Source organism: Hemiscyllium ocellatum, chromosome 28 (genome assembly GCF_020745735.1).
Source record: "Hemiscyllium ocellatum isolate sHemOce1 chromosome 28, sHemOce1.pat.X.cur, whole genome shotgun sequence".
Classification (NCBI taxonomy): Eukaryota; Metazoa; Chordata; class Chondrichthyes; order Orectolobiformes; family Hemiscylliidae; genus Hemiscyllium; species Hemiscyllium ocellatum.
This window is the reverse complement of record NC_083428.1, coordinates 21,614,642-21,686,730: the sequence shown is the minus strand read 5'-3', so window position 1 is coordinate 21,686,730 and position 72,089 is coordinate 21,614,642. Positions and strand designations below refer to the sequence as shown.

General features: G+C 38.9%; 1 protein-coding gene across 2 annotated transcripts; it reads left to right on the top strand.

Moving 5' to 3' along the window:
- The first annotated feature begins 40,035 nt into the window (after positions 1–40,035).
- Positions 40,036–69,537, top strand: tbxa2r (thromboxane A2 receptor). Of its 2 annotated transcripts, none has more exons than XM_060846182.1 (3): positions 40,036–40,170; positions 64,208–65,055; positions 68,641–69,536. In XM_060846182.1, exons 2-3 carry the CDS (start codon positions 64,231–64,233, stop codon positions 68,890–68,892), a joined length of 1,077 nt encoding a protein of 358 aa, XP_060702165.1. In that variant the 5' UTR covers positions 40,036–40,170; positions 64,208–64,230; the 3' UTR covers positions 68,893–69,536. The 2 variants fall into 2 exon arrangements, with proteins under 2 accessions (XP_060702165.1, XP_060702166.1); XM_060846183.1 differs by lacking the exon at positions 40,036–40,170 and adding an exon at positions 40,655–40,722 and having other exon boundaries at positions 68,641–69,537.
- The last annotated feature ends 2,552 nt before the right edge of the window (positions 69,538–72,089 follow it).

Sequence of the window (72,089 nt, the reverse complement as noted above, 5' to 3'; positions counted from 1 at the left end):
CAAGAATAATTAGTCATGCATTAGAAACTGACTTTCTTGGCTTGTGAGTTAGTGATGAGAAGGAAATTCTCATATCATTCTTAATATTCAAAAATTAAACCTCATTTTAGCCTTGTTTCAGTGAAATAATCTCAGAATCTCAAAGTCAGTGATTATTTTCAGTTATCTGTTGAGTTCTCAGTATTCTGATGTTTCTCTTTAATCAGTATTATCGCCAGCAGTTTTTCCAGCTGGAGTGGCTAATAGAGTAACTTCCCCAGTGGGTTGCAGTTCTGTGGTCAGAAAATCCATCTCCTATACTCTGCTAAAAGCAGTTTCTCACCCTACAAATGGGTCAGCGTTTGATGTCCATTGCTAATTACGCACGAGAAGATTGGAAGAGATGCCAACTTGAACTTCTGCAGGCCATGGAATATAGGTACACCCACAATGCTGTATGCTATGCAGTTTCAAGTGTTTTGACCCAGCAATAGTGTAGGAGCAGCAATACAGTTACAAATCTACATGGTGAGTGGTTTGGAGGGAAACTTGAAAGGATTGCACTGCCAAGCACCTGCTGCCATTATTCATTTTTTTAGGAGGAGGGGTGCAAGGGAAAGGATAGGACTCTGAAAGATGCTACTGAAGATGACTCGTTATGTTGCTGTGGATCTTGTTGATGGTACACATTGCAGCTACTACGTATGCAGCTGGTAATGGAAATTATTGTTTAAGGTGGTGAATGGGGATCAAAAGTAGGTGATCACTGACCCCCTCACCTACAAAACCTCATACCCTCAAACCAGAATAAAACCCCCATTTATTCAAATCTTTTACATCATGTGCATTAGCCATTTTTGTAATAAATCTACACTTAACACGTTACTGAGTGCTTTCTGAAACTTTTATGGTGAGTGCTATAATCTCCTTAACTAGTCATCTTATTAAAAACTATTTTTAAAATGTAAATACCCTTGTGACATTACATTTAAACTGATAAATTTAACCATAAATTGCAAATTGAAGGGATTAAATGGCAACCTAAAACTGGTAAAGACACTGAATTCCCATGCAGCTGGTGCCATGTTACTTTGTACGTCTTCTCTTAAAACTTTACTTCTGGTAGAAAGGCTGTTTTTAAAATAGATTTTATTCAAAACATGTGTTAACTACAGATTAAACAAAAGCAATGACCTCCCTACTGCACTCTGTTGAGAGGAAATCAATCAGAGAGGGAAAAAAAAGTAATCTTGTTGTATCTCAGATTCCCAACTAATTTCACCCAGGTGTATATGACAACATAATTGCCTGGAAGCTAAAGCTAATTTATTGTGTTTTCATGGCAATGTTTGGGTGAAATTCTTTAAATTGATCATTTTAGTGGTCAATATATTTAAATATTTTTACCCTCATTATTTCCAGTCTGCCAAATTTCTTTGTGAAGCATTTCATCTCTCAATTTTCTGAAGAGGGAAGCAATTTTTTTCCCCAAAGTTAGCACGACAACTGCCAAAGAGTTACTCAATAGGAACTGGCCAGGAACTGACATTAAGTGGACTCCAGTCAATTCCATAGCTAAGTAATTACCAGCTTTGCTGTGAACAGAAGCCTCATGTAAAAGGCTGGCAGTTCATTGCAGCAACTTCAAATGCCTGATTCTCATACAATGGAGGAAAGATGGCTGCTTCCTGTGTCTGGATTTGTCATTCGATTGGACTGGCCTGTTGTCCAGACTGAACATATTTCAACAGCTGTAATATTACCATATGTAAAATATTGCCATTGAGAAGCAAATAAGTCATTGACAAATGTTTCTAAAACTAACTACAGGTCCAGAGATTGTTGCTTAATATCCTGTTTGTGAATCAAAGAAATTAGTTGCTTCAGGGGAAGAAAACAAAGAAATAGAGATGATAACATCTCAAATTTCTATTCTGTCTTTGACCAACCTCTGGACCTGTTCTTTGATTTTGAACCAGTTGCTAAATGATGCATTGCGTGGCTCAACAATGCATTTGCCTCTTTATGGCAATATTTTACATGTGGTTATATTAAAGCTGTTGAAATGTATTCAGTTTTGCCAGCAGGCAAATCTAATAAGAAAGTGCAATAAAATGAATGAATCCCCTCAATATATTAACAAAACAATTCCAATATGCTTTCATCTTATAACCAAAGCACATCAAGTAGAAGTACACTTCACGTTTACTGTCGTATTATAGTTCTCACAAACATTTATCTTCTCATTGCCTTATTCAATTATAATCAATGTAACTAAACCCAACAAATGTCCAGTGTTGTTGAAGTTGTGATCTTTACAGGTCATTATCTTCAGTCGGTTGGGAGGTGTTCTCCAGTGAAAGACCACAGGATTTAATAATCTATGTGGGACAGATGATACCCCAAACCATCTTGCTCAGCATTCTCTACCAATTCTGACCTCCAAATGTGAACCTCAAACAAGCAAAACAATTTATTAAGATCACATAAACATAAAGTTAATACTTCACAACAGCAATAGGACAGACCCTGATAGTTCATTCATCCAAGATCTCTGGGGCAAAGTCTTCTCTTCCTCTTTTCTTCCTGTGTTCAGTTGACTATAGCTTGCCTTCTCTCAGTGTGTGTCACTGACGTCCTATAGCACTTGTCATTTATCTCCACCGAAAGACCTCTACCATTCTATATTAATCTGTAGTTTATGCTGGTTAATATAATTAGATCAAGCTGATGTCATTGATAGACCACAACATGCCCACCAACCTCCATGCCCCTCCCTCATCATCATCCTCTTACTTCATGCTCCAACACTTTGACCTTTGCAGGTGTTTCCTGTTTTAAAATGGTTCTAATATTCACATTTCTCTTACTAGTTTAGCAATGAAATAAAGTAAATAATTATGTTAAATACATTTCTAAAGTGAAATAGCTTAACGACCAAACTGCAGTTTCATATTCACTGTAGCCTTAATTTTCTGCAAACAATTGCTGAGATCTCCATATTCTGTCTTCCATTATCTCATTTAATTTTCTTACACAAGGCAACTTCAATATATGTGGAACAAAAGCATAAATTGCTGGAAAAACTCAGCAGATCTGGTAGCACCTGTGGTGAGAAAGCTTAGTTCACATTTCAGACTCAATGACTCTTCCTCAGTTGTTCTGAAGGGTCATTCAACCTGAAACATTAACTCTGCTTGCTCTCCACAAATGCCACCAGAACTGCTGAGTTTCTCCAGTAATTTGTGTTTTTATTTCAGATTTCCATAATCTGCAGTTCTTTGAGGGTTTTTTTTCAGTATATTTTGTTAACTTTTCTATCTTTTCAGGCATAGAATCTGCCACTGTACTCTGTTGCCCCGCAATGACCAAATCAGCTTGTTGGTTGGGGTCCCTCCTCTCTGTGTAACTTCCCCTTTTTCAGCATGGCTAATTTCAGCACATACATTCCAACAACATTAACTTGATATTTTCCAGTGACACTGACCATCATGCTTTGCAATCCAACTGTTAAAAAATAAATGTGACAGAATAATTATTATTGACATACCATATAATACTACTGAAGTCAGCAAAATTTGAAGTCTGCTTTAGATATTCTTTTTAATACCAGATTCCTAGACACTTATAAAGGATTGGGGCATTTTACATCAAGGGATTTAATGTACCTGTATGACCCAAGATCTAAATAAGTGTTTTCTTTCTGTGCAAGGCTAAAGGAACGCAACTGAAATTGAAATTCAGGCTTCAGCTGAAAACAAGACCACGATTCTGAAATGTCATAAACTCCAAAAGGCCGCAGTCATGGTATAAGTGGAAGCTCATGATTTTCTTGTTAAGTAATTAGGTCTTGTTAGCTCCTCCAGGATCAGAAGTAACCTTAACAAAATATATAAAAGTAACTGATTATCACCATCAAATGATGGGAATTTAGGGGTAGGCAGGAGTTTTGAGCTCCCATTCATATCACAAGGCCATGACTTTCTTATTCTGAATAGGGAGCTGCTGAGATAGGGTATGAAGCTACAAAGCTTGTGAATGATGCAGCACAAATCCTACTCCATCTCTCAACATATGTACTGTTCAATTTGGTTAAAATCAGGACTTTGATTTTTACTGTTTAATATTACAGTTTGAACGATGCTATTAATCATGCATTGTCATACATCATTTGTTTAAGCAAGCACAGTGGCTGGCTTCTTGTAAACCAAGATGATTATTTACTGTCAGAAGTTCCAGCAAGGCACTTATTCATAACTTTCACACTCCCTAACAGTTTCACTGAAAACTATTTTTATTTTCACTGTTATCAGTATCAAGAAGATTTATTTGTGCACACAAGCTGTCTGATGCATCTTGTATCTTTAGAAGTGTAAAAAATAAAAGCATAATAATTGTGCAACATGAAAGACTGGCAGTGTGCTTTGCTAGAGCTGAAAAACTAAATGTTTAGAAGAAACTTATTTCTCACTTATGCAAAGGCTGCATTTATTGGAACTGCCTATACTTTCATTGTTGTGTGAAAGACAATTACAATTCAACAATGTTAAAGTGCAGTGGATTTATTTTTACATATATTAGACAAACAAATGTATTCAAGAGAGAGATTGTCTAATAAACATCAAAACCTATCTGTCAGAATAAACAGTTTATTTGGACCTGATTGTTTATTCCACAGCTTGGTAACATTTCTGCAGCTGATGCAGCTAAGTCAATAATACGATTAAGTGATGTTAACTCCAATATGGACTCACGTTTAGCATTTGGGAGACACCAGTTAGCAGCAAAGTCCCCAGATGAGAGATAGTTGATCATAAAATGTCTTATAGAAATTCTTGATTAAGAAGCAGAAAACAAGTGTTACGTAAAACATTTGAGAAATAAGGTCGGTTTGACTGATCTACTTTCAAAACCTACTCAATAAACATTTAATTGATCTTTCAATGTTGTCAGAAATGTTAAGAAATTGCTGTTGCTTCCTGTTGTGCCCACACAAACTTATTTGGACACTTGAATCTCAGCCCTTTATTCCAGAACAAGTCATTACTTGGTCATTCCAGAACAAGATTTGAGTGGTGCTGGAAAAGCACAGCAGGTCCAGCAGCATCAATGTTTTGGGCCAAACCCTTCATCAGGAATGAGGCTGGGATCTTTGGGGTGGAGAAATAAATGGAAGGAGGTGGAGCTGGGAGGAAGGTAGCTAAGATTACAATAGGTGGATGGAGATGGAAGTAAAGGTGATAGGTTGGAGAGGAGGCTGGAGCGAATAGGTGGGAAGGAAGATTGACAGGTGGGGCAGGTCATGAGGACGGTGTTGAGCTGGAAGTTTGGAACTGGGGTAAGGTTGGGGTTGGGGAAATAAGGAAACTGGTGAAGTCCACATTGATGCCATGGGGTTGAAGGGTCCCGAAGCAGAAGATGAGGCGTTCTTCCTCCAGGCATCGAGTCATTTACAGAACAAGTCATTACTTGTCAGCATTATCTGATATATTAGTGATAGTTTAGCTCATTTGGAAATATGCAAGTACAAGGACCTGGAATTGGGTTTGTTTGTGATGCCTCATGATAAATAGTCTGCACTTGCAGCCTTTCTGAACTAATACATGGACTGCAGCCCATCGAAACATACTCCAGTACTGACTGATGTTCTTACAGGAAAAGAGAGTGTGAACTGAAGGAGAATTTATACGACTTTCTTAAAGAATGCTAATAATTCCAGTCATTAATCCAGCAAGTTCTGGTAAATTAGTCTGTGCAGCCGGAAGTTGGAGCTGTTTGTTGTTTTATCTATTGAATTAGCACATTTAAAGATTATCAGTGACAAGAAACCATACCATATTCTGTATGTAATTATCTTTTGTGGGAAATTGCAACATGCCAGAAAATTTATAAGGCAGGAAGGATCCAGATTTGGGTATAAACACTGATAAGAAAGGAGTAAGTAAAAAAGAGAGACCGACTGACAGATCAGGAGAGAGAAGAGAACAACTCTCTCTCATAGATAAAAGCTCCTCACTTCAAAGAAATCAATGTACCTACTTCTGCAGATTCCATGCAAACTATCAAACATGAGGGGCAGAAAACTTCTATTTATTTGACTATTCCCAAGTAATTGTTTGGGGACACAGAATTTGAATCTTTCTCAAAAGAGGGACATGTTTCCAAAACTTATAGTCTTGCATTCACCTGGTCAAATGTAAGAAGCCAAATTTCACAGCAGTGCAGAACTACAGACTCTATGGTGTGTGCTTGCAAAACTCAAAACCCCTCCAAATAGCTATTATTTGATGCAATTCCACAATGGTACAGTAACTGCTGAACACTCCTGAGTGCATTAATCGCCAACTTAGCAAACAGTTCAAGTTAATTTCTAACATGGTTCACTTATGCTTGCTGGAAGTAATATGTACTCATAGGTAGGGATTGGTTCTCTGAAAAATCAATGAAATAAGTTGTAACCTTGCACCTTTTTGAATTACCAAGGAGCTTGAGGAACCTATAATTCTCTACAGTATAGGAGTATACTATTTGGTCCATCAAGTCCACACCAACCCTCCAAAGAGCATCCCACCCAGACCTCCCACCTCCATTCCTGTAACCCTGCATTTCCTATGGCTAATCCAACTAGCCTGCACGTACCTGAACATTATGGACAATTTAGCATGGCCAATCCATCTAACCTTTACATCTTTGGACTGCGGGAGGAATCTGGAGCATCCTGACGTAACATAAACAGACATGGGGACAATGTGCAAACTCCATACAGACAGCTGCCCTTGTAATAGAACTCAGATCCCTGGCGCTGTAAGACAGCAATGCTAAACGCTGAGCCACCTCGCCAGCCCAAATATGAGATTCTGCCCATGATACAGACTACTTGACTTAGAGTTATTAACATAGAAAAAGATTAGATATCAAGAAGGTCTCCTTTGAGCAGACAATCTTGACATTTAGAGAAGATATGGGTTTGTGCATTGATTGCAGACTGTCAATGAGCATTTCAATAATGTGAGATTTCCTAGCTAGGATTAGTGTTGCAGCAGACATAAGGTGATGGGGTATTGGAGGATATAAGTCATTTTGTTTTTGCTGCTGATCAGTTTGATCACCTTTACAGTCCTAAAAAAAAGAATCTACCAGTTATCTGGATAGGTTAAGGCTTTGGCTTGCTTTTCTTCAGAAATTGTTTAGCTGCTAGTTAGCAGAGAGGACTTGGAGAGTCGTGACATTCGATTACAGATTCCTGATGAAGGCCTTATGCCTGTAAGGTCAATTCTCTAACTCCTCGGATGCTGCCTGCCCTGCTGTGCTTTTCCAGTGCCACCCTTTTCGACTCTGTGAAGTACAATCCTGATCAAATAACTGTTTTGTTACTCTCTATCTGTCATTTTCATATGTTTATATGTCCATCCTTCTATTGCCCAAAAGCCTCCAATGAATAGGTTACATAATCCAAATGTTTTCCATTTACCTCATTGTTTCTTTTGCTTCTTTTTGAGTTTTGCTTAAAGTTCTAATCTTCTACCAATGTTTTGGCTAGCTCTTCTAATGCCTCTGCCTTTGGCTTGGTGTCTGGTTGTTTGACTACACTTCTATGAAGACTGTTTTGAACATTTCTGTTTATGAAGACACTTGCAATTTTTCCACAGTTGAACAGATTGCTGGCACTGCACTGTCAAGGCCCGCAATTAATGGCAGTCCAGGTGCCAGAGTGTAATTGGTGCCTGTCGGCCTGTACTGTAGTGAGGAGAAAATTGTGGGGTAATTTGTAATGGAGAGTGAGTTATCCTATTTTTGTATCTCTTGTTAATATGAATGAAAAGAACTTTGTCCCTAATGTTCTCAGAAAAACAAGAAGGGAAATTTGTCAGAGTGGAAAAAATATTTGCAAATATATTTGTCTGGAACAAAAAAACAGGATGCTCTTTCTGCAGATTTCACTGACCTCATTTACAGAAAGTAGACTGGCAAAATTTTTGTGGTGAAGTGGGAGCAGCTCCAAGCAAGTGCCCAGCCTATCAAAAACAAAACCTTGAACATTTTCCTCTTCCTACTTAGCTACAATGATGATAAATTAAAGCTTGTGCAGATCATTTTACAGCTAGGAAGTTGCTGACACACTGAAGTATGCACATAATTGTCAGAAGGCAGGGAAAAGGAAACAATTTATGGGCCTTCTGGAACCCTAACAGAATTTAAGTATATATGTAATCATCGTTACATGATAGACACACCCCAATATCATTATGGGTTCTCAGCACTGAAGTAATACCAATATGGTTTTCTTCTATGAAAATGAAAGAAAATTCCATTTTCATCACAGGCACAGACATTTTTAAACAGAATATTTAAAGTAATACTCTAGTGATTTAAGTGCTCAAAATTTCCTGAGCTTTATTTGCATCTCCTCAATAAATTTAACCTCAGACACTTATAATAGATGCTTATATGGAGTTTAATCATTCCCATGTTATTACCTTTAATAACTATTGAATTAAAATTTACTTTTGGAGTATGTATTTAATTAGTCCCCTCAGAAAGTCTTTATCAAGCTGACTCCAAGAACTACACTGCAAATGTTGTGCCTGAAAATATCTTGTGGCATTTCGGTATCACTGAAGGAAAAATATGGTGGCTGAGTGCTGTCTGATTCTAAGTTTCAATTATCAACCAGTCAGAAAACAATCAGTTCATAGGAATGTTCTGTACTGAAAAATATTCAGTTATTGGAACTTGGTCTGGGTTGGCCTGGACTTGGCAGTGCAACCTACATGTTAGTATCTGATTTCCTTCCATGTTCATTTTGCACTACACAGAGAGGAGTGCTCAAGATTAAGTGGGAGAAGTTCTTCATCATACTTGCAGCATACCAATAGTTTGCATTAGGATGTACATGAACAAGAAGTGAGAGTTGTTAACCATTGGACAAAACAATTGAATACTAGATTGCTAGTCTGTTCACACTAAATGCATGAACATGGCCAGAAACAGTAAACTCCGTCTGCCACATGAACAAGTGGCATAAACATATTTTCTTCCTCATCTTGTTGCTCTTTTCACAACAGAAGTGGAAGGATGTGATTCAAAATCTGGGCTATGTAATTTTAATCAATGGCTGCCACTGTCACTCTGGATATTAGGAAAGCTTCAAAGGCAAAAGAAATTCCTTGCTCCTCAGAAAAGAACGGTACTGAAATTTACTATCACAGCTAATAATTCAACTAAGAGGCTGCGGGATTCCTAGCTTAAGATGAGAGATCAATGGGACAGAATTTATCCAGGGATGGTGATGGAGCTGTCTGAGATATTGCCTGATAGTTCTGTGAGTAAGACAATGTCAGACTCACCCTTTTGTTTCTGTTTAGTGGATTTGCTTCAAATTGAGCCACATTGTATTTCACAGACACTTGGAGTCAACTGTTGGAGCCAGAAGGGCACCTTGATCAGGCCTACCTGTCCCTTCACTTGGGCCCTACATTATACTCTGGCAGTGTGTATGAAGTCCTGTGGGGGAATTTGATCAGAAGATCAGATCAGTATGTTCCTGAATTCTTTTCTGAGTTGTTGAAATTTATGGCATTTTTGGATGTAGTTGGGACAGAATAAGGAATTGCTATGAATGCTGGACTCCGATCAGAAATGATATTATAGATACAGTGACAGCAGCTTGAAGTGTTCTTATGGATTTCACTTACCAGCATTTAGGATGTGATTATTTAAAGAGTGGTGTTCTCTGATTCAGTGATATTGTTAATCAAAACATGTGTACGACATTACAGGATTACAATACAGGTTATGTTTCTGTAATTCATCACTATCAGCTCAAAATCTCTGTTCTTCATCACCAGAGTAACTTCAGTCTACTGTGTATTGGAATCTAGTGACTCTGCATTGATCTTTATTCATATTATTTTTACAGTTTGTCCATCTTGAATGCCAGAAATCCTGTTTATAATGTCAATTGGAAAATTATTTGTCCAATAGGCATATGATTGATGCAAGTCAATGTGAAGTCTTTTTTTAATGTGTTTGTGCATCGAATTTGGTTCAGTCTCAAGGTTCCCAAATTTAGGAAGCACAACTTGTACTGCATTAACTCGCACAGGGCTATTTCAATATTTAGTATGGGTGAACCTGGACATGAGATTGTCCATTCAAATCTGAATCAAAAAACAGGTTTAAAAACATCTTGTGGTTTAAAAGAAATTCAAAAGAAATTCTTTTACCTTTCACAACTTCAGAACATTTAAAATATGGTCACTTTGATCATGTTTGAAATATATCAGTAGTTTTCAACACAGCAAGCAAACTGCAATATAATCCTCTGTTCTGGTGATTTTGGTTAAGAGGTAAATATTGGCATAGACACCATGGTGAAACCCCATGTTCTACATTCAAAAGTACCTGAGATTGACTACATCCACCAGAGAAGGCTGACAAAGCCTTGGTTTAATGTTTACTCTAAAGGATAACATTTTCCACAGTGCATTACTCCCTCAGTGCTGCACTGCATTATGCATCCAAGTCACTGGCATGAAGCATTAGCCACAGATTCTCATACTAAGGGGTGAACATGCGAGCACTGAGCCACAGCAGGAAACAGAGTGAGATTCAAGCCCATATTTTCACTTTTCTTACTGCAATTGCAGCTCTCTGTCCCTAATTTGTTCCTGCTGCTTCTCACTCCACAGTGAAAGAAAGCAAGAAAAACAGTGGAATTGTTAGCACTGTCAGAAACCGGTAGCAGATACTCATCACCTGGCTGCATCTCCCACTGATCGTGATTTTATCTCAGACTTGTTTTCTGCCTTATTTGTAAATACTTTTCTATCTGTTTCCATTAAATATTTATAAGAATTGTCAAATTTGGAATTTACAATTGTATATCAGTATATAAATTTAGAATTGTCAAATCAAATATACAGTTTTTAGCATTTGTCAGTACACAATCATATCAATAATTAGCATTAACCTTAATTGATATTCTAATTAATGTGATTAAATGACATTTTTCCTACACTACACTACACTAAAATGGTGCAACTCTTCCATTTTGCACTACACAAAAGTCAAGCATAATGAAGAAAAAAGGTGGGAAAATAGAATTGAGGCTGTGTTCTAATCGACCATAATCTTACCAAATGGAAGACCAAGCTCCAGGGGCTTAAGAGCCTCCTCTTGCTCATATTGCTTATGTTCAGATGTTCAACTAATTCAATGCTGCATGTCAATTTCTATTCCCCACGCTCGCTGCCATGCAATGCCTAATGCATAAACTCGTCACTTAGCAATTCTACCCTGACATGACAAATGAGAAATGATAGAAATCAACCCAGGTAAAATGAGAGGCAATTAATTCCTCCAGTGATGTTCTTCCCAGGAAAATGTAGGCCAAATATTGTTTCTGGTTATGGCTGTTGGTTACGATAATATTCTGTAAAGGGGAGCCATTACCAAACATTTGCTATCTCCTCTCAAAGAAGGCCAGGTAACCTAGCAATCAGTTTCCTATTCAAAATATAACGTAACTGGGAGAGTGATACTTCTCTGTCATCATTCTCAAACAGAAGGTGTAGTTAAATGCAAAATAAAAATACTTGCAGAGTGCAGTTAGTAGCAAGCTATTCTGCAAGAATGTGATATGGACCAGATGTCAGAGAAGCCCAAAAGCCCAATAGAAAGCTCAGTGGTTAAAAGCCTTGTCTATGAAATGAAATCAATTTATAACCGTTTACAGAGTCAGTTGATCTCAACTGGAGCACAACTGCACAGGCATTTCCATATCCAATTCATGAGCTTTAATTAGTCAGGAATCCCTTTCTATGATACACATTTAAAGTAGTGATGGAGACGGTATCTTACCCATTCTTAATTCATTCGCCTTTACAAATGCAATAGGTAAGGATAATATTTGGGATTTTTAATGTTTCATAAGGGTATTATGCAGGTATCTGATTTTCTAAATTATATGTGTGAAGGTCTATATAGGTTTGCCAGTATAACTTTGTGTTAAATGATTTGACCTTATTTACAGCAGGACAATACATCGAATCTGTATGGGCAGAGGTAAGAAATAATAAGGGGAAGAAGACATTGGTGGGCGTTGTCAATAAGCCTCTTAACAGTAGCTTTACTTTAGGACAGACAATAAATCAGAAAATAATGACGGCATGTAAAAAATACAGTATACAAATCATGGGTGACTTTAATCTTCATACAGATTTTAGAAATCATATCAGCAGAGATGACCACCAAGAATTCATTAACACAGAGAACTTTCAAGGCTGGGTCATGAAGTATGTTCAAAGCTGAGTTGGAATCAAGCATTATGGGGATGAAGCAGTAACATGCATTGAGAATTATCAATGCTGCCATGCTGTTACTGAATGACAGAGTTTACTCAATGAGCTGACTGGCCTTCTTCTGCTCTTAAATCTTATGGACTCATGGCTTTTTAATCTTATGTTTTTTGGCATTGAAACAACATAAATACATCAGAAGTGCCAGAAATACTCACAACTTGCACAAATAAGTTAGGAGAAAGGGAGAAGGAGATAATCTTTACCATAATAGGAAACAGAATGGGATTATAATAACATAATGGAACATTTGGATAACATCAAACACAGTCTGAGAAGATCACCTTTCAAATATTTAGCTGTCTTCTTCCTCCAGGAGGTGGTTTGTGGAAGTACTTTCCTCATAGTTGTTCTTTTCCTGTTAGATTTCCCATACCCTACAGTCACTATATTGTCATTATATTGTGCCCTTTTCTGATTGGGATATTGACTTTTGAACCTTCAGAGTTGCACTGCATGTTTTCCTGACTATTAGTCCAAACAGGTGTACAACTGCACTTCACTTAGACCAGAATTTACTATGTATTCTGCTGTAGTCAAAGATCTCCACAACGATATGAAATTTGTAAGAGAAAGTCACCCCAAAATGTTGCTTTAACATTGATATTAACCACTTGTGAGTTTAAATCAATCCAAAGTTAGCAGAGGAAGTGGATCCCAATCTGATGCTTTCACCTACTCAAACTAAATGATGTGAAACCTTGGACAAAATTTCACAACAGATTTTAGTTTGTTGCAAAGCTGCGATTTGGAATTGCATGTTCCAAAGGACTAATTGAGGGTGTGTAAAAACATTTTATGGTGCCTATTTAATGATGTTAGTATACAGATGCTCTGGCTGAAATATTCCTAACTTTAAAAATAAGTAAAATTCTGTCCATTTGTCAAAATTCCTTCAATACAAACCTCGTGCATGGATGAGGTACATTAACTGATTGTTGCACAGCCAGATAACAAACAACTGAAGAGAGTAATAAAAGAAGAGGTTTAATTCGCAAAAATAAATATAAGGCTCAGCCCAAATACAGATATTTGCATATTAATCAGAATTAAATTAAATTAAATAATTTGGAATCTCACACTGAGATTTTTTTGTTTCATCAGGTAGAGTTAAATTCTGTCTAATAGGATGTGTATGTACAAAGTGATTACTGTAGAAGCATTATTTGTCTTGGTCTTGAGACATGCTGCTGTTGCAAGTTTGGTTATAATAATTGCTGAGTCTATTCGGATTCTGTACTTAGGCTAAGTAATTGTTCCAATATTGCTGTAAGATAGGAAGTCAATCTTGCATGAAACAAATATATGAGATTGTGCTTGATTCTATTACCAGAGGCATGCTCCCTGAAACAGCTTGCAATCTGTGGTCTAATCCAACAATTAATGGATTTTCATTTACAATGTTTAGATTCCAAAAAGCCTTACAAAGTTATTAACAAAATGAATAATTCCAGGGTCTAGGGTGGTTCTGTAAATAGGTAAGTCAAAAGATAAATCCAACATAATTAGATGATTACCAGCTGGAAGACTTGTACTTTTTTTAACTTACAGAATTATGTTTTTTTATGTTGTTATTCGTAGCATTGATTTCACTGCAGCCATTTTCTGGCAGGAAGTTGCAAGACTCTGCCATAAGTACCATTCTGCCTGGAATAGGTGGGAAGTGGCTGGAAAATATTTGTTGGTTTCCAGGAAAATCATGAATCTATTCGACATCTGTCTGCTGTCCCATAAAAGTGGCAAAGGGATTTCAGGGAATTTCTATGACTAGGTAATGGAATGGAGGTCTGAACTTCTCTTGTGGGGCTCTGGGAAGCATTTCTTCCTGCACAGAAAGTAAAAGAAAACTAAGCTATCTTACCAAGGGTCCTGTCACATTCTAATCAGAATCATCCATTTCTCAGCTGCTTCAGCTTGGTAAGAAACTGTAACATGCAAGTTTAAAGAGGGACCTTCTTGGTTTTAGGTGTGTTGCCATGGCTTCTGGTTGTAACAGCAAATTAAAATCAGGATAATGGGGTCCTGAAGTGCAGGTAATTATGCACAAGTCATCAATGTGCTTTGTCCTCCTGCCTGCTTTGTTCCTATTAGATGAGTAATAGATAGGGTTAAAATCTTCAGCATATATAGATGGCTTTATGTGGATCCGAGTAATTCTATAAAATGATCTCTACATCATCTATGTCTGCAATCTTCGTCCAGCATCTAACTTTTTAAAACTGTGCAAAATGCAGTCTATCAGTGGTACAGACAAACTGGTAAGTTCAAATTTTTTTGTGACAGAGAATTTAAGCAAGGTTGCCTTCAAAGTCACAGGTTCCTTGCTTTTCTTTTAAATGTTGTGTTAAAAAAGTAGAATGTCCATTGCAGGAGTTGCTCAAACAGTCTAATGACTAATTGAATTCATTTAACTTTTCTTCCATCTTTATTATTATAGACTATGAATGTATGAACATGATCCAAATCCAGCTATTACGGCATGTGGAAACTCAGACTTCATGTCTCTGTTTTATCATTTAACTCATCTCATATTCCTTCAGTCTTGGTGATATATTTTCTTCTGTCTTGGCTTTTCACTCAAAAAAGATTATTACTAGCAGCCTATTCATATCAGGGTGGACTTTTAGGATTTATAGCACTGGGCTAAATGTTAAAATCTGAATCACTGTTGAGATAATGCAGCAAAACTCTTACCATGGTTGATCTATAGATTTTCTGTGTGTGGTTTGTTGATAGATACAAGTGATGGTGTTTTTAATTGTCAAATTTTGATATACGCACTTTGCTATATTTTATCAGTTTGATGGATCTATATTAATAATATTGAGGAACAGGAATTTTGGTTCAGATCCATTCAGGCACATATGCGTCATTTTACTAAATGTGATTTCTCAGTTAGCATTTTAGACCAACTTCTGAAAGACAAACTTGAAAAGCAACACACAGTTAACATAAATAGTATTTAGATTCCAGTTGCTTTCTCAGGATTGAATCAGGTAGTCCCTTCAATTCATAATCAGCCAAATTGGAACTCCTAAAACCTTGGGGCTTTTGAAATTCTTTTATTTACAGTCTAGCATTGCAATGCTTCTTTTGCACTGATATCTGTTATTGACTTTCATTGGCATTTCTATTCAATGTATTGTGCTTTTCTCTGGAATTCTTTTCTCTTCTGAACATAAGTAATATTTTAATGGAATTTTACTGTGTAAATATGGCTAATTCAACTATTGCTGAAAGTTATCCAAGTCTGCAGCACAACAGGAGATGTAAAAAAAAGACAGATTGAATACATTAAAGGAGCCATTAAATCAAATTCTGTAAGAACCCAGGAGTTAGGATAAGTTATCAGCTGAAGTTAACATTCCCAATTCCAATATTTAGTTTGCAACCGGAACAAAATAGTGAGGGCATATGTGGAAACACAGCAGGGACCAGAACTGGGTATTCTGCATGTTATCATCAACCGTATCTACAGACCCTCCAATACCAACCTGGCAAAAAAACAGTGCAGAACTGCCGTCATCAGCTCCTGATCAAGACAGAACCAATTAATCAACTGTCAGGGCATCTAAAACCAAGCTGCATTGCAGGGAAAGCCAGTGGCAAAAATGTCCTTTTCAATAAAGGCCTTCATCTCTTATTATTTGCAGGCCTTGCACAGGAATCGTACATATTATTATCCATTATGCTGTTTGCAAATGCATCAAATGGAAATAATGAAGGGTACATTGGTTTTCCAAGTAACTATCATCACGTTTCCCATTGAATAGTAATGTATAGCTAACAAAGTCTTCATAAATTCCAAAATATAGGGCGTAAACCAGACTTCATTTGTGGTAACAAATTGTCAGTCAACCTCTTTGTGAGTTATACATATTACATTGCAGTAATAAATGGAGTAACTTTTCTGTCATGCAGTCAAACTTCCATTTCAGCAGCTATTAGACAAGATGCTGCTGAGTTTGTTAACTATTTATTTGATTTGATTTGGTGTATTATTGTCACATGTATCTAGGTACAGTGAAAAGTTTTGTTTTGCGTGCAGCATAGGCAGATTATACAATACAAAGTGCGTAAATGTGATAGAACAGAGCGGAAATGCAATGTTATGGCTGCAGAGAAGGTGCACAAACCCCTCAGGCTATACCCTTTCCCAGAGCCTACACCCTGCAGCTCAGACTACACCCTGCCCCTCAGACTTCACCCTGCCCCTCAGACTACACCCTGCCCCTCAGACTTCACCCTGCCCCTCAGACTACACCCTGCCCCTCAGACTACACCCTGCCCCTCAGACTTCACCCTGCTCCTCAGACTACAGACTGCCCCTCAGACTACACACTGCCCCTCAGGCTACACTCTGCCCCTCAGACTACATACTCCTCCTCAGACTACACCATGCCCCTCAGACTACACCCTCCTCCTCAAGATCAACATTAAATTTAAAATTTGAGAGGTCCATTCAGAATTCTAATAACAGTGCAAAAGAACTGCTTCTTGAATCTGTTGGTACGTGTGTTTAACCATTTACCAACAGACTTGGTTTCTTGACTCCCGAGAATTGCAGCACAGGCTGTTTGTGATAGTCATTTTTTGGTTTTGGTTATGAATTCCTGTTTCTCTCTATCTTTTATAAATTCCCTTTTCTAATACCTATACAACTCTTTCTTAATTAATCTTATAATTTTCCATAGCCACATGTAAAATGTAAATAATAATGCAAAAAATGCATCAAACTTATCCTTTCATTCTATCAATAGTTTTATCTGAACCCATAGTCACTAAATATCAAGAATTCAAAACAATTTTTCACTTTATACCCCTTCAACTCCTCGCAAATTTTGATAACCTCTCTTGGGTTCCACTTCCTGTTTTTTATTGAAAAACCTTCTTTATAACCATAACCTTATTTTTCTACTATTACTCCACTGACTCTCACTCTATCCTCCTATCCTTGCTTTATCTTGGTGTCTAATATTGCATACAACTGTATATTAATCAAATCGAAACTAATGAGTTAATAAGTGAGAGCAGAATAGTTTTGTTTCTTATGAAAGAGGCAATATTTGAATACATTCTGATGATGATTCAGCTAGAATTTGTCTTTTCATTAATTGAGAACTGTACAGGAAATTCAGAAAGACCATTTCTGATGCAAGCAACATTTTTCAAACATTATAGGTTACTTCAAGACTTTTTTCATACTTTGTATATTGATTGTATCTACAAATTTGTATACTCTGAGGGAGCCAAATAATGTTACTTTACAGTAAAAAATACTTGTATTTTTTTTATCATCTATTCAATTGCTCACGACAGCCCCATTAATTATGTTCAACATGTAGGGGAATGCATTTGCCAATTTGCAAACGTCTTTGGAATTTCCCACCCAGAAGCTTGCAGATGCTTAGTCATTGATTATATTTAGATTAGAGATGGGTACATGTTTTGACACAAGGTGAATCAAGGGATGTAGAGATGGTGTGAGAAAGTTGACTTGATATAAAGGATCATCTTATTGATTGGTGAAGCAGGTTTGTGAGAATTGCTTCTGCTCCTATTTCATATATTCACATGACCATTGTCCCATGAATGCAAACAAAATAAATAATCAGGTAATATGTGTGTGGTTCCTGAAGGACTATCAAGTGCTCAGAGATCTCCTGCAGATTCTTTCCTATGTAATTCAGTAAGCAGACGGGGTTGATAAAGGGTGGTGCTGGAAAAGGCATAGCAGGTCAGGCAGCATCTGAGGAGCAAGAGAGTCAACATTTCAGGCATAACTCATCATCAGGAATCCTGATGAAGTGTTATGTGTGCAATGTTGACCCTTTTGCTCCTCAGATGCTGCCTGACCTGCTGTGCTGTTTCCAGCACCACACTTTATTGACTCTGACTTTCCAGCATCTGCAGTTTTATTATCTCCTATTAAGCAGACAGGCACTTGACTGAACAGCTCAGCTGAAAGATGAAAATCATGTATTCCCTCAGTAATGCACTGAAGCATCTGCCTGAGTGACATTGTCATGTTCTGCAGAGGAGCTTATCAAGAGGCACAGTGCTGCCAAATGAGCCAAGCAGATATAATATAACCTCATTAGGAAAATTGCACAATCACCAGGCTAAAACATCTTCCAATCCAAGTAAAATTTAACACAGCTGGAAAAACTTTGAGTGACAATCTATAAACACTGCAGAAAACGAAACACTTAAAAATATGGCACAGCATCACAATATTTATGCCATGTCCTGTAAAAAATCTTTGCTTGTTTAATTAATTCAAGTAAAATTTGCTCACTGTTAGAAACATTGGGCTATCAAGTGTAATCATTACCATGGTAACTCTTTCAAAAATATTCTTTTGCTTCAGACAAAGATTGGTCTTCTTAGTTTAAGCTCATCCCAGAGCACTTGTTCCAACTTAACTGAAACATAAAATTCAAACTAACCCATCACATGACCTTGCAGCAACTGGACCATTAAGTTTGCTAGGTCACCCATATTATAATTTTTTTTACATTTTTGTCAGAGTTTTAATTTGTATAGGTGAGGAAAATGATGTTAAACAGTAGACAATGGGAATAGGAATGGCTTTTCTATTGATTTCTCAAAAGCAGCAATTGGCTTCCTCAGCTCACAAGAAAATCTTTTTACAACTTGGGTTTAGACTTGTTTACATTTCTGACTGTGTGACGCATTGTGTGAGATACTATAAAAATAAACTGATACATTTTAACATTGGGGCCTCAAGTGGTTTGGAGGATGATAATAAAATGTAATCTCATTGCCCCAACATAGAGTTAAGTGGCATGCATCATATATCACTGAGAAGGATGTGCACTCAAGTTGCCAAGAAGCTCTTTTGGCATCTGAAGCTAACGGTTGGAAAACTGGTGGTGACAACTGACCCCATGCTCTTTCTTTCTGTCAGGAATTTTATTTCTTTTCTTCAAAAATATACTCTATTCATAAAATTTGTAAACACAAATATGACACAAACATTTCATTATGAATATTCCAGGATTTGCAAGTAAATTCTTCATATACATTCATTGTCTTGATTTTTAGCAAATACAGTCCATAACGGCTATGCAACAAAAACATTTCAAATTACAAATTGAAAACTGCAATCAATATGAAGATCTCTATAGATGTTTCTTTCTGAGATGCCTCAATGAGTTTTGGATTGTATTGATTTACACAATACATTCTTAGTGAACACAGCACAAGCAGATTATAGTTCCCTGCTTCTCCTTACCTTATAGCAGAAAGTTCTTAGACAGCAACATTTCTTATTGAGTAACTGCAGCTACTCCAAGTTTTAGTGTGTTTTTCAGCACATAGTTGTAAACCTCGGAACACTCAGTTGAAGAAAACTCTTAGAACTGGAGCCCCGGCAGACCAAAGAGCATGTTGGTAGTCCTCCAGATACAGGCTGTATTTGGCTGTATTCAGGGAACAGAACCTAGATCAGGGAGCTGCTCAGGATCAACTCCCATTAAAAACTACTGCATCTTTCTCCAGATCTTCTTTGCTAAGGAATATTATATACAAGGAAGTGGACAACAGCATCTTACCCATGATAGCTACCTTGAGGATTTCCTGCTCTTCAAATGACTTTACCAAGCCAGCTTCTTCTTTCTGGCTTCTGATCACAGGGTTCTCTCTGGTTACCTCTGGAAGAAGAAACATGATCATGGCTTGTGCTGATCCACAGTGGTCTGGTGATTGGAAGTTGATCCTAGAAGCCTCAACACAGAGTGAGGCCTAATGGCTCTTTACCTCTTGAAGATCCTCCCTGACATCAACTTCCAATTGACTGCAGATAGGGAAGAGCTGCCCACTTTTCTGGAGTGATGCTTTTTCCTCTGTTCCTTTCCCACCTTCTAAACCCCTTGTAAGATGAAGAACCCTGTCTGCTTCCTATCATAGCTCTGAAGACTCAAAAAGGGGGTTCACAACTCTTCAACCTTCAAATTCCTTCTTGAGTTCTTTCCTTGGAGTCCGCAGATTTATGTACAATTTCCATGTGGCTTTGTCACCCTCTGGTCTTCAAGTCAGCATCTGAAAAAGGTGCAGCAGGGCTGTATTCGTAGGACTTCATAACACCCACCAAGGCTTCTAAAATTTTAACTCTTTCCCTAACCCACGTTAATCCTCATTATATTGCTTATTATAATTATGTGCATTTGGAGGAGGGACTATGACTGAAAATAAATGCTGATGTCTCATAACATTATTAATAAGAACATATCTTTTGTTTATGCTCGATTAATATTTCTCAGTAAAATGGTCCACACCTTTCAGTCAATTCACCCAAAATATCAATGAGGAAGTAGTCCCTGGATGCCATTGAATAGGATTTTGTTTTCAATATGCTATATTTAAGTTGCAGGTACACACAAGCTGATTAATATGAAATCGACAAGCATTTAAACAAACCCTACCTGATCAGTAGCTTAACTATTTTCTCTGTAAACTTTAATTCATTAAGTCTGTATTAAGAGTGATCTCACCTTGACAATCAGTTGTACTACATGCCATGCAGACTACTCAGGTTCTAGGTTCAATGCCTGGACTGTGCTGAGGCAATCGTAAATATCTCAAGAAATCTAGTAAAATCTGCTCAGGCTGTGAAAAGAGTGCAGACACAGGGCAGAAAGCCTTATAATTTACAAATGCATCTCAGTAATGTAATGCGAAAATGAATGGTTACCTTGCTGTTGATAAATGTGGACAGAATGGCATTGGCTTCAAGCTTATAACTATCCATGTTGGATGTGGATGTGGTTATATGGTGATTTGACAAAAGGGAAATATTGTGAATATTCACATCGAATTCACATCAAGCAATTAACTCTTTAAGAATCCAGATCTGTTTTTGACATCAGCTTGAGTTTAATGATACCAGCCCACACCCTTAGGCAGTCTGCTTGCTTGTTTTAATTTGTTTTACAGATGACGAGTGCCATTCCCCCAGACGTCCCAGCTAAATTCTGCAGTAATTACAACCAGTTCTTAATCTGTCTGGACATCAGCTTAATTGTACTGAATGATATTGTTTTTTGTCATGTACAGTACATACACTGCTGTACTCCACAACAAATAAACAATGCAGTGATGAAATTCACTTGATGCGGTCAATGCAATTTCATCATAGATTCATTTAAATACAGCTGAGATCTAGTACTGGCGAAGTTAGATCTGCTCATGAACACTCAGTTTGGAGTACTCAGTTCCTTACCTATTACAGCCTTTGTTTAAACATGGAAACGAGCTGAATTTCAGAGGAGAAGTGAAAGTGACAACTCTTGATATCAAGGCCACATTTATTTTACTTTGGCATTGAGGAATTCAGTGAACATCAGGAGGAAACACTCCACTCGCACAAAGAAAGATGGTTGTGGTTGGACACTTTTGCAGGCCAAGATAATTTCCTCAGCCCAGGTATCTTCAGTTGTTTCATCAAAGACCCTATCTCTGTCATAAGGTCAGAAGTGAAGATGTTGGTGAATGATTGCACCATTTTCAGTCCCATTTGCAACTCCTCAGATGCAGAGGCAGTCCATGTTGAAATGCAGCAAGAGCTGGACAATACCCAGGCTTGGGCTCACAAATAGCTGACAATGGCCATGCCACATACGACAAGAGAAAATATAATAATCGTCCCTGGACATTGAGTGGTCCATCACATTACCATCACTGAATCCCCTACTATCAACATCCTGAGGATTACCATTGATCAGAAACTGAACTGGACTTGCTATATAAATACTGTGGTTACAAGACCAAGCCAGTGAATAGGAATCCTAAAGCAAGTAATTCTCCTTCTGACTAGCCAAAGCCTGTCCACCATCCTGATACATGTCAGGAGTCTAATGGAATTTCCACTCGCCTGGATGAGTGCAGTTCCAACAACACCCAAGGAACTTGATTGGTACCACACCCACAAGCAGCAACTTCCTCCACCACTGACACTCAGTATTAGCAGTGTGCATCATCCACAAGATGTACTGCAGAAATTCATCAGGGCTCCTTAGCTAGCATGTGAGTCCTTTATGAAAGTTTCTGACCTGAAATGTCAACTCCTCTGCTCCTCAGATAGACTACAAGAGCATAAGACAGTGGATCAGAAATTAGGCCATTCGGCCCATCAAGTCAGTTGCACCATTCAATCATGGCTGATGGGTTTTTCAACTCCATTTCCCTGTTTTTTCCACATGACCTTTGATCCATTTGGCAATTGAGAACTTAATCTACTTCTATTTTAAATATACTCAATGACCTGGCCTCCACAGCCTTCTGTGGCAATGAATTCCACAGATTCATCACTCTCTGGCTAAAGAAGTTTCTCCTTATCTCTAAAGGGTTCTAAAGGGTCTTCCTTTTACTCTAAAGCCATGCCCTCGTGTCCTTGTCTCTCCTGCCAATGGAATCATCTTCCCAATGTCCACTCTGTCCAAGCTATTCAGTATTCTGTAAGTTTCAATCAGATCCCCCTCACCCTTCTAAATTTGATTGGGTATAGTGCCAGAGTTCTCAAACGTTCTTCATATGTTAAGCCTTTCATTCCTAGGATCATTCTCGTGAATGTCCTCTGGACCTGCTCCAGGGCCAATGCATCCTTCCTGGGATATAGGACCCAAATTTGCTCACAATACTGCAAATGCGGTCTGGCTAGAGCCTTGAAAAGCCTCAGAAGTACATCCTTGCTTTTATATTCTAGTCCTCTTGAGATGAAAGACAACATTGTATTTGCCTTTGTAATTACTGACTCAACTTGCGAGTTTACCATAAAAGAAACCTGAACTAGGATTCCTAAGTCCCTTTGTACTTCAGATTTCTGAATTTTCTCCCTATTTAAAAAATAGCCTATGCCTCTATTCTCCCTACCAAACTGCATGACCTCACACTTTTCCACGTTGTATTTCATCTGCCACTTCTTTACCCATTCTCTTAAACTATCTAAATCTTTCTATAGGCTCCCTGCCTCCTCAACACTACCTGCCCCACCACCTATCTTTGCATCATCTGCAAACTTAGCTTGAATGCCCTCAGTTTCTTCATCCTGATCATTAATGCTACTTGACCTGCTGTGTTTTTTCCAGCTCCATACTTTATTGATCCAAATCCATGACCACCATCATCTAGAAGGACAAGGGCAGCAGATATGTGGATGCACCACTATATGCAAGTACTCCTCCAAACCACACACTTGGAACATATCGCTGTTCCTTTGTTGTCAAAATCCTGGAGCTGAAAATGTGTTGGTGGTTAAAGCACAGCAGGTCAGGCAGCATCCAAGGAACAGGAAATTCGACGTTTCGGGCCTGATGAAGGGCTCTGGCCCGAAACGTCGAATTTCCTGTTCCTTGGATGCTGCCTGACCTGCTGTGCTTTAACCACCAACACATTTTCAGCTCTGATCTCCAGCATCTGCAGACCTCACTTTTTACTCGAAAATCCTGGAGCTCCCTCCCTCACAGTAATTTGATGTACCTGCACCAAATGGATGTCAACAGTTCAAGAAGGCAGCTCACCTTCTCTTTAAAGTCAACTAAAGATGGGCAGCAAATGCTGGCTCAGCCCACAATGTCCACATCCCATGACTTAATTAAAAAGCGGGGAAAGGAACAGAAATTACACAGATAGGATGAATGGACAAGGTGAGAGGTGCTCCTTTGGATCATACTAGCTTGGATCAGTTGAGTTAAGTGATATATTTCTCTGATCTGTATTCTGCCTAGTTTTGTGTTCGTCTGTCATAACAAATGTAAAGTACTCCATAAAATCTCCAAAGTGTGGAAACAGGCCATTTACCCCAGCAAGTCCACATCGACCCCCTGAGGAGCTTCCCACCCAGACCCTTACCCTTTCCCTGTAACCCTGGCTAACATGTGTACCTGACCTACACATCCCTGAATACAATGGGTAATTTAACTTCCAATGGCCTTCTTCAGACCCACAAAACCTTTCAAGATCCAATTCTGGCCTATCATACATCCTCATTTTCAATGCCTTTATTTGCCTTGGCTTTTACCTATGGATTTCACTCCTTAAACTACTCTACGCTTCCCCCACCCAATCTCTTTCTGCTCCTTTACACTGCCTTTTCAAACCTATTTCTTTCACTCAGCTTTCAGCCAGCCCACACTTCACAGTTTGTTGCAGTGCAGAAGGAGCTCCATGAGTCTATCGTGCCTTCACCAGCTCTGTGAGCATTTTGACTTAATGCTAACCTCCTGCTTTATTCCCTTAACCCTACACATTGTTTCTATTTAGATTAACGTGCTAAGCCCTGCTTACGATTTCCATTAAACATGCCCTCCCCCACATTTACGTGTTTGCATTCCAGACCCTAACTACTCTCTGTGTGAAAGAGATTTTCCTCAGTTCACATTTTCTTGTGTTCTATGGTTCTCAGTCTGTTTATAAATGGGAACGGATTCATATTATCAACTCTGTCCAAATCCCTCAGAATTTTGAAAATCCGTGTCCTTTTTTAGTCTTCTCCTCTCCAGGGAAAAGTCCCAACTACTCCAATTTTTACTCATCACTGTAGTGTCTCATCCCTGGAACCATTTTTGTAAATTTGTTCTGCATTATCTCCAGTGCATTCACATTCTTCCTATAATGTGCTGCCAAGACTGTAAGCAAAACTGAAGTCTCCCTTGTATTCTGTACATTCATCGCCTCCCTGCTCTTGTCCTGAATGTCCCTATTTATGAAGCCAGAATACTGCATGCTTTATTAACAGCTCTCACCACCTCTCCTGCTGCCTGTAATGACTTATGTACATATACACCAGGCTTCTCTGTTCCTGCTCACAGTTTAGAATTGTACCCTTTATTGTATACTGTTTTTCCATTGTTGTAGGGAGAAATATCAAACAGGAGACTTGAGTTCTGTGTTCAGCAGTGTTTGAGATCTTTATTCAGAGCTCTTCTACCACAGTGTGGGAGAGGCTACAGACCACTTTGAATCTGGCTTTCACTTGGGGCCCAGTTGCCCTCTTACTTGCAGTCAGATTGGAAGAAAGGTCAGTGACACTCCTGGTTCCCCAGCTAAATAAAGTTGTATACTTTTTGAGTTAAAATAACTACTGGTAACATTAATATCACTGCTAGTCCCTTAATCCATTTATCCAATCATGTAACATGATAATGATGGTCAACTCTATGGACAGCCCAAGGCCCTCCCATAATCTCATGACATTTATGAGACACCTCCATCATCTGTCTATGGGATCTTATAACGCATCTGATGATTATGTTCCTTCCTGGATATTTGTCAGCTGCATCATGTTAATTGCCAGCAACTTAAATGCTTACTTCTGTAAGGCAATTTCTATTTCTGACTAACATTATTACAGAAGATTAGAAAGTAAGTTAATTTCTACCAATTGTTACAAAATTTGTAATCGCAGTTCCAGTGTAAAATTATATAGTCACACCTAATGCTATAGTTCTTTAATAAGGCTAACAGACTGGGAGTATGATTTGGAGATGCTGGTGTTGGACTGGGGTGTACAAAGTTAAAAATCATACGACATCAGGTTATAGTCGAACAGGTTTAATTGGAAGCACTAGCTTTCGGAGCGCTGCTCCTTCATTAGGTGGTTGTGGAGTACACAATTGTAAGACACAGAATTTATAGCAAAAGCTAACAGTGTGATGTAACTAAAATTATACATTGAAAAGTACCCTGATTGTTTGTTAAGTCTCTCATCTGTTAGAATGGCCTCGTTAGTTTCATTTATTTTATATGTAAATCACAAAACCTTTTTTAAAAGTTACATTCTCTGGTTACTTTAACAATTGGTGTCAGCCCAATAGCTTCTCTTTCTGTCTATCCTGGAAGATCAAACACAGTCTGCCTGTCTTGCAGTTGCAGTTTGCCTGCTGTAAGTGAGTTTTAAACCACAGTTTAATTTTTAATTAAATCTTTAATATTCCTAATCTAAACACTTTCCATTGCTGATTTTCTAAAATCATCTTTTGAACCCCAATGATGAGTGCAAAATCGAATCATTACGCAACACTACCATCTGTAAACAAAACTTGTTTAGAGGGAACATTGCCACATCTTCACTTTGCATTTCCTAATCTGTCTCTGTCACTTTTCCCTCGATTTTTGGATGTAAGCATTTGTTCAAATTATCTACATCTATATTTAAGCTTCAATCGATTATCTCTGCCCAATCCTGACCTTTTGAATTTACTCTGCAATTTGAGAGGGAGAAGATCAAATCAGAAGTAATCGTGCTACAGCTGAATAAAGGCAACTGCAGAGGCATGAGGGAGGAGCTGAGCAGAATTGACTGGGAAAGGTGCTTAGAAGGAAAGACAGTGAAACAGCAATGGCAGGAGTTTCTGAGAGTAATTCAGGAGACACAGAAAAAATTCATCCCTAAGAAAAAGAAGCATGGTACAGGGAGGATGAGGCTGACCAGAGAAGTCAGGGACAGCATAAAAGCAAAAGCAAAAGCATATAATGTGGCGGAGGGCAGTGGATTGAGAAGCTTATGAAGACCAACAGTGGGAAACAAAAAAAAGAAATAAGGAGGGAGAAGATTAACTATGAGAGTAGGCTAGCCAGTAATATAAAGGAACTGTAAAAACTTATTTAGGTATACAAAGAAAAAAAGAGGCAAAAGTGGATATCGGATCGTTGGAAAGTGACACTGGAGACATTGTGTTGGGGATCAAGGAAATGATTGAGGAACTGAATCATTACTTCATGTTAGTTTTCACTGTGGAAGACATAAGTAATGTCCCAAAAATTCAAGAGAGTCAGGGGGTAGAGCTCAGTATGGTGGCCATCACCAAGGAGAAGAGGCTAGAAAAGTCTGAAAGTGGATAAATCACCTGGACCAGATGGACTGCGCCCAGTGCTCTAAAGGAGATAACTGAAGAGATAGTGGAAGCATTAGTGGTGATCTTGAGTCAAGGAGGGTTCAAGAGGACTAGAAAATCATTAACATGACATCGGTGTTTAAAAAGGGAGTAAGGCAAAAGATGAAAAATTACAGACCGATTAACCTAAACTCAGTGGTGGGTAAGATTTTGGAGTCTATTGTGAAGGATGAGATTTCTGAATACTTGTAAATGTGTGGTGAAAAAAAGGCAAAGTCAGCATGGTTTCATCAAGGGGAGGTCATGCCTAGCAAGTCTGCTTGAATTATTTGAGGAAGTAACAAGCAGGTTAGACCAAGGACAGCAAATGGATGTTATCTACCTGGATTTCAAGAAGGCCTTTGACAAGTTGCCACACAGAAGGTTGCTAAGTAAGATAAGGGTCCATTGTGTGAGAGGCAAGATGTTAGCATGGATAGAAGATTGGCTGTCTGGCAGAAAGCAAACAGTGGTGATAAAAGTGTCCTCTCAGGATGGCCACTGGTGACAAGTGGTTCTGGAAGGCTTAGTGTTGGAACCACAACTTTTCACTTTATACATTAATGATCTAGATGAAGGAACTGAGGGTGGGCATTCTGGCTAAGTTTGCAGAGGACACAAAAGATAAGTAGAGAGACGGGTAGTATTAAGGAGGCAGGGAGGCTGCAGAAGGATTTGTACACGTAAAGAAAGTGGTCAAAGACGTGACAGATGGAGTATAATGTGGGAAAGTGTGAGGTTATGCAATTTGGTAAAAACAATAGAAGCATGGACTTTATTTTCTAAATGGGGAGAAATCTAAGAGGTCTGAAGTGCAAAGAGAGTTGAGAGTTCTAGTCCAGGATTCTTTCCAGGTAAATTGACAGGTTGAGTCAGTAGTTAGGAAGGCAAATGCAATTTTGGCATTTATTTAGAGAGGACTTGAATAGAAAAGCAGGGATGTGCTTCTGCGGGTTTCTAAGGCTCTGGTCAGACCACATTTAGAATATTATGCGCAGTTTTGGGCTCCATATCTCAGGGTGGATATATTGGTCCTGGAATAGGTTCAGAGGAGGTTCACGAGAATGGTCTCAGGAATGAAAAGCTTAACATATGAGGCATGTTTCAGGACTCTGGGACTGTACGCAATGGAGATTAGAAGGATGGAGTGGGATCTAATTAAAACTTACTGAATATTGAATGGCCTGGAAGATGTTTCCATTGATAGGGAGACTAGGATCCAAGGGCACAGCTCTCAATGGTGAATCTGTGCAATTTACTGCCACAGAGGGCTGTGGAGGCTAGGTCATTGAGTATATTTAAAATGGATATAGATTGGTTGTTGACTGTCAAGGGGATCAAAGGTTACAGGGGAAAAGTAGGAGAATGGGGTTGAGAAACTTAACCTGAATGGTCTAATTTCTGCTCCTATGTCTTACGGTCTCTCCCTTTTTACAACCTTCCTTTGCCTCCCTCCTGTGTGAATGACCTTTTAGAGGTAACATTGACACCACTGATTGTTTTGTCTTCCCTAAGCAGTGGGCTTCTTTAACTGCCCACAACCATTTGCTCAAGGAATTCTACTAGCTCTTTCACTTTAATTTATTGTTTGTATGTCTACTTTACAATTACCGAAAAAGTTCAGAATCCTGAAGGATCATATTTTTCCTTCTACGTTTTACCAAATAACAAACTTGGGACTGTGGCTAAAGTAGGCCTTTCAAAAATGTCCCTTATCAAAATGCTTTTATGTTTAGGACTGCCTCTTTACATAAACCTGATTAAATTCCCTGATGTTTCAACATATAGAGAATCTTATCTCATCCATTATCTCTAGTTGGAGACCAAAAGTCTGGCTGTGATGTACGTCTGGAAATTCCTTTTTAGCCATGTTACGTCAACTCAAAGACCTGAGCAGCCAATTGTTAACTTTAGTCAAAGGCCACTACAACACCATGTTCTTGTACCAAAATGTATCAGATCACACTTCTCTCCATTGAACTTCATTTGTCACTGGTTTGCCTACTCCATAAATATACCAATGTCCTTTTGAAATTGTGCACTGTGCTGATCACTGTTTGCAATCTTCCCCAGTTTGGTGTCCCAAAGGGATCTATGAGTGAATGTGAAAGTAGCATCTGTTAAAAAAAAGTGAACATGTGGTGTTGGCTGGCACCTGGCACTGCTTATTTTAATAGTTTCCTGTAACATATTGAAAGCTGCTATTAATGGGTAATCACTGGCAAAACGCACACAGGAAGGAATACCAGACTGTCCTCAACTAAGGACAGAGAGTGCTGGATTCAGTTAAACTAAGTGAGTTGCCAAGTTGAAAACTTTGCAGCAACATTCGCTATCAATATTTATCCATTATCAGATAGTGCTACAGATTCAAGTTAGGCTGTATTTGCTGGCTGAACTGCTGAATGCCTAATCCTGTAAACTTTCTGGATACAATGGTGGTTCAGTGATTAGCACTGCTGCCTCACAGCACCGCGGACCACCTTAGATTGTATCCTCAGGTGACTATTTGTGTGCGTTTGCATATTTTCCCTGTGTCTGTGTGGGTTTCTTCTGGTTGCTCGAGTTTCCTCCCATAGTCCATAAATGTGCAAGTCAGGTGGATTGGCCAAGTTAAATTGTCCATAGTGTTAAAGGATGTGCAGGTTAGGTGGATTAGCCATGGGAAATGCAGGGATAAGGTAGAGGGGGTGGGTCTGGGTGGGATGCACTTCAGAGGGTCAGTTTGGATTCTGTGGACCAAATGGCCTACTTCCAGACTATGGGATTCTATGATTCTATAACAAGTGAAGAGGGAAATGCACTACTTCAGTACTAGCCTGATGTCCCGTTTATTTATTTATGTTGAGCTTAAAGTTGGGCACGTGCATGGAGACTTATAATCTCACAAAGTAGCAAGATCTAAAAACATCTCTGATCTTTGTAAACATAGGCACACAGACACTAATCTCAAAGGACAGTTGCCCTCTGTGTGAAGTTGATCGTTGTTTATATTTGACCTCAGCTGGGATCATATTTTAACTTCAGTGCTTCTGATAAATCATCCAGGACTACTGCTTCTAGTTAACACATTTGGTGATAATAAGAAAGAAAAAGGTGAGGGAGCTCCGCTTTGGCATTTTAAGTGCGAGCAGCAGCGGAGGTAGGACGAACTCGGAAGACTGCAGATAAGGTAAGGCAGTTTTTATTAAAATTAGTTACCGGTAGTGGGCAGCAGTGTTTTTCTCTTTCACAGAAGGAGCGGGAGCAGCAGAGGAAGTGGCGGGGACCAGAGGTGTAGCCGGGAAGGTAAGCAGTGAGTATAAGTATTCACCCTTCGACGCCAGCGGCCATTTTAAGTGCGAGCAGCAGTGGAGAAGGAGCGGGAGCAGCGGAGGAAGTGATGTGGACCAGAGGGGCAGCTGGAAAGGAAAGCTGTGACCATATATATCAGCAAGGCGGCTAAACCTGAGACTCTACTACTGTAGTGTCTCCAGCCCGCCCTCCTCCTCTAACCTAGTTAATAAGTAGGAAGAGCGGGAGCGATGAACAGGGGACTGCCGGTAATATATCTGGGCAGTGGCTGAACCCGAGACATTACACCACCACCACCACCACCACCACCACCAGCACCTCCCCCCCCCCAACCCCCCCCCAACCAAAAATAGGACTCTGGTTTGTTAAGGTAAGGATTTTCCAATGCTCTATCAGTGCATGGTTAAACATTTACTTTTTATGGTGTATCTATTAATTGGTTTTTAGAAAAAGACTATAGCAGAGAGGTATCAGAAAGTATTTTAACTCAAACCTATAAAGTAATAAAGTAATTAACTAAGCAGAGATGGCTGGGCAGGTGATGTGCTGTAGCTGTATGATGTGGGAGCTGGCTGATCCCATTGTGAATGGCAGTGACCACATCTGCAGCAAGTGTTGGTTGCTGGAAGAACTCTGGCTCAGAATTGATGATATGGAATCTGAGCTTCAAAGCTAGAAAAGCTAAAAGGTCTTAAAATTGACAAATCTCCTGGCCCCGATGGGTTACATCCTAGAGTTCTGAGGAAGGTGGCTGAGGAAATAGCGGAGGCGTTGGTTGAGATCGTTCAAAAGTCACTGGAGTCAGGGAAAGTCCCGGATGATTGGAAGATCGCTGTTGTAACCCCATCATTCAAGAAAGGATCAAGACAAAAGATGGAAAATTATAGGCCAATTAGCCTAAAATTCTAGAATCCATCATTAAGGATGAGGTTTCTAAACTCTTGGAAGAGCAGGGTTGGATTAGAACAAGTCAACATGGATTTAGTAAGGGGAGGTCGTGCCTGACGAACCTGTTAGAATTCTTTGAAGCGGTGACAAGTAGGTTAGACCAGGGAAACCCAGTGGATGTAGTCTATCTAGACTTCCAAAAAGCCTTTGATAAGGTGCCACATGGGAGGCTGCTGAGTAAGGTGAGGGCACATGGTGTTCGAGGTGAGCTACTGGCATGGATTGAGGATTGGCTGTCTGACAGAAGGCAGAGAGTTGGGATAAAGAGGTTCTATTTCGGAATGGCAGCTGTTGACAAGCGGTGTCCACAGGGCTCAGTGTTGGGGCCGCAGCTGTTCACATTATATATTAATGATCTGGATGAAGGGACTGGGGCATTCTAGCCAAATTTGCCGATGATACGAAGATAGGTGGACAGGCAGGTAGTACTGAGGGAGGGGGGAGACTGCAGAAGGATCTAGACAGTTTGGAAGAGTGGTCCAGGAAATGGCTGATGAAGTTCAATGTGAGCAAATGTGAGGTCTTGCACTTTGGAAAAAAGAATACAAGCATGGACTACTTTCTAAACCATGAGAAAATTCATAAAGCCAAATTACAAAGGGATCTGGGAGTGCTAGTCAAGGATTCTCTAAAGGTAAACATGCAGATTGAATCCGTGATTAAGAAAGCGAATGCAATGTTGTCATTTATCTCAAGAGGGTTGGAATATAAAAGCACCGTTGTGCTACTGAGACTTTATAAAGCTCTGGTTAGGCCCCATTTGGAGTACTGTGTCCAGTTTTGGGCACCACACCTCAGGAAGGACATACTGTCACTGGAGTGTATCGAGCAGAGATTCACACGGATGATCCCTGGAATGGTGGGTCTAACATACGAGGAACGGCTGAGGATCCTGGGATTGTACTCATTGGAGTTTAGAAGGTTAAGGGGAGATCTAATAGAAACTTACAAGATAATACATGGCTTGGAAAGGGTGGACACTAAGAAATTGTTTCCGTTAGACGAGGAGACTAGGACCCGTGGACACAGCCTTAGAATTAGAGGGGGTCAATTCAGAACAGAAATGCGGAGACATTTCTTCAAGCCAGGGAGTGGTGGGCCTGTGGAACTCATTGCTGAGGAGTGCAGTGGAGGCCGAGAGGCTAAATGTCTTCAGAGCAGAGATTGATAAATTCTTGATGTCACAAGGAATTAAAGGCTACGGGGAGAATGCGGGTAAGTGGAGTTGAAATGCCCATCAGCCATGATTAAATGGTCGAGTGGACTCAATGGGCCGAATGGCCTTATTTCCACTCCTATGTCTTATCTATTCACAGAAAGGAATATACTAGTTCAGTTAACCTTCATTGAATAGTTATGAAGCTTTTTCTACCAATAAGCTATTTGCTCTGATACCAGTCAAAGTCATAAATCTTTGAGTGAAGTTCTTCCTGACACCCTTATAAACTTTGAATTTATATGCATGCATTCTAGTCTCTTGGATAAATCTAATCCAGCCAAATTAAACACTTTGTAAATTCTGTCGAATTCCTTTTTCAGTATTTAAAGCTGAAGGGCTTTATTTTCTCCACTCTAGATCAGCTTGTGACATCTATGTTGCTATCACAGTCTGGTATTTATAAAAAGCTGTTGAAATTGAGTTGACCACATACCTCTTTATCCCATGTTCAGACCTTGATTATCTTCAGTGAAGGTACATCAGAACCCCTGTGGCTTAAAATATAAAGGATTGATGTCAGGGTGTATCTGGAGCTGATATCTATTAGCTTTCTTTTTGTATTCTTTTCTGCAATACTTCTTGCATCACCCATACACCCAAAAATGTTTACAATGGGGAAAAAAAGACTATAGCATAGGTATTACCTGTCTTTAGCAGGCAAATACAAATGATGAGGGAGTGCTTATGCAGAAATAACTGCTGACTGCTGGGGTATCACCATAATCAGGCATTCTATCCCCAATCCTAGGATGCATAAGTATATGTAAAATGAAGAAAATTACCTGCATTTATAGAGTATGTTTTACAACATTAGGGCATCCCCAAAGCATTTTATATCAAGTTTGAAGAGCAATCACTGATATGTCAAAAAAGATAGTTGTCAATTTGTACATAGCAAGCTCATAGAATTAGCATGTGATATTGATCAGATAGTCTATCTATTATTCCAAGATGGTGTTTGAAATATCCAATAAGAAATTATTAGGGTTAACATTCTGGGAAACCAGTTTTCACCAGTGAGCACAAATAGAGTTGTTCTGTATAACATGTTGGCAGAAGAACCACAAACTCTTCAACTTTTCCAGATGCATTTCCAAAATCCAAAATATGTGTACCATAAAAATAGCAAGAACACAGAATAGGCTCTTCGGCCCTCGATGTTGCACCGACATGTGATCTAATCTAAGCCCATCCCCCGACACTATCCCATCCTCATCCATGTGCTTATCAAAGGACAGTTTAAATGCCCCTAATGTGGCTGAGTTAACTACATTGGCAGGCAGGACATTCCACACCCTTACCACTTTCTGAGTAAAGAACCTGCCTCTGACATCTGTCTTAAATCTATCATCCCTCAATTTGTAGGGATGATAGCCGACATCATCATCCTAGGAAAAAGCCTCTCACTGTCCACCCTATCTAATCCTCTGATCATTTTATATTTCTCTATTAAACCCCCTCTTAGACTTTTTCTCTCCAATGAGAACAGACCTAAGACACTCAGCCTTTCCTTATAAAGCCTTCCTTCCAGACCAGGCAATATCCTGATAAATCTCCTCTGCACCTTTTCCAGTGTTACCAGATCCTTCCTGTAATGGGGCAACCAGAACTGTACACAATATTCCAAGTGAGGCCGCACTAGCATTTTGTACAGTTGCAGCATGTAATCATGGTTCCCAGAACTCAATCCCTCTACGAATAAAACCTAACACATTGTATGCCTTCTAAACAGCACTATCAATCTGGGTGGCAACTTTCAAGGATCTATGTATATGAACACCAAAATTCCTCTGCACATCCACACTACCAATAATCTTGCCATTAACCCAATACTCTGCCTTCCTGTTATTCTTCCCAAAGTGAATCATCTCATGTTTATCTGCATTGAACTCAACTTATCGCCTCTCAGCCCAATTCTGAAGTTTATCCAAGTCCCCCTGCAACCTGCAACATTCTTCCACCCTGTTCACTAATCCACCAACTTTTAGTGTCATCTGCAAACTTAGTAATGAATCTATTATGACTATGCCCAAGTCATTTATAAATAGGAGTGGTCCCAAAACGGATCCTTGTGACACACCACTAGTAACCGGACTCCAGGCTGAATATTTTCCATCAACCACCACTCACTGCCTTCTTACAAAAAGCCAGCTTCTAATCCAGACTGCTAAATCTCCCTCAATCCCATGCCTCTGCATTTTCTCCACAAAGGCCTACCATGTGGAACCTTACCAAAGGCCTTACTGAAGTCCATGCATACCACATCAACTGTCCTACCCTCATTTACATGCTTGGTCACTTTCTCAAAAAACTCAATGAGGTTTGTGAGACATGACCTGCCCTTGATGAATTTATGTTGACTATTGCGAAGCAAATTGTTGCTTGCTAAATGACTATAAATCCTATTTCTCATAATCCTTTCCAACACATTTTCTACAATAGGTTGAAGGCTCACTGGGCTATAATTACCTGAGTCATCTCTACTGCCCTTCTTGAACAAGGGCACATTTGCAATCCTCCAGTCCTCTGGTACTAAACGTGTAGACAATGACGACTCAAAGATCAAGGCCAAAGGCTTGGTCATCTCCTTCCTAGCTTCCCAGAGAATTCTTGAAAAAAATCCCATCCGGCATAGGGGACTTATCTATTTTCACACTTTCTGGAATTGATAACGCATCCTCCTTACTAACCTCAATCCTTTCAAGTCTAATAGACCATATCTCCGTCTTCTCCTCCACAATGTTCTCCTTTTCCTGACTGAAAACAGATGAGAAATATTCATTTAGCACTTCGCTAATCCCCACTGGGTCCACTCACAACTTCCCACTTCTGTCTTTGACTGGCCCTGTTCCTACCTTAGTCAGCCTTTTATTCCTCACATGCCCTTAAGGTTCTCCTTTATTCTACCTGCTAAATACTGCTCATGTCCCTTCCTTGCTCTTCTTAACTCTCTCTTTAAATCCTTCCTAGATAATCTGTAACTCTCTATTGCCTCATCTGAACCATCTCATCTTAACAAGAGATATAATTTCTTTAGTAAACCACGGTTCCCTTACCTTATCACTTCCTTCCTGCCTGATACAGACATACCTATCAAGGACACACAATATCTAAATTCTGGTCACTCTCTCCAAAATGCTCACCGATCACTAAATTAAACAACTGGCCTGGATCATTACCAAGTATCAGATCCAGTGTGGCCTCCCCTCTTGTCGGCCCTTTGACATACTGTGTCAGGAAGCCCTCCTGCACGCATTGGAAAAAAATTAATCCATCCAACATACTAGAGTTATAGCATTTCCAGTAAATGTTGGGGAAGTTAAAGGCCCCCATAATGACCTCCCAGTTCCTTTCACTCCTGCCCAGAATCGAGTTGTCAATCCTCTCCTCCACTTCCCTGGAACTTTGCGGAGCCTATAGCAAAAATTCCCAGTAATGTGAACTCTCCTCTCCTGTTTCTAACCTCAGCCCATAAAACCTCAGTAGACGAGTCCTCGTTTAAAGCTCTTTCAAGGACACTTAATACTGTCCTTGACCAACAAAGCAAACTTCCCCTTCTTTTACTGCCTTCCCTGTTCTTAATAAAAGATCTAAACCCTGGAACCTGCAACATCCATTCCTGACCCTGCTCTATCCATGTCTCAGAAATGGCCACAACACCAAAGTCCCAGGTCCTTATCTATGCTGCAAGCTCACCTACCTTATTCTGGATACTCCCAGCATTGAAGTAGGCACACTTCAAACATGCTTGCTGTCTGCAAGCACACTCCTGTGACCCTGAAATCCTGCCCATGTCCTCCCTACTTTCATCCTCCTGTGCACTGGAACTACACCATTGGTTCCCATCCCCCTGCTGAGCTAATTTAAACCCACCCAGATAGTACTAGCAAATATTTGTGCCATTGCCAACGTAGCAAGAGGCAGAATTCAGAAAACAGATGGGCTCAAGGTATGTCTATGTATTTCAAAATAAAAACAGATGTAATAGAAAGGAATAAATGGTTATGATTAATTTTTATTCATTTTGTGGTATCATCAATACCAAATTCACTACAGAGAGTTTCATTTTCATTTTAACTGGAAATCAGATATTTTAAAAAAAGATTTCTATCAGCAACGATTGTTCTTAACTCCTAAACATAAACTGTAGCAAGTTCGGAAAATGCTGGGCCATTGTTCAAATTGGGAGGGAGGTTTTATCTAAAATCCCTAACCATACTATCAATTTAAGTTTATTTTGATTGCTTGAGGTTCCACTGCTGTGTTGCATAATAAAGAAGAATACAAATTAGCTTGATATCTGTTTTATGTACCTTTGATCTTTATTATTAGTCAATTTTGTCATTTATACGGTACACAAGGATGTGTTCCAAGTTTGCACAGATCACTGACGGTCAAGTAAATGGAACAGATTTTATTTATGCCTGGTTTGAGTGATTTGTTCAGTTAGAATGAAAGAATGGATTCTGGCATCTGTATCTTTTGAACCCTCTGAAAACTTGTTAAAATCATCACCAATTATACATCCCATTTGCTGTACATCAGAGGAACATTTTTCAGATAAGCTGTCATGATCTTTCTGTTCCTGAATCCTTCAAAGACAAGCTGTTCATGCAGCCGTTGTATTTGTTTATTCCAAAGTTACTTCCTAAACACAGCTTTCAGATGTAACTATTCTCAATCTCTTTGAAGAATAGTTTTTATATAGCATTACCTTTCTTTTCCACAGTTAGGGATCCCTCCAACCATATTTAATACTCCCGTTTCTAAAGGCGGACTATACCCCACTCACGGTTGACTTCACTACTGTCACGTTTTTCCCTGTATAAGTTTTTTTTTACAGAGTACTTCAGATTCCGAAAGCAAAAGACAAAGTTTGTTTTCTTCTCACAGCACTTCAAAGCCATCTCATTTATCTTGAAAATATCTGTTGTTCAATCATACAAATAAACTTAACTTATAACCCTCACGTCTCAAGAAGTCCAACAGGCAACACACCACTATGTCCAATCGTTATAAGTAACCGACTTGCACCTCACATCAAGTAATGAACTGCTCCCCATTTCAAGTGCAGAAGCTTTTAAAAAATATGCATATTAGCATTGTGTTTGTGAGGAAAATAATTGCAATTTACCCAAAATAATTAATAAAATAATCTGATAAATATTAATTGTTTAATTTTTAAGAACTAATCAATAAGCCTTTATCTCTTGCGTTATGTCCCATCCTTATGCAAATTTCATATTCCAGCAACCAATTTAAATCTCCATACACTTGCACACATACATATATTATAATATTCATGAATCAAGAGTTCTACAACATAAATCACATCTTAAAGTGTCTACTTTTATTATTGATAGGAAACAATCTTAAAGTAAAAGAGAAAGCAGACCTTAGCATGGAGTAGGAAACTTGGAAGCGATTTACTGACCCCAGTTATATTGCCTTGAGTAATGTAGTCACTAAGAAATATAAATTATTCAGAGTCATGTTCCAGATTCCAAATTAACCATCCCATCAGCTGATGCTTAATCTCTTAAATGCAGCTGCCGTTATGAATGGGCATTGTCAATGATACCATCTTTTGGATGGCATGTGACATTAATGCCACAATTGCCCATTCAATTGAATGTAAAAGGACCCATTTCAATGTTTGAAGACCGGAAGGAGATCTTCCAGTGACCTAACATAGTGTGAGTTTAACTACATAACACCACTTCAACAATAATGCATTGACTAGAAATGTTTCGGTTCATCCTGCAAATCTAATAAATCACTATCCAAATGCAGAAACGAAACCAGGAATTACTGGAAAAACTTAGCCGGTCTAGTAGCAACTATGGAGCGAAATCAGAGTTAACATTTCGGGTCCAGTCACCCTTCCTCAGAACTGGTCCCGCAACTTTGATTTCTGCTGCTAAATCTACTGAGCTTTTCGAACAATTTCTGGTTTTGTTCCTGATTGACAGCATCCGTAGTTCTTTCGGTTTTTGCTGTATGAACAGCCATCCTTCCTTATTCCTCCAAAGAGAGAGCGTTGGAAGATACCTAATACAGTGGACCGAAAACCTGCTTCAATTGGTCTGCCTGCTTTTTGGAGAAATTATATTGGGGTAGTCAGCGAACTTATTAACTGCATGGTGCTTTAACTTTTCATGGAAGGGGCATTGTGTATTTATGAATTCTATAGGTCAATGTTCAATTCTACAAGTTGATCACAATGGTCGACTTTCTGGGCGATATGTTAACTCCTCCACAATCCACTGCCTCGAGAGAAAATTAGGGCTTTACAAATGTCAGGGAAAATCAGAACCTGGCAAATCATTTGATGATATATGAATATTGAGTATTCAAACCGCAAGCCTGTCTATCCAATCCCCACCCCAGAGATATGCAATATGAATGGGTAGGTGGGTTAAGAATTGTTTTTGAACTCCAGGACATTATGGACTTTTTTTTATTTATTAAACAAATTACAAAACAGTTTACAAAAAACATTTACAGCTGTACACAAGAGACAGCAATTTTACAAGGGACAGGAGCAGCAAAGCTAGGCCCCAAACCCCACCGTTCAACCAGTTTACAGGGAGATGAGGACAACCCTCAAATCCCAGTTCGCCATAAGACAGTGACAACGACATTTGTACATTATTATGGACGTTATATGAACATTGATGAACGTTGCTATTGGACGGCCTCGCAGACTGTGCTCTGTTCACGTTTCAGAAACAAATAAACCAGTCAGGTCTTTTTTTTCCCGTCATTTTGGGGATAAACGTCAATAATTCCCTCAGGTTCTCCAAAACGGATCCGTAAACAAAATTCTGAAATTCTGACGGACTTTCTACATTTTTTTTGTAGTTACTAATTGTAACAAGAATGGTCATTGGGATACGGTCTATATCCGAGGATTTAACCCGCCTGCTTCCCCCTGGATGCTGGTATCAATCCTGTGTGACATGTTCCTGTTGATATAACCTGCTGTGAGGAGGTAGGGCGGCCAGAAAGGGGCAAAGTTAAAAATCACACAACACCAGATCATAGTCCAACAGGTTTAATTGGAAGCACTAGCTTTCGGAGCGCCGCTCCTTCATCAGCTGGTTGTCAAGACTGGTTTCTCTTCGGAAGGGGACGAGCCCCAGATATTGGGGACTGGCTTTGAGACTCGCAACCGGAACTCCCGCGGTTGTGGGATCTTGCTGTACCCCCTACTCTCACTGGGAAGGACCTCAGTTTTCAGGGGGAGGGGGCGCGGTTAGAGGAATGCAAGAGCAACGATTTCAAAGAAGCTATATAATCTGAGGAATGTTCCTCTGGAATCGTTCCGCCAACCACTGAGCTCATAACATGGAGTGGAAGCTGACGTCTGCAAGTCTGGGGAATTAAACATCCTCTTCAGCTCCCTCGGATACACAGTCAGTGGGGACAAAAGCTGCAACTCCGAGGGATCGCATCTTCAAACAGTCAGACCAAGGTAAAGTCTTTTATTTTAAGTTAAAAAGCGAAGATGACATTGGGAAATGTTCTGTTACGGAGACTCCTGGAAGTTGAATGTAGTTGCTAACGGTCACAATAAGTTAGGAGCCAGCGAGAGTCGCGTTGTCTCCCCTGGTTAAAGTTCGCCCACAGAATGTGCAGACTGGTGTCATTCATATTTGCAACTCGATCACAAAAATAAAAGCGGCGTGGCCATTAAAGGTTAGTCTGGTGGGATGCACTACGAGGTGCCACAGTTATTTCATTATAATCGAGGTTGATAGATGTTGGGATCTAGCAGCGAGTTTCATTGTATTTACAAGCAGGGGCATGGAAGGGCGGAGATGCAAGTGGTTTTCCGCGGTTTTCTGTCAAGACTGAAGCAGCATTGTCTGTGAGAATGCGTCCCATAATAACAGGATGCGGGTCGGGTACATATATGTGTGTGTGCGCTTGTGTATGTGTATCTATATTGTTATTCCGGAACTATTGAGCTTAGGGCGATACAACGAGCCCCAGAGATGCAGCTGACGGGACTGACTAGGCTGAGGTGAGTTCGACATTTCAAGCATCACTCTAATCATTGAAGTGGAAACAAACACTTGGTTAGCTTTGCTCATTTATTACGGTCACCGTATGTTATGTTCTCTTTTAATGTGAGACCTAGAATCGTGGATATTTACAGCACAGAAAGGAATCAGTCGGGCCATTGTATCATGTCGGCAGAAAATACAATCTAGTCTCTTTCCCACTCCTCGGCCCTTCCCTTGTAGATTTCCCTGTTCAAGTTCACATTCAAGTATGTCTTAAATGTAGAGATCAGTTCTGCTCTTACCAACAAGCACCAGAATCCCATCACTCTCTGGATGCAAAACGTCTCCTCAGTTCGCTTTCTTTGACTTAAAATAATTGGCTGAAAAATATATTGCCTGCAGGAGTAAGATGGATAGAACTATTCGCTCATCTACTTAAATGTTCTGACATTTATATATTCGCCTTGTTCATTAGGGACATTTAAGCGACTGCATATAGATAGCAGTGAGTTGAGGGGAGCTAGGTTAAGTTACTATATTTTACATTAGGATTAAACCTCGGCACAACATCGTGGGCCAAATGGCCCGTTCTGTGCTGTACTTTTCTATGTACTCTGTTCCCTTGGTACTGTTAAACTCTTAATATTGATGCTTTACCACAGTTTGTACAGCAGAGTCATTAGAATCATTGGCCAGGTTCATTCAAATAGTGCATAACTGTACAAATGTATCTGTACCAGCTCCTTAAGGTACTAGTGATTATACCTGACTAAATGTAGTTGTATTTATTGCTATCATGCAATAAGCCTTCTTGTTATCCAAGAATAAAGACTCTTCTGTAGATACTCTATGATAGTATATCCTCTCACATTAATTATTAGATTGGTCAAAACACAGGAGAACTGATGACAGGGATCTACCCCTAACAACCCTTTTCCAGTATAACATTCTGGTAGAGATGGCAAATACTACCAGGTGTCAGCAATGATCTTCTGGAAAATTACCACATTTTCTTCAAACTAGAATATTCCTCTTCCAGGATATTTGTTGGCTTACGCATTTAAAGTTTGTATGAAGGTCTTAAAAGTCACACTCACTCTTGATTTGGCTTTAAGTATGCAATGTAGCACTATTTACAGCATTTTTAAAATGCTGATTTAAATATATAAAGGAAGAAAATTAATGGAAGAATTGCAGTCTTTGTCTGTGAAGACAATGCAAATCATTATTAAATATAATTTGTACCTCTATTACCTCTTCTGCAAGACATTGAAATAATGATAATAATGTCAACCTAAATAAGACAATTATTTAAGGATCATAAACAAATATAAACTTTTTACAAATTGATAATTATGAAATATTTACACATTAATATGAAATTAAAATTGCAAAATATACCTCAACATCTAATTTATTGGATTCTATCAGTATTCTCCTTCTAAACTGGATTAAAATACATATCTATGTACATTTCCTGTCATTACAATGTTACTTTTTCTTCATAATTACCGTTCATGTCTATATTTATAATGAAAATGACCTAGATAATCAATTTTGGTTAATCAAAGTCACATTGTGACCCATCATGAGTGTAATTTATCATTTAAGGGCTCATTCAGGGCAAGTAATTTGTTTTGATTTGGCGTTCATGATTATCCATTTTGAAAATCCAATCTGCATACCAATGGGTTAAAAAAAGGCTGTTTGTCTTCTGGCCCATATTCTAGTGTAAATTAGGAGACAGACATATGAAAAATTCCACTCCATTTGCAGTGCCATCAGAAATCAACTGGTATACAATCAAACAATGATTTAATTTAGCTTTACTAATGCCAATGTTTATAATAGTCAGGATTGTGCCAATGTGATGTGCCTGCTATCTTTCATGGGATCATAACATGATTACAGCACAGAAAGAGGGCATCCAGTCCATCAATTCCATGCCAGCCATGAACTCTGTGCCTTTTCTCTGGAACCTTCCAAGTCATTTTTTCACTTTAAAATGTGAATCCAATTAGTTTTAGAAAAACAGGCTTAACATGCCTCCCCCATCCTTTCAGTAATTGTCTTCAAGATCATAACCATTCATTATTTATATCTCGGCCTTCAGTTCTTAGCCAGAATGGGTCGCTTCAAATTCTTGACCTTTCTGTCTATGGGAACAGGTTCTTTCTATTCTCTCTGTGTTTACCCCTAATGGTTTTGAGCACCTATATCAAATCTCCTCACAACGTCTCTAGCTCTAGGGAGAACCACCTCAGCTGTTCTGTTCTGCCACACAATTGAAGCCCCTAATCCCTTGAATCATTCCAGTAAATCTTTTCTCCATCGTCAGCTATTCGCATCATTCTTAAAGTGTGGACCCAAGAACACTGTGCATCTACATGGCTGAACAAGAATTTAGAGATGCTCTTAATAATTTTGTTTGTTTTTTTATTGCCTCTACTTGTAAGACACAGAATTAGGTGTTTATTTCACCAATCTTTTAATGATCGGTACATACATACACCACTAAGTTTTTTAATTCCATTACTGCATTTATGACTGCACCTTTTATTTTATATTGTCTCTCCTCATTTCCTCTACTGAAAAATAGAATTTTACAGTTCTATGGGTAAAATTTCATCTGCCACATGCTTGCAAGTTTACCTACGTCCTCACAGTCTATCACAAACATTCTCACAGTTTGCAATATTTTGTGCCATCTACCAATTTTAAAATTGTGCCCTGTATATCAGGCACTAGATCATTAATAGATAGCCCGAAATGTAGTTATCCTGGTCCTGACCCCTGAGGAACCTGACTGTGTAATTTTTCCAGTCTGTAAACAACCACTATCAATTCCTTATTTTTGTCTTTTACCAAATTTCATATTCATCTGCTCCTGCACCTGCTATTCCATATAACTCATGCTTTGTGATAAACAATTATTACGTGACATCTATCAAATGCCTGTTGGATGTCCACACACCACATCAAACTTATTCACATCAACCCTTCCTGTTAGCTCATCAAGAAAATCAATTAATTAAACACAATTCACTTTCAACATACACATTAATTAAAATGCAATGGTCCAAGTTAGTGTTAATTTGTCCCCGATTATCATTTCTAAAATCATCCCATAACTGAAGTCAAACTGACTGACTTATAATTACTAGGTTTATCCTTACATTTTTGTCCTTAACCCTTTCTTGAGTAAGGGTTTAATACTTGCAATTCTCGAATACTCTGCTTCTAGCCAGTTTGTCCAGGGAGATAGCAAGATTGTGTCCAGCAGTTCAGTAATCTTGACAGGCTTGATGGAACATCTACTTTAAGTCAAATAACCTTTCCACTGCCTTCCCTTTCTCAATTATTTTAACCCATCCAATGTGTCCAATATTATGCCTGTGACAAGATCTTTTACCTTGGGAGAGCACTTGGTTAGATTCTCAGGTATACCTTCTGCCTCCATGTATATCATCATCATACAGCCCATTTACTATTTGAATGCCCATAGAATACTTTTGAATTCCTTTTTGCTGCTATTCTCATACTCCCATTTCCTTTTTCACTTCCCTCTCAGCATTTTATATTCATCCTGGTTCTAACTTGAATTGGGTAATTATCTGAAGAGAAAATGATTTACGTGCCACATGGGAAAACTGAGTAAAAGCTCTTAAAAGAGAGGAAGCATGGGCATGATGAGCCAGATAAACCTCTTCTGTGTTGTTATCATTCTATTGTTCTATGCATTATCAACCTGCCAGCTGTCACATGATCTCCTTTCCTGCTGGATCTTTCTTTCCATCTCTTTCATCATCAAGGGAGCTCTGGTTTTGCTTCTCCTACTTCCTTCCTTCCCCTACCACTACTTTGTGGACAGTATCTAGACTGTATCTATACAATCTGATGGCCAATGATAACTGATATATTTCAGTAGCTTTAATAAAATGGGATTGGTAAGGAATTAAGTTTGCCACTTTCTGAGTGTTCGAGTTTGTTTGAGCTTTCAAGATATACTGTTCTACATGATGCAGACATAGCAAACAAGTGACAACATTTAAATTATGTGCATCAGAGAGCATAATGGATATTCAAAGCTTTAAGTAAAATGACATCAAAACAACTCAAAACATAGGCACAATGTTTATGTCTCTTGACTAGATGGTCCAAAGTTCTACGTTTCTAAAATGCAGGTCCCTCAGCATGATTGGCTTTTTCAGATGTTAATTGGCTTTCAATGTATTTCTAGAAGGTTTTTCACAGTTAAACATGTTAACATTATATCTCTAGAGTCAAGTAATGTGCAAATAATTTTTACTGATTATTGAATTGTTCCATCAGAATTTGAGGATTACATCTAAACAAAGGACAGCCACAATGTCAGCACTTGCAGTGAATCAGTTTGCATTTCAATGGCAATTACTGGAAAACTCTGCTGTGGTATTGACTAATCATTGAGTTATTTACAATATAATACAAATTAGATTAAATCAACTATTCTGTTTCTGCAGGGCACAGCATGTTACTTTTGAAAGGATCATTTAAAAATTTTCTACCTCTTATCAGCTGCCAACCCACATTGGAAATTTGGCGATTTGCTGCTGTTAAATTTCATGATAATTTAAACTAGTGTTCAGCAAATGATTTCCAACATGCGCCAATGCTTTGTAGAATTTTGGTTAAAAATTGTGTTATAGTAGCTGGGCAAGATGACATGTGAAACTAGTGTAGCAACTTTCAAATGCATTAATGTGTTATCTATGTAGTGGTAGGAAAGCAAACATGGAAATGCTTCTCAAAATAACAATCACTTCATCTTGAACATTAAATGTGATGATCGTAAGCAATTTCTCATTCTATAAAGAGAGTGTGGTGATGAATTTCTTATTTCACAATCACCAAAAAAACTTATAATAACAAGAAACCAGTCACTGGATGAATAAGTTAATATACTGCCTTCCCCCCTCTGGTATTTGACACCAATTTGAGCTGGTAAGGTCAACATTACAATCTGATTATTGTGAAAATCCTGAGATGTATAAGTACCTCATCTCGAGTGAGCATGGAACCATAATACAACAACAATGTGAATTTAGGTAGCACCTTTTATGTAGTAAAATGCACCCAGGCCCTTCACAGGAGCTGGAGGAGAATACAGAGATACAGTGGATGGATTTGAAAACAAGAATGTGAATTTGAAAATTGAACTATTGCTTAACTAGAAGTCAGAATAATGTAGCAAGTGCAAGGATGATGGGTGAACAGGGCATGGAACGAGTTAGGACATGAGAGGCAGAATTTTGGATGGTGTCAGGTTTATGGAGGGTAGATCATTGGAGGCCAGGAAGAAATGTGTTGGAATAGACAAGTGAAGGTTTCCATAGTAGATGAGCAGAGGTAAGGACATAATTGGGCAATGTTAGCAAGGTAGATATACGGATGTATATGTGGAACACTCCAATACAGCACCAAATTGGAAACCATAAGGACAACTGGCAAAGGAAATAAAATTATTATAACTGGTGAAATAACATGACCTTTAATAGTTGAAATTACGCTATGTTACTCAGTACATTATCATTTATCACCAATCCTTTTCTCAAAATGTTGTCTTCCTGCCAGGGATATTGGTCATCCTATGGCAACTTGCCAAAATAGCTCTTATTCAAATGAGAATCATGATACTAAATATCAGACTAACCAAACACAGACAGCATCACTCAATGCCCTACATGTTTATTTTGAAAAGAGTTGCATGACTATTCAGAGCGCGGAACCAGTAAAAAAAAGTGGAAAAATGCAATAAAGTAATATTTCTCTTTTCAAATGGACATTTTTCTGTTAAATGTAAAGACATTTTCAGAATGTTCACTGATAATGTGTCTCCATTAGTCATCAGTGAGTTAATATTGAGTGATTTTTAACGTGCAATACCTGATGAAAGTCAGGCAAGAGTCAATTAAAATGGAGTGGTGGGCTTACCCTGTCCTTTACTGCCCCGATCTGATAGCCTATGATTTAAAATTGTAGGTGCCCAAAGCTGTCAACAATTTGCCTCAAATATGTGAGTTTGGTCATCTAATTATTTTTCCCAAATTCCCCAAATTTGGTGGAAGTAGGATTGTGGGTCAGAAGAGATCCAGCCAGGTAAATTACTTTATCTTCTAGAGTTTTGCCTGGACCAGGGAAACAGGGTTGATCCTTTGGCCTCTAAGTGGAAACATCAGACCTTTACTTGCGTAATATGAGCCAATACTTATTGTCCATTCCTAATGCCTTTGAGATGGCAGTGGTGAGCTGCTTTCTTCAACCACCATAATCTATATGGTTTAGGTATCCACATGTACTGATGGTGTGAAAATTCCAGGATTGTAACCCATCAAAATTGCAGGACCACTGAAATGCTTCCAGGTCAGGGAGTGAACTTGCAGTCAGTGGCATTCCTATGTGACTATTGCCCTTGTTCGTCTCAGAAGTAGAAGTCATGCGTTTTGAAGTCTATGGAGGCAGTGATCTGCTTCAACCAAGCCACCTTTCCTGTCTGTCAATCTAGCCAGTGATTTTGACCAGATTTTGAAGGGAAAGGAGACAGGCCCAGATATAGAAATAGAGCCTGAGAGATGAAATCTCTCTGGACATTGGCATGCCCTCATGTTGCTAAGCCCAGGCTATTTGCATGAAATGTTACTGCTTCATAGTAAAGTTGTAGATGTGGATTTGGTTATGATTTTTAAAAATTGGCAAACTTTAAGAAGATGTATGTGCATGGACAGTAATTGTTGGAGGTGAATCTTTTTGTGGAATTTCTTCAATGGTTACTGTAACTTCAGGGAAGGTTGGTGGAAATCCCAGTTTTGTGAATAATAGCATTAGTTCTGGAGGCAGAGAATGAGGAACCAGTCAAATTCTTTCCTCTAGACTGAGGAGTATTTTAATCATTCATATAACTCCAAATCAAAGTACTTTACTAAATTATTACATATTAAAATACACATTACTTCATTCAGTACTAGAAGCAGCCTAAAATGGAAATCATTGGCAGGAAATGTATAAATTAGATCTAAACACATCTTGAAATAATGGAATATACCTACAAATTATGTCTTTTTGCAGAAATGTTAATAATACATCATCTTTAAGTGCAGCAAGATCAATTTTTTTAATGTTATTAATTGAAGTGTATAATATTGCAGATGGACCCAGTTGAGAAAACACAGCCAGCCAAATTACTGACTTTAAAAAAGTGAAACTTTCCAGGTCATTATTTATTTTTCTTCTGAAAACAACAACAAGACTGAAAGTTGTTCAGTCATTTCTCTTCACAATGTTCAGTGTTTCTTTGAGTTATTTTTAACCATCCTGGTTAAACATATTATGATACCTCTCTGAAGCAGGTGGGACAAGAACCTGGCTGTCCTGGTTCACATGCAGGGACACTGTCATGGCCATTGTGCCCTATGTGACTTTATCTGGAGAATAAAGCATCTTAACAGGTAATAATTGAAGTATTACACGTAAAAACAATAGTTTGTGTCTGACTTGTAAATCAATGCTATTAATTTCATATTTTGGTGTTGGTGAGTACCTATTATCAAACAAATATCATTCCAACACCATTGAATACTGGATATGATATTTAACAGGATTGCAGCAACTATAATGCTGATGGTAATGCCGTGATTTGTTTGAATGAGAAACAGATGGAGCGTGTGCATTATGAATTACAATGCTTGTAAGGTTTCAGGACATAAACCAGTTGACTTGGCTGACATTTTATATTGCTTTGAAATTGAATGCAACTGTCCAAGTTGAGTCCAAGTCAATCTTACTAAAGACTATTAACTTGTGTTTCAGTTTTGAGTTCATATTTCACATATCAGTCACTTGAGTTGTTGCTAGGCGAGTGCATTTTTCATGGTTACCCTGCCTGACAAAGTGAACACATGTAAAGGATTTGAAAGGAACTGGCTGTCTGAAAGGAACTGGTCCACTTTTATCAAACTTTTACCGTGAAATAATTTCCAAATGGAGCTTCAGTTGTTCATGAGGTCTTGTTAAACCACATCAGTTTTTTTGTAATTCATCCATCCCATGCTAAAGTCAGGTAGACCTGGTTATATTTATATTGTTTCAAATCTTGAAATCTGCCCAAAAAATGGAAACACAGATAGTCTTGGTTGGAACTGTAGCTAGCTTGCGAAAAGTCCGGTTTCTCTTTTCTCTTCCTGGAGCTTCATTGGTTGGACAGATGGCAGTTTTGAGAGTCTGAAGCAGGAAACAGGAAAAGGGCTGGAAGGGATGAGAGGCGTTGGGTGTGTTTAAGTCAATAGTCTATCATCACATCATCAGCAGTTCGTTCAGCATGCTAAGTAACAGTTTGACAGAGAGCAAGGAGTTGAAAAGAAGCATAAAACAGGAGCATACCATCATTCTGGATATTGTCAGTGACGAAGGGTGCCATGGATTCCATCACAGCCAGTCCTATGATTTGGAGAGTCATCTCTTCCACAGGTCTCAGGTGTCCTTTTCTCTGTCAGCTCTTCCTTGCTCCCTATAGTTACAGAAGACCTTATCTTTCAAAACATGAAATGGCCTAATTGATTGTATGGCAGTGTGCTTGAGTGATGTGTAGTCAGTGATAGATGGAAGCAGCATGGGCTGTGTGTATGAGTGAGGCAGTCAGTTTGGGTGAGAGGCATGTATGCTGCTGCTGAATGATGGCGTGTGGTGCAAAATGGGAGGGTATGAGGTCCTTTAAAGATGCACTCAATTGCCTTTACCACCCTTGTGGGATTGTCAAACTTCTTTTGCCACTGCTGCTGGATCCCTGGGGCCAGAGCACTTGAATCCACCTTCCTTGGCACCTGCTGCTATTCCCATTGTAGGGTTTTTTTGAGTGCCACTCTGGCAAAACTATCACTTTTCTTTTCCTGTTGCCTCCATAATTAAGGCCCCTAGATTGTTTCCCTGAATTGAAAAGCCCCCTCATCTCCCCAATACTCCATTTATGCACCTCTTACATGGAGCCAGTGCTACTATAGGCATCCAGCAACAACTCCCTTACACGAGAATTTAACTGCCCTTTAAGAGAGAAAGACTTGTTGCTCAGGTGCTATTGGTTCAAGCTGCTCAGAGCCCTGCTGAGTGGTCAGTTAGCCAGCAGCATAGGCCCCAAGTGGAAACAGACTGCTATCAGCTAAATGAGGAAGCTTATGTGTTGTTTGTCTTTTCAGGAACAGGTGTGGGCAGGGTCTTGAATGTTTTTAGCCTTTTTTTTGGTGGTTGCCATTTTAAAAACCTTCTTGAGTTATGAAATAAAAATAATCCCTTCGCTCCTCAGTTGTGTATTTTGAGATTATTTTTCCTGGTTTTGGTTTTGGAATTACAGCATTTTATTGTTGGCTTTAATTTTAGGAAAAGAGTATTGTCAGCAAGGCCAGCATTTATTTTCTATCCAGTTGAGTCTTTTTCTTGAACTGCTGCAGTCCATGTGATGAAAGTTTTGATAATCCCAAAAAGTATTCCTGTGAATACAGATAACACAGCAAGAGTCACAATATTCTTGCCAAATTAGGCCCTTAAAACAGACACATTGATATACACCTGAGACCCCATCGTTTTACATGGACTTTATGTAAGTGTTTGAATTTGAGCATGACAAATAATAATAAAACAAAATCTGGTTCAGTTTTTTTGCCAAGTCAAGATTCAGGATGAAAGAAGACTCATCAGTCTCGAAACATTAACTCGGTTTCTCTTTTAATAGAGTCTGCCAGACCTGCTGAGTTTTCTTCTGTTATTTTCTATCTTTAATTCAGGATAGAACCATTGACTAAACCAATGAACCTGAGCTAAGTGGCAGACTAGTTTATGCTTTCCATTCATTTTCAGTCTGTTCTGCCTGGCTATCCAGTTCAACTGTGACAGCTCATTCATATGTCAGTAGAACAACATTGTGTACTTTCATTTAAATGCTGATTGATAATGGCTCGCTAAAATTCTCAGTTTCCATAATACTTTTATTTTACATCCTGAGTCTCTCTTCCTCAATCTCAATTTCTGCTTTCATTTTTCCCACATATCCTATGCCTCCCAGAGGTTCTTTGTTTGCCACAACTGACTTTATAATTCTTTTGTAAATAATTGTTTTTCTCCATGCTTTTTCCAAACTTTCACTAACCTACTTCTCTTTTTTTCTGAAGGGAGGCCCACAAATGTGTAAACAAATTGGTTCAGTTCTTGAGTATACAGCTTTGAAATATGAGGCAGGAGATTATCATGGTTAAATAAATGTGATTACTCAGTGTTTACATAAGAAGTCTTTTGTACCGTCTTTACCAGAGCTATATTTCAAGGCATAATACAGGGAAGAATATTATGCAAACCCATTAAACATCCAAGCATTTAATTGGTACTAATAATTTCTATTTAATTCTAAAGCACTATTTTTAAATATTTGGCATCAAGTTCAATATATTAATCATTCCTGATGAAGGGCTTATGCTCGAAACGTCGAATTCCCTATTCCTGAGATACTGCCTGGCCTGCTGTGCTTTGACCAGCAACACATTTTCAGCTGTGATCTCCAGCATCTGCAGACCTCATTTTTTACTACAATATATTAATTAACCTGTTTTAATTTTTACATCAGTTGTGAACAGACAATCTCTATGTGGTGTTTCCTGAGAGTTAAAATATTTATGTGGCATTTTCTAGCTGCAACTTTCTCCATAGTTGTCTAATGTGTACTATTGGATACATTGGATTGCAGACAGAGATGAGAAGGAATTGAAATCCCTGATCCTTCTCTTACTGCCATAACTTCTGTATCTTTTGAAAAGAAAGAGCTATGTGTTTCTCAACCACTGAATATCTGGTCTATTTGTCAAACAGCAGAAAGATTTTTGTGGGTTTACATAAAGAGGATGGTGTACTCATTGCAAATATCTAACACTACATCATTACATGATTAGAATTGTTAAGTGTTGTTCTTGACCAATGCAGACTCAATGGGCTGAAAGGCCTTTTTTAATTCTGTAGACCTTCATGACTTATTGACTATCATTCACACAACTACACGCACACGTGTACACACGTGCGCGCACACACACAAACACACACACAACCTGATGAACTGTAACCTGGTGTTGTGTGATTTTTAATGTTATGTAGAATATACAGTTAAAGAGAATAATTTGTTTTTCCAAGTTATGAACAAAAGTATAGTTTGTAATTCACATGATTTGCTCCTTTGGAAAAGTACCCAAATGGAAAAGACAGTTTTTAGTCTCATAGTAGTTATGTGAGTTTAATAATCAAAACCATGTGCCACACTTGATGCAGGATTCTCTTGAAGAGATGGACTTCCTGCAAGTCATGAAGTTATTTACATGCAATGTTTTTACCAGAAGTTCAGTTTGATCTATTGACTGGTTTGAAGCTTATATCACTGTTACAATTTTCATCTCTTCAAACACGGTGTGCAGTTGTGTCTAACATTGTTGTATTTTGCATATTTCACACTCATGATTTATGAAATAAATAAGGAGAACACCATGGCTGCTATGCAGCATGCTTTCTCACTGTTCCTCTTTCCATATATCCAGAATGATAGCCACAACTGAGATTATTGTTTGCAGGCAGTCATTTAGCAAACATTTATTGCACATACACCATGTGGCTTTAGGACGATCACCATCTTGGTTTCTGAACAGCCATTCAATTCAGGAGATACTATTTTCGATGGTTGATAAGTAGTGACACCTCTAAGCTGGCATGTGTCCTTTTATCCTCTTAGGACAATGAGGCAGATTATTGAATGTATTCAAGGGGCAGCTAGATAGAGCATTTGGGGCAAATGGGATGAAAGATTACAGGGAGAAAGCAGGATTAGGCTATTGAGTTAGACGATCAGCTGTGATTGTGATGAATGGTGGAGCAAGCTCGAAGGGCCGAATGGCCTCCTCCGGCTCCATCGTCTACATTTCAATGTTTCTATGAATTCATCATGTGATCCTCAGCAGTTATCTTTTGCAAGCTATCATTATTCATTTTAAAATGAAAAGTCAGTTCCAAAGATACATTAGTGAGTACAGTTCATGTTTAAAATGTTATGGGTATGACTTCCCTTACTGAGCCTGACAGGATCATTTATTTCTCTTTTCAAATGGTGCCACTTCCATAAATGGAAACAAGTAATTTCTTTTGGTTAAATGCTATGGGGCTAGGGAGCATCAAATCCACTAACTGGAATAGTAATAATTACGTTGATATTTGATATCTAACCTCTTAGTTTTGTATCGCAGTCCATTTAAAATAAGATAATAAGATTGGCATTGTGCCTTAACAGAGTTCAAAGTCAACAAAATAAAACAACATGGTTATAAAAGCTTGTATCAAGTATACAAACTATCTCCTGAGATTGTACAATGATATAATACATCCACATAATTCAATGCTTCTGTATATAAACAAAGCTTGCTCTTTGACGATATCATGTTCTTAGATACCCTCTGTCTCTCTAGTTATCAGTTTCAAGATTTTTTTGGACTTCCACAAAAATATTAAGTCATTTCAAACTACTTCTTCATTTCTGTTAAGTGCAGGAAAGTTTTTAAAAACCCATTAACGGTCATGCTATCCCCTATGGAGACATTTGTACTTTTTTTTATCTCTTGGCAATAACAGAGGTGTAACTTTTGAGGACAAGTTGAAAAAGTTACTAAAGGTAGCACTGAAATCTGCTTGAAGAAGAGAGTTCCATAGCGTTCAGGCAGAATGGCTGATGTGTTTAGCTTGTTGGTTTTGTTACCATTGGTAGAATGAAAATCAGGCTGTCCATAGCATCGCAGAGTCATTGGAGTTTGTGCTGAGACACAGAATTGAAAGTGATCACAATGGTGGCATGGGAGAAATCAAGGTTAATTTGACTATAAGGGCAAGAAAAGCAACACAGTGGAATTGGGGAACAAGAACAGAAGGGTGTAAAGATCAGAGGTAGAGAGGTATGGGACGTGGTGAAGAAAGAAAGAAAGTCTTCTATTTAAACGCCTGTAGTGCCTTGCCAAGTCAGATAATATCATTAGACTTTATAACCACTTAGGTATTTTTGAAGTGCATTCACTATTGTAGGAAGTGCAGCTAATTTGTGCACAGCCACCTCCCACAGACTGAAAGACAGAGGAGGTACTGTTCTTAGCTACCAAGATAGCTTGGTAGCAAAAAGTACAATTCTATTACCAGGCGAGCATAATTACTAGTAGTATCAGTAGTAGTACTGAATACAGCTGCCTTCCCCCTGTGAAGGTTATGTACAACTACTCATCTCCACCCAAGGACATAGCCATGATTTTTCTTTTCTTTATTTATTCATGGAATGAAAGTATCACTGGTCAAGCCAATATTTAGTGCTCATTACTAACTGCCCTTTGAGAAGATGTTGGTGAGCGATCTTTTCGAACACAGCTGTCATGCTATTTCAGAGTCAGCCACTTTATCATGGCTCTGGAGAAACCTTTTGATCAGAATAATCCAATAGTCTCATGATCATTATCACTTGCAATCATTTTTTATTCCAGATGTTTTGAATTGAATGTATATCCTCCAACTGCTATGATGACATTTGAACTCATAGCTCCAGATCCTTAATTCAGTGATGGCATCGGTCGGTCGGAAATGAACGACTGTGCTCTGAATGGATTTTGTGCAAATTAATGGTCCTGAAGGAAGATAATGCTCATTGAGCTGCACCCATTTTGCAGGTGTCACACCAAGTCCATGAGTGGAGACAAATAATTGCATACTAACCCTCACAGGAGGCAGCTGTGTTCAGTACTGCTCCTGATACTCATAGTAATTATGCCTGCCTAGTAATGAAGTTGTACTTATTGCTATAGGCAATAAACTATTTTGGTAATTAAGATCATTGCCTCCTCTGTCAAGATTGTACACCAGCATATCTTCTACCACTAATCATTACATGGGGCTGGAGGATCAATGGCAGCAAACTGACTTAAATAACTTTGACACCGATATGCTTTGATATAGAGTCATAGTCATAGAGTACAGCATGGAAACAGACCCTTCGGTCCAACCCATCCATACCAACCCAATCTAGTCTCACCTGCCAGCACCCGGCCCATGTCCCTCCAAACCCTTCCTATTCATATACCCATCCAAATGCCCCTTAAATGTTGCAATTGTACCAGCCTCCACCACATCCTTTGGCAGCTCATTCCATACACGTACCACCTTCTGCGTGAAAAAGTTGCCCCTTAGGTCTCTTTTATATCTTTCTCCTCTCACCCTAAACCTATGCCCTCTAGTTCTGGACTCCCCGACCCCAGGAAAAAGACTTTGTCTATTTATCCCATCCATGCCCCTCATGATTTTGTAAACCTATAAAAAGTGGCTAATACCACAAATTGACAGCAATGACAATCAGGGTAATAGCACGTGGTGATCTACAGTGGACATTGTTGTTGTGAACCCAAAATTTCAATGATGAAAGGTATCTAGAAGATTCAGAAGAAAAAAACATATTTTCAATAAAAGTGAATATACTATTTTATGAGCGTATGGCTTAAAGAAAACATAAACAGCAGCTTAAACACAGTGACTAACAGTGACAGACTGTAACAGCCATAGAAGCAACTTCAAGGCAAGCTCAGCACTCCAGAGTAAAGCCTTCATCATTAAAGTTGGTTGGGGAGATGCAGGGAGAGTGAATGTTTAAGTTGAGAGAGATGTCAATGAATATGTAGGTTTTTGCGAGATGCTATCAATTATCCAGTGTAATGCTGATCTGTACTCTTGTGAACAAGTGAAGGGCAATGTATCACATGCCTGACCTGTGCCTTGAACATGGTAGACAGCTTTTGGGGAGTTCAGAATCTACTGACTGCAGGATGCTGATCATCAGCAATTCAACAATGGTAAATGCCTTTGACTACCAAGGGGAACTGTTTAGAGATTTTTCTGTTGGAGATAGTTATTGTGTGGTATGAATGTTATTTCAACCATATTTTCCCACCCTGAGTGTTATCCTGGTCCACGCAGGCCATGGATATTTCATTAGCTGAGGAATTAAATTTGCAATTGAATACAGTGCAATCATCAGCAAATATTCTAAGTTTGGATTCAAATTGGATGGTAACTAATAGGACCTTGAGTTCAGAGGAACACCTGCAGTGACATCTTGGGTCTGGGTTGATTGACGTTCAACAATGGCAATCATTCTTTCCTTGTGAAAGGTATGACTGTGACTATTGAAGAATTTTTGCCTGATTCTCGTAGAATTTAGTTTTGTATGGGCGTCTTGATACCACACTCAGTCAAATGCTGCTCCATTTTGGACTGTATTGAGGTCTTGAACAAGTGGTCATCGTAGAATCTAAGCTGAGCCATTGTTCAGTGGAAGACTGAGACTTGCCTGATTAGATTTGTCATTTTTATTTATTTGTGGGCAGGATGTACTCAAACAATTTTCCACATTGCCATGTAGATGTCAGTGTTGTAGCTTTACTGGAGAAGGCTACTGCTGGAGCAGAGGCGACAAGACTACAGCCAGAAGTTTGTTTGCACTCATTGCCTTTGTTGCATTTGGCATAATGTGAAGATCAAAATATAACCTCAACCCAATACATTTAGTTAACACAAGTTTATTTCTCATCAGCCTCTGCTGAGCTCTCCACTCTCGCTCTCCCCAAATTACAAGCTTTCATAGATTTTTTACTCAGCCTATTTGCATAAGACCATTAGACATAGGAGTGGAAGTAAGGCCATTCAGCCCATTGAGTCCACTCCACCATTTAATCATGGCTGATGGGCATTTCAGCTCCACTTACCCAAACTTTCCCCGAAGCCTTTAATTCCTTGTGAGATCAAGAATTTATCAATCTCTGCCTTGAAGAAATTTAGCATCCTGGCCTCCACTGCACTCCGTGGCAATGAATTCCTCCACTCTCTAGCTGAAGTAATGTCTCCTCATTTCCATTCTAAATTGACCCCTTCTAAGTTTAAGGCTGTGCCCACGGGTCCTAGTCTCCCCGCGTAATGGAAACACTTCCCAGCGTCCACCCTTTCTAAGCCATGCATTATCTTGTAAGTTTCTATTAGATCTCTACTCAACCTTTTAAACTCTAATGAATACAATCCCAGGATCCTCAGCCATTCATCATATGTTGGGCCTAACATTCCAGGGATCATCCGTGTGAATCTCCACTGGACACGCTCCAGTGTCAGTATGCCCTTCCTGAGGTGTGGGGCCCAAAATTGGGCACAGTATTATAAATTGGGCCTAACTAGAGCTTTGAGTAAAAAGTGAGGTCTGCAGATGCTGGAGATCAGAGCTGAAAATGTGTTGCTGGTTAAAGCACAGCAGGTTAGGCAGCATCCAAGGAACAGGAAATTCGACATTTCGGGCCAGAGCCTGAAACGTTGAATTTCCTGTTCCTTGGATGCTGCCTAACCTAACTAGAGATTTATAAAGTCTCAGAAGCACACCGCTGCTTTTATATTCCAACCCTTTTGAAATAAATTACGACATTACATTCGCTTTTAGATTAGATTACTTACAATGTGGAAACAGGCCCTTCGGCCCAACAAGTCCACACCGACCCGCTGAAGTGCAATCCACCCATACCCCTACCCCTTACCTAACACTACGGGCTATTTAGCATGGCTAGTTACCTTTAGAGAATCCTGGATTAGCACTCCCAGATCCCTTTGTACCTTGACTTTATGAACTTTCTCACCATTTAGAAAATAGTATATGCCTGTATTCTTTTTCAAAAGTGCAAGACCTCACAATTGCTCAAGTTGAATTTCATCAGCCATTTCCTGGATTCTCCTAAACTGTCTAAATCTTTCTGCAGCCTCCCCACCTCCTCAGTACTACCTGCTTGTCCACCTAACTTTATATCATCAGCAAACTTCGCCAGAATGCCCCTGTCCCTTCATCTAGATCATTAATATGTAAAGTGAACAGCTGTGGCCCCATCACTGAACCCTGCACTTGTAACTGGCTGCCATTCCAAAAAAGAACCTTTTATCCCAACTCTCTGCCTTCTGTCAGACAGCCAATCCTCAATCCATGCTAGTAGCTCACCTCACCTCATGGGCCCTCACCTTACTTAGCAGTGTTCTGTGAGGCACCTTATCAAAGGCTTTTTGGAAGTCTAGATAGATAACATTCACTGGGTTTCCTGGTCTAAACTACTTGTTAACTCTTCAAAAAAATTCCAACAGGTTTGTCAGACATGACCTTCCCCTACTAAATCCATGTTGACTTGTTCTAATCTGACTCTGCACTTCCATGAACTTAGAAATCTCATCCTTAACAATGGATTCTAGAATTTTACCAACAACAGAGATTAGGCTAATCGACCATAATTTTCCATCTTTTGTCTTGATCCTTTCATGAACAAGGAGTTACAACAACGATTTTCCAATTATCTGGGACTTTGCCTGACTCCAGTGATCTTTGAAAGATCACAACCAATGCCTCCTCACTGCCACTATTTCCTCAGCCACCTCCATCAGAACTCTAGGATGTAGCCCCTCAGGGCCAGGAGATTTATCAATTTTTAGACCTTTTAGCTTTTCTGACACTTTCTCTTTTGTAATGGTTGCCATACTGTACTCTGCCCCCTGACTTTCCTTAATTGTTAGGATATTACTCATGTCTTCCACTGTGAAGACTGAAACAAAGTACTTATTAAGTTCTTCAGCTATTTCCTTATCTTCCGTCCCTAGCTTTCCAGCATCAATTTGAAGCAGCCCAATCCCTACTTTTGCCACTCGTTTGTTTCTTATATATTGAAAGAAACTTTTACTATCATTTCTAATGTTACTGGCTAGCCTACCTTCATATTTGATCCTCTCCTTCCTTAAAAGTTAAGCTAAGATATCTAAAATATGATGGGCTTCTGTCCTATGGTCATAACAAGGTCTTTGATAAGAGTGAAAGGCAGAAAGACTAATTTCAGCTGCGAGTTTCATACATCATACAGCTGCACAGTTTAACATGGCTGGATGCACCCACCTACAGCTATGCCTCCAGGTCTCATGCACACACATGATCAAGACATGTTACTGCAACTGTTGAACACTGCAATTTCTAACAGTAGTGTTGCAATGTCCACCAAGTGGACATCCACCCACCCCCATAGATTATCTCCCAAACTGCATACATATTTTGTGTGTTCTCCCTTTAGAAAATGCACAAGGACAGGGGTTAAAATATTAGTTTTAACTCTACTACTAGGTGCTATTGGGATAGGATATTTTCATATGTCATTGCCTGGGTTCAAAAAATAGTGTACTGTGGAGGTCACAGTCAAAGAACTGTCCTAATCCTCTAATCACCCCTGTGTTGTAGGTGAAGACTCTGTCTGATTCTTGAGTTCTCAAAACCAGCGAGCTAACAACCAGCCAAGCTCAATCCAACTCAGCCTTGAAATTGTGACCATGATTGTTTACTCAATCAAACATTCAGTCACACAATGTTTTATTAGCGCAAACACTCTAAAACTATCTTTTACCCTTATGTTCCCAATGCGCAGCGTAGCATGTCTGCCCCACTTCACAGCACACTGGGCATTTCTTGCTGTAATGTGGAATGAAAAAAATTGACTGAAATGTGGCCGAAGTGATAGTGGGAACCACTGGAGGAGGTCAAAATTGACCATGTACCTTTTGGACAGGAGTTGTTGGAAATGATAAGGCTATTCTGACTTACACTTCCTTTAATTCCATATTTCATTTCTTCACTTGTCCTATTACTGTCCTGTTTTGCCTTGCACTAGTATCCCTTTTGTCATCTAGTCTTTCTTGCCTTCCACTCTATCAAAGACTTGGTTATGACCATGGGACAGAAGCCCATCATTTTTTTGGACATTTTTAACTTGTAATTCCAAATTATTTTTTTTTAAAAAGAGGCTGATGCAGCCAAAAATGGCTATGAATGTAAATTACATGGCTCTGAAGAGAGAAGCATCATGGAATATCCCACCTACAGATGCAATGGAAACTTCAAAGACAGCATTTCAAAGGTTGGGAGGGAAAAGCCTAGACTGGACTATAGTATCTTGCCTACAAAGATAATAAGGAGTTAATGAGATGCTGCTCAACAGTAAGCTATACCCCACCCCCCATCCCTGCTATGGATTACCTTCCAAACTGTGCACATATTTTGGGTGTTTTCCCTTTAGAAAATGCATAAGGACCAGTGTTAAAATATTAGTTTAAACACTACTATCAGGTGCTATTTGGATAGGATATTTTCATGTGTCATTGCCTGAGTTCAAACAATTAAAGTATTGTGGAGGTCACAGTCAAAGGGCATGTCCTAATCCTCTAGTCACCCCTGTGTTGTAGGTAAAGACGATGTCTGATTCTTGAGTTCTCAAAATCAGCGAGCTAACAGCCAGACGAAGGAAAACAGAACAACAGAAGGCTTCTCTTTCACCCTCAATGCTGCAATTCGATCGCAGTCAAAAGGAATCAGAATTAGAGAATCTGAGCCAATCTATAAATCTAAGGAGTGTGAAACTAACTGAAACCAACTAATTACCAATGCCAACATCACTAGTAACCTCCTCTACTATGGCCACAACTATCTGGTCATTGAAAATGATGCCAATATACTGATCAGTATTTCTTTTTTAAAATGTTTATTCTTTTGGACTCAACTCATATCTAATCTGCATGTGCATACATTCTGTTACTAATCATTATTATCCTTAGCAATTAATTAACTCATGCTTTGTTAAAACAAGAGCCTGTTTGGGTTGAAGGCTTTTAAAACATAAGTCCACTGGGATCTGGGAGAAAGAAATCTACAAGGCAAAGGTTCCATTTTTAAATTAATCAAGTCAGTTCATATGCCATCTGGAATATATTTAGGAACCTTGCATGGGGTCTGGGCATAACACTGTTTTGTTCTTCTCTTTTTGTCCTTTCTCTGCTTTGTAATTGCTGTTTTTCCAGTCCTGGTGAAACACTAGTTATGTTTCTGTTTCTGTAAATGCTGTCTGACATCTGTGTATTTACAGCATTTTTTGTTTAATTTTCTTTTTAAGTGTCTAGCCTTTCCATTATTTTACTTTTGCAAGATATTGCCAAATAATGATACCCTACACCTTTTAAAGTGTAGTGTACCATAACTTCAGTAAGAGTGATGGCATCATTTTGTACTGAATATTGACAATATTGATGACATGTTAAAATATCTTTAAAATTTTATCTTAAAATGATAAAGCACAATTACTTTTAACATTTGGTTCAATCAACCACTCCCAAGCTCCAATGCAAGCTATATTACATCACAAAATGAATGTTAGGAATCAGTCATTATCCCCACTGTCACTGGTCCACATTTGATTTAAAGTTTTCAGCCTTACCTTCATATCCACCTATTGCCTCATTCAACCTTCCTTCTAATTTCCACCAGCCTTGCACCTCTTCCCACACCATTCATGTATTCATCTTTTTGCCTGCATGTTCATACAGCCTGGAAGATGGTTATTCACCTTGTCTGCCTTTTGCTAACTCTTGAAAGAGCTATCCAATTAGTCTCACTCCCTTGATCTTTCCCTTTGGTCCTTCAATTTATTTCAGTTCAATTATAAAGTCAATACACTTTGAAGGATAACATTGATCTGCTATCGTTACCTTGTGAAGCACTGCTTTCCAAATCATAACACTATTCAAGGTTTCCTAGTCTTCACTTTCCTCATCCTAGCCTCTTGGGAATTGCCTCTCTGAATTTATTCAAGTTTTTACTTCCAATTGACCTTTGAAAGTTTTCTTCAAGGTAAATCTTTCTGGCTAAGCTTTCAACCATTTGACATTTACCTTCATAAATTGAACATTGCTGTTTTTGACTATTGATTACAAATGTAAGTTACATTTTGGTATATTTAGGTTAGAGGTGCTAAATAAGCTCAAGTATTGTTGTTCCACACAATTTCCAGTACATATGCAACAGTGTATAAATATATCCATTTGGAATAAACATGACCAACCAAAATGAAAATTTAAGTATGATTTTTAAAAATCTTCATTTTTAATATGATTCTAAATTTAAAAGGCAGGAGACTTGTATAGGATTAAGGATGTTTCATTTTGCTTTCAGAAATAATGTGATACTCAAACTTTTTAAATTTCTGCCTCTTATTAGAGACCAGTTTAAGCTGTCATGAAGTATATGCAATATGCATCATTGTCACTGTGAGATAAGATAAATATTTGCAATTTAAGTAAATAGGTGAGAGATCTATGGCCATTTTTAGGAGAAGCAATATTTGCCCTGTTTCACTGTTGGTCATAATCTCAGACCTCAGTTATTTCTTTTACCATGTATCTGATGGAAAATGTCATTCATAATATTTTGATGATATCAGAAATCTTGTATACAAAACATATCTCTACAATATACATGTGTTAATGTCAGACATATTCATGGTTCGAGGTTGCTAACACTGTGAAATATATGAAGCAATCAAACTTACATTATGCTTTATAAAAAATATGTTTCAAATATGTTGAGTTTATTGTGCTAATAGCAAGTAAGAAAAGTACTAATGTTGGCTATGACAATGTAGAATAAATAACAAAAATGGAAATAAATATATGTTAACCTGTTCGATAGTTGACAATATCCTATTCGGATGGATTTGCATAATTTGTAGGTTATGTTTCAATGGAGTATGAATGGTCATTTATTTTGCTTAAAATCAGCATGGATTAATTCCACTCCATGCAACAAGCACAATAATATTGAGTGGCTTGTCTTCTCTGTCATGCCTTAAACTATCATTCATTATTTCCTCATAATTGACATCAATGCATGATTTATAATTTAGTTATAGAGCAGGAATATAGAGACTTGATTACTTTCTTAGCCAGCACACGAGGCAAGAGAGTTTAAAGAAAGATGATAAATGGAAAAGTAATTTAAAATACTTTTTTAAGAATTGCACTCCACCATCCCTATCACAATTACCCCCACCTGATCCACCTATCACCTTCCCACCTACCTTCCCCTTCCCCCCTCCCCCAGCCCCATCCCATGCCCTATGTATCTCTTATACCCCTTACTCATCCACATTCCTGATGAAGAGCTCATGCCAGAAAACATCTACTCTCCCATTCCTCGGATGTTGCCTGACTTGCTGTACTTTTCCAGCACCATCCTTTTTGACTCTGACTCTCCAGCATCTGCAGTCCTCACTTTCTCCTCATTAAAATTAATAGTTTGCCTTTCCAAGTGAGAAGATATGTTTGGTTTAGACTGCCAGGTGTATCGGGGCAAAATTGATACAACCTTCTATTATCTTCATCTTAGTGATGAAAAATTATGGATTTTTATAATAATTTTAAAAAATAGTTGGAGGATGGTGATTCCTTTCAGAAGTATATTATATGTATGATTCTAAAATGTAACTAAAATTTAAATGGGAAGAGAAAAGAAAGTTGACACTTTTCTCGGGTTTTATTTCGACGAACTGACTAGAATAATTGAATTCTGAAGAATGTCATTGTGGTTGGTTGTTCAGATATCTCTCAATATCTTTTTACAGTTCAGCCTAAATACTATATTGCATAGTTTATTTAGACTTTGAAAGAAATAGATGAAATTATCTTAGAAGTTTGTGATTGATAAGCTGCAACTTGTCATCCAAAATCAGTTTCTAAATTTTTTTTACCCTAAGGACATTTACATTCTCTTGTTAGGCAATTGGCAATTTTTAATTTCTATTTCAAGATGCTAAGGTGGAACTAGGAATGAGTATTGTAAACTTTACTGTAATTCAGAAAACATGAATCGCCTAAGCTGGAACCAAATGTAAATTGGATGTTATGAGGTTCTGAGTTAGCAGGTTGAATTGGGTCACTGTGTCAGCAATCTAGGTTTGATTCCAGACTTGGGTGACTGTGTGGAGTTTGCAAGTTGTCCTTGTGTTTGTGTGGGTTTTCTCCAGGTGTTCTGTTTACCTCCCACAGTTCAAAGATGTGCAGGTTAGGTAGATTGACCATGCTAAATTGTCCATTGTGTCCAGGGATGTGTAGTTTACATGGATTAAGCATGGGAAATGCAGGGTTGAGTCTGGGTGGGTTTGCGTGATCTTGATGTACCAAATTGCCTACTTCCAGACTGGAGGGAGTCTATGATTCTAATGCAACAATTACTTTGCACAGGAGAATAATAAAAATGTATCTTGCCTAAACTAGTATCACTGTTTGTGCCATTCACGATATTTAAAAGATTTTCAACCTCACTAACTATAATTGTCCTCTTAGCTTATCTGTATTCTGGTCCAAATTAAACATTATAATCCCACATTAGAAAATAATATCAATATAGACATAATATTTCCATTGTTTTATGTACATAATTTTATAACAGTTTGGAGTGAGATGCTTTTGGCAAATTGGAGATTTGTTAGAATTGTTATCAGTGAAGCATGTTATATTTACATATGCTAACTTTGGTTTCTTGTTTTGTAGGGTTCCTAAAAATAAATCAACCAATGCACAGTTCCAAGAAACTAAACCGAATCTTAAACATCATGAATGAAACCACTGTGATGCCAACTATGTGCCGTTTTACGAGGCTGAGCCAGAACAGTTCTAATAGCACACATGCTTCCCCTTGGTTCTCAACTGCGTTTGCAGCTGTCGGACTTATGTCGAACCTGATTGCTTTCGTGGTGCTAATAAATGCATACAGGAAAGCACAAAGCAGATCAAGATCCTCCTTTTTGATTTTCCTATGTGGCTTGGTTGTGACAGATTTTTTAGGTCTTGCTACAACTGCATCTATAGTTGTTACTTATCATCATTTGGATTTCAAGTGGGATGAAGTTGATCCTCAGTGTCACCTTTGCCGATTTCTGGGATTTTCAATGGTGTTCTTTGGACTCAGCCCTCTGTTGCTTGGGGCAACCATGGCAGTAGAACGGTTTTTAGGAATAAACAAACCATTTTTACGTTCTACCAATTCCTCAAAACGACGTGCTTGGTGTACTGTGTTTATTATTTGGCTATTTTCTTGTTGTATTGCACTGCTTCCCATTTGTGGACTTGGACATTACACACACCAATGGCCGAATTCCTGGTGTTTCTTTAACATGACAAACAGTCCAGGCGATGTTGGATTTTCAATATTGTTTTCTAGTGTGGGATTGTTGTCTCTGGCAATATCTGTTTTTCTGAATACGATCAGTGTGGTTACACTGTTCAAAGTTTGCTTCAATCGATTAAGTGTTGAAAGGAGCAGAGACTATGAAGTGGAGATGATGGTACAACTGTTGGGTATAATGGTTATTGCAACAGTCTGCTGGGCACCATTGTTAGTGAGTACAAATTCATTCAAATTCTGTTTTAACATTGCTAATCACTGAATAACTTGCTAACTGACTTTTCAAATACCACATACAAGTTAGTAATAGAAGGGCCCATTGTGAAGCACAGGTAAATGTGATGGACCACATATTTCAGCTATTCAGATTAAGTATTAACTTCACTGTGTAGTTCTTTAGTGAAATTAGCCCTGGCGATTCTTTCCCTTGTGTTTTTTTTTCCATCAGATTTTTGATGTGTTTAAAATGTGAGTTTATGAGGGTGGAAGCTTCATCTTGCTATCTAACGGGACACAATTAACTAAGTGAAAGGAACCAATTCTGACACTTATGGAAATAGTGAAGTACAAGCCCGATGTCCTGTAGTTTCAGAATATAAACCGAAAGAAATGTGGATGCTGTAAATCAGAAACAAAAACAGAAATTGGGGGAAAAGCTCAGCAGTTTGGCAAAATATGTGGAGAGAAATCAGGGTTAACGCTTCAGGTCCAGTTCTGAGAAAGGGTCACTGGACCCAAAGCATTAACTCTGATTTATCTCCACAGATATTGCCAGATCAGCTGAGCTTTTCCAGCAATTTCTGCTTTGCTTCAGAATATCATTGAGTTCGCACTCACAAACCTGAGACTTTATTTTCCAATGTTCCTTGCTATTATCAAAACTCTTCAAAATATAACTGCAGAAATATGGGGGCATAATTCTTGTTGCTAACTTGCGACTGTCTAAATTTGCTCCGTGTTATCAATGTTTCTGGCATACCATTTACCGCAATGACTCTAAACTCGGAGTGACACTGCTGCAAGATTTTGAACTAAAGCAAAGAAAGAAGGAATTATATAACTTTTCATAATCTCAAGACATCACAAAGTAATGAAGTACCCCAGAAGTTTCCTGACTGTTACAATCTAGGGGAATGGTGCAACCAATTTGTACACAACTTCCTTGAACAGCAATGAGGGAGCAGACAATCTAATTTTTGGTCATATTGTCAATAGGTAAATATTGGCAGAACATTAATGCAATCCTTGTTATACTATGAGTAGTGCTAATACGTTATGTCTACCTCAGAGAACTACATAGCTGTGATTTATTGTCTCTTTTGAAGAAGGCAACATCCCTAAAAGTACGGCAATCCCTCAATACTCCATTGAAGTGTGAGCTAGGATAATTGAAATAACTGTACAGAGACTGGTATCCCATCACCAAATCACTCTTTATTCACAGGTGGATTATACATGGGCTGTGACCAGCCAGCTCAAAACCAGTCTCTAAACTGAGAAGATCTTCTGAATAATTAGCCCAGATTAACAACTCCAATCAAGGATCTCATAGTCAGCGGGATCCACCTGGTCCTGGTTCCAATCCGACAATAATAAACTCCTATTCTCAGCTCTCATTACCACTTATTCAGCTTCTCTTCTGTCCTGGCCTATTATGAATATATCAATAATCCCCTCATCTTCCTATTCTTTTCATATCTCTCTCTTTCTCTGGGCTCCATCTCCAAATAACCTTTACCACCATTACCACCACTACCCTCAGCCCAACACACCCCTAACACAATCCTACCTGATTTCTGTTCTGATGAAGAGTCACTGAACTTGAAATATCAACTCTGCTTTCTCCTCACAGAAGCTGCCAGATTTGTTGAGTTTCACCAATAATATTTGTTTCAGTGTTAGCCAGAATTGTGCACGCAAATCTCTGAAATGGAGATAAGAATCCAGACTTAGCTCCTCGGCTTATTGAGATGTAACCAAATGATGGCATGGCAACACTTGTAGAGTGCTTTTGGTCCATCTAAAATGTCTTCCCAAATCAATATCAACTGTTAACGAACCATTGCTGTTTGTGGAGTTTTGCTTTTCACAAAAATTAGTTGCTTTGCGTGCACTCAAAGAGTCATTGCACTTCAAACAGATCACTGCCTGTGAACCACATTCAGGCATTTCCACATGATCTGATAAGCAATGAATGAACCTAAGTTATTCGAATTAGCTGTAGTGAGCACTTATTATGTTTTGCCAGTCAAAGCTAATGGGATTACAAGGTGGTTTATTGTCTGGTTTCATGATGTGGTCTATTCCATTTGTTTTATGTAACAATGCCTGTCCTGATAAAAATAAAAATTGAACTGAGATTATGAAAAATATTCAAGGAATGAAAAATTATATGAATTATGAAGTTCTGTAAATTAATATTATTTGACACTATTCAAAGAGAGTATTATATATGGAAGGATGCAAATATTAATAACAATAGATTAGATTCCCTACAGTGTGGAAACTGGCCTCTGGTCCAACAAGTCCACACCAACCCTCCGAAGAGTTACCCACCCAAACCCATTCACCTCTGACTAATGCATCAGCACTATGGGCAATTTAGCATGGCCAATTCACCTAACCTGCGCATTTTTGGATTGTGGGAGGAATTGTGCAGAGCCTGAAGGAAACCCATGCAGACACGGGGAGAATGGGTAAACTCCACACAGGCAGTCACCCGAGTTGGCAATGGAACCCAGGTCCCTGTCATTGTGAGGCAGCAGTGCTAATCACTGAGCCACCATGCATAAACTATTATAAAGTCTCCTCTATAAGATCATAAGATGTCGGAGCAGATGTAGGCTATTAGCCCATCAGGTCTGTTTTTTCATTCAATGAAATCATGGCTGAATTGATAAACCTCAACTCCATGTCCCTACCTTATCCTTATAAATCTTGATTCCTTTATTGATTAAAAATCTGTCCATCTCAGCCTTGAATATACTCAATGAGCCAACCTGGATAGCTCTCTGTGACAAAGAAATCACAGCTTGATTGAAGGGTAAAGTTGCCATAGTCCAACTGGACTTTAGGGTTGCTCTCCCATTTGAGAAGTACAACTGGTGGTGGTTTAACCTGAGGTTCACTGCACCTCGGATGAAGGGAGAGGTTGAGATGGACGGTCCTTCATAGTAATCTCAGCCAGGGCAGGAATTGAACCCCACTCTTTTGCACTGCTCACCAATCATCCAAGCTAACTGACCCCAATGACACATTCACTATCTTCTGAGAGTAAAAAATTCCTCTTCATCTCAACCCCTTTTTCTGAGTTTATGTCCGATGATTCTAGAACCTCTCACAAGAGTATCCACCCTGTCAAGACCCCTTACAATCTGATATGTTCCAAATATCAATGAGTATAGGCCCAAACTACTCAATCTCCTCTCATAAGAAAATCCCTCCGTACTTGGGATCAACCTAGTGAACTGTCATCAATGCCACGTAATCATTCCTTAGATAAGACTAAAACTGTTCACAAACCTTCTTGGTGTGATCGAACCAGTCCCTTTTTTGGTGTTAGCAGGAATTCCCTATTTTTATACTCCACTTCCTTTGAAATAAAGGCCAAAAATCCATTTGTCTATTATCCACTGAACTTATCTGTTAGCTTTTTGTGATTGTGTCTGTTCGGTGTCTCATGTTGCATTATTGAAGTGCATTTACTGTTTTCATGTAGTCAAGCTACATTTGCAACACATATAAAGTCAATGAAAATTTAAATTCAAAAGAAAATGACACTTTTTGTTGATTTTCACAGGTACTTATCCTCAAGAAAGCTTTTACAGATACACCAAATGGCTTATCCCTGAAAAAAATTCTAGTTACTTGCATTCGAATTGCTACATGGAACCAGATCCTCGATCCTTGGGTTTATATATTATTCAGAAGGTCAGTTTTGAGGAGATTCAGCCCAAGTCTTCGAGCAAGGCCTTCGATCTCATCATTATATCCAACTGTAAATGCATCATACACTCGAAGATTTACACAAGCGTCAATGACAACTGCATAGTCTGTTATTGCAGCTGAATTCAGCAGAGGTGTCACCAAATTAGACTGATTTGTACTTAACTGTAAATGTGTATTTTAGATTACATTAAAGCATACTTCATCTAAATATGGGTCAATCATAAAATGGCTTCCTGCCCTGACCTTGATTTTCAGAATTGCACATGTTAAATAATTTTTACATCAAACTATGCTTGTTATATAAATTCATTCCCTTAAAATCCAGTGTTCAGTCCTGGGTTTTACATATATACAAGGCTATGCTAAATTGGCTAGCAATCCAATCAAGCTTGCATTGTAACAATGAAAAGAACTTCAATTGTTTTAAATCAGAAACAAAAGCTGACAAAGCTCAGGAGGTCAGACAGCATCTGTGGAGAGAAATCAGAGTTAACATTTCGGACTGAGTGATTCTTCTTCAGAACTGATGGTAGCTGGGAAAATGTTGGTTCATATGTTGAGCTTGCATTGTGTCCATTCAAATCAGCTGAAGTTCATTTGACTACTGAGAATGTCTTAAATATGCTGGTTTAAAAGAAAATATATTTTGAGGGTTTTGAAACATAAAAATGAACTTAGTGAGCTACCTTTCAGTAAAAAAAATACATTAACACATCAATGAGAGTTTGAAATAAAGGAAATCATTATTTTGTTACCACTTGAGACGCAAAGTTAATTATTAATATTACAAATTTATTCAGCCACTACCCTTGTCTGGTTCCTGCTCAACACTGAGATTTCCATGGCATTTACTGCTGATTTTAGTTCATATTTAAATCACAGTTGTTAGTGGTCATCTTCCAGAAATCTAATTGTTTTTCAAATATACATAACACTGAAGAGATCACATATTTATATTCTGTGCTATATGTTTCTATGATTCTATAGTTCTATTATTAAACAGACTGTATGAAGAAGACATAAGTCCCATGGCAATCTGAAAATCACCCATGAGAAAGAATAACAAGATTCACATCATTATCTTAATCCAAGATGGCAGTCACATACTGCTTGGTGAATGATGACCAAAGGATCTGATGACTAATATCAATAAGGAGAGGGAAGGCAGAATGGATTAGATGCAGCCCAGTGAGAGAGAGAGATATGTAAGGGATAAATAAGCAATGCGGTTATGGATAGCAGGCCAGGACAGAAGAAAAGCTGAATAAGTGATAATAAAAGAGCTAAGAGAGTTATACTGAAAGCAACCCAAATAATGTGATATAGGCCTAGGAGTAGGTGAGAATGGGTAACTATGCCAAAAGCAACCTATGTCATCACAGGACCATGTGTGTGATGGGTAAAAGCGTGGAAGGATAGATTAAGGCTCTAAAGTTATTGAACTCGATGTTGAGTCCTAGAGGCTACAGGGTGTCTATGAGGAAATTAAGAAGTCTTTCAGGTTTGCACTGAGGCTTACTAGAACAGTGCAGTAGGCCTGCGTCAGAAATGTTGGTGTGGGGATACGATGGTATGTTGAAGTGGCAGGCAACTGGAAAGTCTTTACAGGGAACTTAGCTTGGAGCAGCAGAGTTGCTAGGTGCAGGGAGAGACATAGTAACAGGTAATCCTATGGTGGGGATTCGGGCCTAGTCTTTACAGGCACTTAGCTTGGAGCAACAGCAGCAGCAGCAGCTGGGAGGTAGAGAGGACACGGTAAGCTGCAGAAACACTGTGAGAATCTTCTGTGTAGCTGCCGTTGACATCATAGAGCTTCAAACAGTGAGAAAAGCTTCAGATTGGTGACTACTGGGCACCTCACAATTACTGGTTAACTTAGGGAACTTAGTTGCATTTAACTTTGTGACAAAATAGGAAATCCAACAACATAAGGCTAGTAATTCTCATCTGAGACACTAATTGTAATTTTAAGAGACACCAGGAGAGGCCAATCATGCAGAATGTGTGGTCTGTCATATGTGGGGCATCCTAGGTGCTGACAGTGTCCTAGGTGACCACCTGTGCAAGAAATGCTATCAGCTGTAGAAGTTGGAGTTCCGGATCTCGAATCTCAAGCAGTGGTTGAAGACACTGTGGCACATCCACGAGGCTAAGAGTTGTGTGGCTAGCAATTCTCAAGAGGTGGTCACACTGCAGCTCAAGGGACTAGTGGAAAGAAGGGAATGAGTCAGTCCAGAAAGAACAGGCAAGTAGTGCAGGAGTCCCCTGGGGTCCTACATACTATCCGGTATTCCATTTCGGATGCTGGTTAAGGTGCGGTACCTCAGAGGAATGTAGTCAGAGCTATGCTTTTGGTACCACAAGCAGCTTGACAATACTCTTTCCTCAGCGAGTCGTGAGTTCATGGAATGCCCTGCCAGTAATAGTGGTGGACTCTCCCTCTTTATGGGCATTTAAGCGGGCATATGGAGGAAAGTGGGCTAGTGTAGGTTACGTGGGCTTGGATCGGCGCAACATCGAGGGCCGAAGGGCCTGTACTGCACTTTTTTTTATGTTCTATGTTCTAATACAGGGGTGGGGGAAGGGGGGAGTTGGGGGGGGTGGTTGTGTGGAGGAAGAAGAAAGCAAGACCAATAACGGTAGGGGATTCTTTAGCCAGGGGAGTAGGCAGGCGCTTCTGCAGCTGAAGAAGTGACACCAGGGTGATGCATTGCCTCCTGGTGTCAGGGTCAAGGATATCACTGAATGGCTGCAGGGCATCCTGAAAGGGGAGGGCAATGAGTTAGAGATCATGGTATATGTTGGTACCAAGCATGTAGGCAAAGTGAGGAATGAGGTATTGTATCAAGATTTCAGGGACCTAAGCAGTAGATTAAGAAACAGGACCTCAATGGTTGTAATCTCCGGGTTACTCCCAGTGCCATGTGCTAGTGAGTTTAGAAGTAGGAAAATAAAATAGATGAATGCATGGATCAAGAACTGGTGCAAGAGGGCGGGTTTTGGATTCCTGGTTTTTGGGGAAGGTGAGAAATGTACAAACAGGACCATCTGCACCTGCACTGCACTAGCACCAAGATCCTTGCAGATAGATTTGTTAGTGCTATTCAAAGGAATTTAAACTAGTCTGGCACAGGGAAGGAACACAGGACATCGATGAAACTAAGATACATCATGCTACTGCAAAGGAAGCAAGTCACAGTGAGTTCAACTATGTTGAGGCAAAACTGGATAGTCTTTACTTTAATGCGAGGTGTGTAACAGGTAAGACTGATGAGCTTATGGCGCAGATTGACACATGGA

Excerpts from the sequence above, each read along its gene's own strand:
- tbxa2r (XM_060846183.1), top strand. The coding sequence starts at position 64,231 with ATGCACAGTTCCAAGAAACTAAACCGAATCTTAAACATCATGAATGAA. Across the intron at positions 65,056-68,640 it reads TCTGCTGGGCACCATTGTTA|GTACTTATCCTCAAGAAAGC; the intron begins GTGAGTACAAAT and ends TGATTTTCACAG.